We start from the raw sequence: 67,754 nt of genomic DNA, 5'->3' as shown, positions 1-67,754 counted from the left end.
CACCCCTCACCTCTGCCCCGCCCTCTCCCTCTCTGCCCCTGCATGCACTGTCTGTGAATCCCCATTCTCACAGAACCACCTGCACTACAGGAGAGACACATACTGAGTCACAGAACTCAATTGATTGATACATTGAGCAGAAATAATTATAGGCTGGATTTAGACTGCAGTCAAATCTAGCATGAATCTGATTTCGTTCTCAAATCTGATCTTTTGGCCCGACTGTTCACACTGCATTTGCAAGTACACAGATCTGATCTGTGTGTTCAGACTGATTTTCGAATCCAGCCTGAATCAGATCTGTGTCACATCAAGATTGGAATCCGATTTGCTTAAAAGCACACACACACCTTGCCATCACCTCAGCGTTCCAGAGAGGGCTGAGAGTTTGATTCCAATTACTTTGGTGAGTTGCTACAAACTTTGTTTGGCTACAGCCCAACAGCCATGCAGTGGTTAGCAGCTAATTGGCAGAGCCTTTGAAGTCCAGCACTATGCCTTTGATGTTAGCACAAATGTTTGGCTAGCATATAGCTGACTGTTCCAAGCTAATCTACCTGGTTGACTATATGGGATACAGTTTGCACGGTAAATGGAACATATTTATTTTATTTCACCGATGTAGATGGCTGTGTGCTGCTTTTATTTTGTTTTTGTACATATTTAGCCTTTGATAAAATAGGCTGCTGATGAGTGATCATATTTTCATTTCTAGTGTGTGCTGGGTTTTGCCCTCTGTCTGCACCACCAGTCCTGGCTGGTGGTTAGAGGAGCATTTTATTTGGATGCCATTGGTGAGAGAACTTTAATACAAAGCATATTATTTTATTTTCATGATGAGAATATTGTATTGTATTTTATTATTTTCACATTTTAAGAAGTTTGTAAAAAGAGAATGTATTTTATTTTTGTTAATTGAAAGACACCTGTTTTGAAGAGATGCTGATTTTAGTTTTTCATGTGGTCCTGTATGCTTGCATACAGATCAGGTTTTGTGCCTGGATGAATGTCTGGATTACTAGGTCTACCAAGGGTGGCGAACTTCCAACCCAGGATTCGACGGATTGCATGCGAAGAGGATCTTTTTGTTTTTTCCCTTGGAGACTGACTCTGGATTCTGTGGTTCTGCCAGTGTGGTAGGACATAACTGAACTGAACATACACAAAAGTGAACTCATACAGTAGAACTGAGTCTGAACTAACAGAGCTGAACTCTGCACCATACACCTCCCTTTTACACTACACTTCACAAGTGCAGTTTGGCCATCAGTTGACTCAAACACATACAGTACACACACCTCTGTGGTACAGTACATATTGGGTTTACTGCCTTGGGAGTTGATTGTATTGTGTATTTTGGTTTTAAGATTAATTGTGAATTCATTTCATGCTGTACTGGGTATAATAGTTCATGGATTATTAATTCATAATTTAAAATACTTCCCATACAGTTAAAGAGGATATTTACAATTAAAAGATAAATAGGAGTTAAAAAGATAAATAGTATCTACAGTTAAAAGGATATTGACTAAAAGATACTTACCAGCTAGGGTGCACCCGCAGATAAAATTCATAGGTCAAAACCCATAGGATTCAAAGCCTGAACTTAAAGGGTATTTCACTCAAAATATTTTAAGGGTTTAACCTGAAAGATACTTTTGGTTTCATTTGATACCACGTGGTGACTACAAGTTAGTACGCATTCATTATTGGTTTCATTTGATACCACGTGGTGACTACAAGTTAAGTTACGCATTCATTATTGAGCTCATTTGAATGTCTATGTCTGGTGTTTTATGTGTTTTGGTACCATTTACTATTTTCCAGGGACGTGCTGGGCCCCTGATTCAGCCCGGGAAAAAGAGTTGGAGAGGCCCTCATTGCGCGCTATAGAGAGAGATCTCTCTCTATAGCGCTGCTGCTACTCAAAGATGTGCCATTTCAGATCATGACAAGTGACAAGCCAGTGGGCCAATTACATGATTTAAATTTCATCGTTGTCGTGTGGAAACCTTGTATGTCCAAAACCGTTTGTTTTGTATTTATCATTTTAAAAATGATTTAAACTAGTGAAAACAGCCGATCTACAAGCACACAACGCCTCGCACCGTCACTACTTTTGTGCGACGGCCTTTTATGATGAAGCAGGGCTTTGCTTTGCGAAAAGATTTACAAATTTGAAACTTGGAGATACAAGGTTTTTGCCCGACAGTGACGATTTACTTTGTTGGCCGCCCAGCCCCCAAAATGGAACGAAGGCCGACATTTTATTTTTAATTCTTTCCTAATGGCAGGCCTGGACCGGCCGGGAATGAACCGGCCGTTCGGGAGTTGTCCCGCTTTTCCCAATGGCCAGCACGTCCCTGTTATTTTCTAATAATAAGCTAGTTTCTATATTAAATATGGGCGTACTTTTTTATGACCTGACTTCATGGATGGAAAGGGAGGGAGGAACTGAAGTCGATAGGTAACAAAATGTTGTGTTTTGTATACTGTATTGATTGATTGAAGAATTTATTAGAAGTTTGCAATAGAAAAAAGTACAGTTTCATGACAGTACAAATCACTGGTACAAGGTCAACTAAAAGGAGATCCTAGAAAGCCGAGGCTTATTTCCACAGGAACCACACTTTAAGTATCTCATATAACATTGAAAGACAGACGGATAGAACATAGTACTTTATCTAGGATAATATCAGTTTCAAAAGCATAACATCAAATACAAAAGGCAGAATACAAAGAAAAAGGGGGGGGGGGGGGGAGCATGGGGGCTTAGTCTATTTACAAGTCACGGGTAGCTGCTGTCTGAAGGTGACTTTTCATACCAATTTTGAAGGAGGCTAGGGATTTGCTCTCCTTTAGGGCTTGTGGAAGGGCGTTCCACATGTTGATGGTATAGCAGGAGAACGAGTTAGCGCCTTGTTTAGTGTTAAATCTACGCTGATGATGATTAGTGGAGCTGCCTCTGGTGTTATGATCGTGAACATCCTTGACCTTTAAGAAGTAGTTTGTCAGGTACATGGGAATCTTGGAGGTGTAGTGTATCTTGTACACCAGGCCCATTGCAAGATGCTGTACTCTGTCAGCTACTTTGAGCCACCCCACGCTTTCGTGGTGATGCTCGGTAAGGTGGGTCAGAGGAGGGAGACCAAGCACAACCCTAATTAGTTTGTTTTGGGCTGTTTGGAGCTTTAGCTTTAAGGCAGCTGGGGCGTCGCGATACCAGACAAGGACTCCGTAATCAATGAGGGGCCCAATAAGAGCACCTCCTAGTGTCTTTCGGGATTTAATATTGATCAGTGGGGCAACTCTTTGCAAGAAGCGAATTCGTTGATTGACTTTATTGATTACCTTGGTGGTCATTTTTTCACTGGATAGGTTAGCCTCCAGGATGCAACCCAGGTAGCAGATGTGGTTTTTTCTTTCTATCACAGTGTCACCTACTTTAATTGTGAAGTTCTCAACTAGGCTAAGTTTCTGACTAGATCCAAAGAGGATACATTCAGTTTTGCCTAGGTGAATTGAGAGTCTGTTGTCATTGAGCCAGGTGCAGATCTTGTTAAGTTCACAGTTAAGGGCCTTTTCAACCTGCAAAATGTCTCTGCCTGAGACTAGGAGAGCCGAGTCATCCGCGAACAGAAACAGATTGCAGTCACAAGCAGATGACATGTCGTTTACGTATATTAAGAACAACAGTGGTCCTAGTATACTCCCTTGAGGTACTCCACAGTTTACTGGGAGGGGGGGGGACAGGGTTCCGTTGACTTCCACCATCTGTTCCCTCCCCACCAAGTAAGAGTGCATCCATCTCACTGCTGTGCTATCAAGACCAATAGCTTTGAGTTTTTCGATCAGAATAGAATGATCGACGGTGTCAAATGCCTTCTGGAGGTCCAGCATGACCATGCCACAATATTTGCCATCGTGAATTTCACGTTTGATGTAATCATTCAAATAGATGAGGCATGTATCTGTGGAATGGGACTCTCTGAAGCCAGACTGGAACTCGTAGATCAGTTTATTCTCTTCAAGATATTTAGCCACCTGTTCATAGACAATTTTTTCCATTACCTTAGAGATGGAACTAAGGATTGAGATTGGCCTGTAGTTACCAGGGTCAAGTTTACTGCCTTTTTTGTGCAGGGGGGTTACCTTGGCTAATTTGAAGTCCTGGGGGACATAACCCTGCTTGATAGATAGATTAATAATGTGGGTAATGATTGGGGCAATGGTGGCAGCTGAGTCTATGAGAAATTTGGGGGCAATTTTATCATGGCCAGCGGCCTTGAATTGAGGTAGGGTGCGCAGTTTTTTAAACACTTCATCAGTTGACACCGTGGCAAGTTTAAAGTTGTCTTTGCATACCCCAAGGTTCCTGTAGAATTTCAAGATGTGCCTAACACCAAACAGCCCAGATGGAGCGGGCAGTTTATTGACCAGATTTTTGGCCATGGAGGTGAAGTAGATGTTGAGATTTTTGGCTACATCAAGACTATCCGTGAGGAGGGTTATGGGAGTTTGGATGGATATGTTGCTGGCTATGGATCTGAGTTTAGCACCACAGCCTAGCTGGGTTTTAAATAGCTTCCATAGGTCTCGTGGTTTGTGGATGTTTTCCTCAACTTTCTCATCCAAGTAGTTTTTTTTGGCAGAAAGGATTAAGGAGGTTGTCCGATTTCTCAGTTTATTAGCCTCTAAACTGACTATTTCTAATTTGGCTTTAAGGTGTTTATTGGGGCCTTTTTTGAGTTTGTGATTATATTTGCGTTTCTCAGAGTATTTTTTGTCTCTGAGTTTCATTGATTCACAGATTTCCGAATTCCACCATGGCTGTGAGCGGGCTTTAACCCTGACCCTACGCAAAGGAGCCACTTCGTCTAGGGTAGTGTTGAAAATGGATTTAAAGCCTAGCCAGGCTTCATCGACCTGAGTGCTAGCTAGTACTGGGGACCAGTCAGATTTCTCCAGTTTGTGGTTAAAGGCTTCGCTAGAGTAGGTTTTGAGGTTTCTAGCTTCAACTGTTTTGTGGCCGTCAGCTTTGGACTTATGTATTTTGCGGGTGCAGTAAATGATATCATGGTCGCTTAGACCACCACATAAGATAAGTATAAGATTCACGGACGGTGGTTAGCGTGAAGGACATGAGGTGGACATTTAGATTAGTGTATGATCCACATGTTTAGCTACAATGTAATCAGAGGGTGACAGCTCTCCATTCCGACATGTTTCCACTCCGACAATTACTTCTTATTGTCGGAGTGGCAGCACTTCAATAGAGGTTAGATTTAGGGTAAGGGTTACCAATTAAACTCCCCTCGTCACCAGTCTAATCAGGTTGCCAAGCGGTGGCATAAACCAGGCTCTTGGGCAGTTTGCGTCCAGCCAGTTGATCAGCCCCAGCCAGTTCAACCCTCCATAAATGGCCACCTGCACAATCGTAGGATTGGGCACTACAAGCAAATCAGGGCCTGAGCTCCATGAGTCCTTCCAAGCCCCGGTCTAAATTTCGAAACGTGACCGACCACGAGTGACCATGGCTCTATGGAGCGAGTAGAGAACGTAGACAGCGCCCCTTGGTGGTTTTCAAAGACCATTGCAGATCTAAAGAGACTATTCAACCATCAATGTCATCTTATATGGATATACACCCTTGGTGGTTTTCAAAGACCATTGCAGATCTAAAGAGACTATTCAACCATCAATGTCATCTTATATGGATATACATTTTCTTTTAATCTAATGATAGGAGGTTAAATTAAACAATGGCTGGCACCAAGGGCCATTAAATAATATAAAGTCTGGCATTCACTGTGTTTAAAAACCCGTTTTGATTATATCCAGCAGCAGATGTAAAAGTCCTATGACCTACCTGACAGACAGACACACAGTACACTACCAAAAGTGACAAGGCCATGTAAAACACAAACATTGATTTGATCAAAACATTTTAATACAATAAATTCAATAAAACAAGCTTGAAGGAGCTCAAGCAACAAAGACAGATGAACTTTGTTGCTGCCCTATGCAATGGGGATAAGTAGTAAGTAGTAATAAGTAGTAGGATAAGTAGTAAGATAAGTAAAGTAAGTAATAAAACAACAAGAGCGACCCGTTGCCCCCAAACCATTTCCATGGATGGCGTTGTTAAACGCCCCATAGATGCCCTGTGAAGGAGAGATAGTGTGGGGGGGGGAAAATATGGCAGCAGGGCGAACCGTTGCCCCCAAACCATTTCCATGGATGGCGTTGTTAAACGCCCCATAGATGCCCTGTGAAGGAGAGATATAGTAATATATCTCTCCTTCTCCTGTAGAATCTAATGATAGGATATAAATATATATTTTTTCCTTTGAAAGAGGGGTAGTGTGGCTTTACATAGAAGCATAGACATATGTATGTAATTTAAGTTCAATATAATAGTTGGGGCCCCTATAAAAAAAGAAATTAAACAAAATGGCTGGCACCAAGGGCCATTAAATAATATAAAGTCTGGCATTCACTGTGTAAACTGTACAATGGAATTAAAGCCAAATACATATTTTATCTTTACATTTGAGAATGGCACATATCTGTTCTTTTTAAAACTTGTTGGTTTAGCACAGAGAGTAGCAGACAGTGTCAGATGTGATTGATAGTTACTATAGCCTATTATATACGATGACGTGTGTGTGTGTGTGTGTGTGTGTGTGTGTGTGTGTGTGTGTGTGTGTGTGTGTGTGTGTGTGTGTGTGTGTGTGTGTGTGTGTGTGTGTGTGTGTGTGTGTGTGTGTGTGTGTGTGTGTGTGTGTGTGTGTGTGTGTGTGTGTGTGTGTGTGTGTGTGTGTGTGTGTGTGTGTGTGTGTGGGGGGGGGGTCTGGCATTCACTGTGTTTAAACACCTGTTATGATTATATCCAGCAGCAGATGTAAAAGTCCTATGACCTACCTGACAGACAGAGACACACAGTACAGTACCAAAAGTGACAAGGCCATGTAAAACACAAACATTGATTTGATCAAAACATTTTATTTGAATACAAGGAGCTTGAAGGAGCTCAAATTGTTGGTCTCCATGTGGTGAGAAACATGGTGAAAAAACTCAAAATGACATACATTTCTTACATATGGCTAAGAGTATATATGTGGAGCCACTGTCGGCATAAGAACATTCAAGGCAGGATTAGCTGCTACTGCTGCGGGGGAAAATATGTTGCCAGGGCGATTAATTGCCCCAGCAGCAACAACTCCATGGACGGCCGGGTTATACGGCCGATAGATGCCCTGTGAAGGAGAGATATAGTAATTAAGTCGACCTGACTGACATATTTGACAACTTCATACGGAGAGGTCTGCAATTTGTATGTATACTTCAACTATGAGCGACAGAATCTAAAAAGAAATTCCAGGAAATCACATTGTATGATTTTTAAATAATTAATTTGCACTTCATTGCAAGAAATAAGTATTGGATACGCCTACCAATCAGCAAGAATTCTGGCTCTCACAGAACTCTCAAATATTTGCAAGAAATAAGTATTGGATATGCCTACCAATCAGCAAGAATTCTGGCTCTCACAGAACTGTCAAATATTTTCCTCTCATTACACTCATTACCTGTATTAATTCATCCTATTGACCCACGTTTTACGTTGTTACCTGTATAAAAGACCCCTGATCACACACTGAATCAATCAGAAATCACAGAAATAACATTAAATGGGCGTCCGTAGCCTAATGCATATCAAACTGTGTGAAAACTCCCCTCACCAGTCTCATCGGGTTGCCATGGTTAGCCGCTGGCATAAACCAGGCTCTGGGGCGATATGGTGGGGGGGAGGAGGGGGTAGGGGGGGTCATGGCTGCTGCTGTCAAAAGCCTCAGAGCTCCACTGGGGTCATGGCTGCTGCTGTCAAAAGCCTCAGAGTGCCTGTGTAGAGGAGAGACAAGAGAGACATATGCATTGTAATTAGGTATCGCGTTGCCCAGCACATGCTAATATATATATATATATATATATATATATATATATTAGGAGAATGATAACAGCAACACATTCACCGTGACTATGTACATACTTGTATATGCCATATTGGTTCTCAAAGTTGTGTCCGGGGACCCCCAGGTTAGCCTTTGCCAGGTCATCATTAGATAAACGGGGGGGGGGGGGGGTGTCATGGCTGCTGCTGTCAAAAGCCTCAGAGCGCCACTGGGGTCATGGCTGCTGCTGTCAAAAGCCTCATTTCACTTCCTGTGTCTACTCTTAACATTTTTAGTATTTGAACCCCCCAATACCCCCCTCCCCCCCCCTCCCCCCAGTATGACTACTGTACTCTGTACAGTACTGTACTTTTACTTTAACATTTGTAGTATTTGAACCCCCCAATGCCCACCCCCACCCCGGCAGGTGGCAGACCTTTGTTAGGCCTTCTGCCTAACAAAGGTGACGTCGTGGGGTCCTGGCCCCAGGGCTCCAAAATACTCAGTAGGCGGATCCTTAGGTTCCTCGGAACAATAGTGAGCACATATCACTGTGGGGGGATCGGGGTCATGGGTCCCCCACTCGAATTTCTCATAGAGTGCCTGTGTAGAGGAGAGACAAGAGAGACATGCATTGTAATTAGGTTAGGTTATTAGGTAATGGGTATGGCAGCTACCATATCTTGGCATATCGCGTTGCCCAGCACATGCTGAATGTCGGGTTCATCAGGCAAGTCTTCTGTTCAGGGAGCGGTAGAGGGGAGGAAACGATAAACACCTGGGAAGTCATGATGGTTTATCGGAGAATGAGCAAGCACAGGAATATGTCCTGGTGAAATTATCCCTGCGATCAAGGAAGGCCATTGTGGCAGATTAGGCCTTCTCTGCGTCGTTTGGTCAATGTGACTCGTCGTTATCCTTCGCTTCCAAATTAAGAGCGTTCTTAAAGCGGGCAACATTTTTTGTTCCACCCTGTCGATCCCACCAATGAACTATCACGTGGCACTAAGTGTGCCATGAGTCATGACAAGCCTAAAATATGGACATCAGGCTGAAAAGTGATGAACATCTTTGTATATTATTTTTAGGGATGTTTGCCTTTTATGGTTTTAGCATGCGTGAAATGAAAGCCCAAGCTAAATGTCCTACTTGTGGGACAATAAAGTTCACCTTGACTGTCCTCAGTGAAGGCCTCAAGGCTCCAGCAGGTCCTGATGGGCACGTACCTTTTAGGCGAAGCCCGAACTGGCGAAGTGGGGAAATGTCCGATACCGTAGCGATCTGGCGAACGTCTTCTGGACAGGGCGTTTATCGTGCGCTTGCCCAGGCCTTACGGCCTGGGCATAAATATAACGATTGCATTCACCACGGCTTCGTAACTCGCGCGGCGCTCCGCCGGCCGCGCGGCCCTGGCCCGCTCTTCGCGGCCACTCGCGCCTGCGGCGCTCGGGGGCGAAGAGCAGGACCAAGGTCCGCTGGCCTTCGCGCCGCTTGCAGTGTCGTGGACAATCGATTCGCCAGATCGCTACGGTAGGAGACAAATCCCCACTTCGCCAGTTCGGGCTTCGCCAGAACAGGACTTTCCCGTCCTGATCAGGTACAGTTACAGTAGGAGAGAATCCAAATAAAAACAAAACACCAGCTCCTCCTCAGCAAAGGCCTCCAGCAGGTCAGTAGTAGGACTGGCTGAAAGAAAAAATGGACACAAATGAAATAAAAATAGAACAGAACGTAGTGCTAATTAAAATCAAGGTTAAAATACATGGTACTACATTATATAATGTTGCTATTGTGGTTAGCAGCTAATTGGCAGAGCCTCTCAAGTCCTGCACTATGCCTTTGATGTTAGCACAAATGTTTGGCTAGTAGCATAGCTGACTGTTCCAGGCAAATCTACCTGGTTGACTATATGGGATACAGTTTGCACTGTAAATGGAACATATTTCTTTTATTTCACCGATGTAGATGGCTGTGTGCTGCTTTTATTTAGTTTTTGTACATATTTAGCCTTTGATAAAATAAGCTGCTGTGAGCATATTTTAATTTTCATGTCTAGTGTGTGCTGGGTTTGCCCTCTGTCTGCACCACCAGTCCTGGTGGTTAGAGGAGCATTTTATTTGGATGCCATTGGTGAGAGAGAACTTTAATACAATGCATATTTATTTTATTTTCATGATGAGAATATTGTATTGTATTTTATTATTTTCACATTTTAAAAAAACGTAGTGCTAATTAAAATCAAGGTTAAAATACATGGTACTACATTATATAATGTTGCTATTGTGGTTAGCAGCTAATTGGCAGAGCCTCTCAAGTCCTGCACTATGCCTTTGATGTTAGCACAAATGTTTGGCTAGTAGCATAGCTGACTGTTCCAGGCAAATCTACCCAACCTGGTTGACTATATGGGATACAGTTTGCACTGTAAATGGAACATATTTCTTTTATTTCACCGATGTAGATGGCTGTGTGCTGCTTTTATTTAGTTTTTGTACATATTTAGCCTTTGATAAAATAAGCTGCTGTGAGCATATTTTAATTTTCATGTCTAGTGTGTGCTGGGTTTGCCCTCTGTCTGCTCCACCAGTCCTGGTGGTTAGAGGAGCATTTTATTTGGATGCCATTGGTGAGAGAGAACTTTAATACAATGCATATTTATTTTATTTTCATGATGAGAATATTGTATTGTATTTTATTATTTTCACATTTTAAAAAGTTTGTAAAAAGAGAATGTATTTTATTTTTGTTAATTGAAAGACCTGTTTTGAAGAGATGCTAATTTTATTTTTTCATGTGGTGCTGTATGCTTGCATACAGGTCAGGTTTTAATTTGTGCCTGGATGAATGTCTGGATGAGTAGGCCTACCAAGGGTGGCGAGCTTCGGTGACTTCTCTCCATTCCGACATGTCTCCACTCCGACAAGTGACTTCTTATTGTCGGAGTGTGCAAAGACCTCAGAGCACTGCAGAGCAAAGGTTTGTGGGTGTGTCCACTAGCCGGCAGCTGATGCCAATAAGTTGACGGCCCTTCGTTAATGAATCAACTGCCTTCACTCTGAATGTATACAGCAAAATTGCGGTGCAATGAACACTAGGGTTTAACAACAACTGCTACAATTTTGGTCAAACCAGTAAAAATCAAGCATACTTTACTCACCAAACAATATCATAAGGCAGGGGTCCCCAAACTTTTTCCAGTGAAGGCCACATAACTTTTCCCTTCTCTGATGGGGGGCCAGGGTCAGTTTGTAACAGAAAAAGTGTGACGATCGCAGGGGTTCAACGCGTCTGGTCACTAGCTGTACTCGCCGACAGACTCACGGCATTAAAGACATCTTTCTTCTCAGGACACACCTCCTCCACAACAACATTCAAACATTTCTTGACAAACTCTCCCTCAATGAAAGGTTTACCGCCGCTTGCGATCAGCTAAGCAACACGGAAACTGGCCCGAACTGACGATTGGTTCAGCTGAGTTTGGCGTACAAATGTAGTCTGCTTAGCTAACAGTCCACTTCTTACCTTTGAGAGTTTGTCTGCTCGCATTTGGCCTTGCAAGCTATCATACTTGTCTTTGTGACAGGATTCATAATGTCGGCGCAGATTGTATTCTTTGAATACCGCCACCGTGTCTTGACAGATGAGACAAACAGCCTTTTCTTTGCATTGAACAAAAAAATAATCGTGTGTCCACTGCGAGTTAAATACCCTGTATTCTGAATCAATTTTTGAGCGGTGGTCACAACGCTCCTATACGTGGCCGTGTGTGTGGGTCTGTCTGTCTGTTTGTCTGTCTGTCTGTCTCTGTGTCTGTAGCCTGCAGTAACCTTTTCTGACCACACATGTTAAGGGAGGGGCGCTGTTGCACACACACACACACCACCGCTCAGTTCACACGAGTGTGATTTTTCTCTTAGTCTTACCTAATCTTTTTGCCAGTATTCTGTTCTGGGGGGCTCACGTTCACGTTCTATGACTGGGGCAAAGTGAGGTTGTAGTAGCAACATTTTTTGTTCAGGGGGCCGGGTCAAATGTGGAGGCGGGCCGTGTCCGGCCCCCGGGCCTTAGTTTGGGGACCCCTAACATAAGGCAAAAGTGTGAAGGAAGGACAAAGTTTTTATGTAGACAAAATGCCAAAAGCATTTATTTGCTACAATACATTGAAAATACAAAAACTCTCAAAATACAAGCAATGATATTGAGGAAGAATCAGAGTCACAAAATATCTCTAAATAAAAAAGCGACTTAAAAATATTGTCCAACAGTTGAAAAGGGAAGATAGGACGGCATAATGCAAATGAATAATTTTATTGGGTTAGCTCTTATCTGCAAATTGGGGCATAATAACTAATAGCCCATTTATGGATATTTTCCGGGCATCTGTAGCATGCTCGTATGCGTGCGTGTGGCTATGTGCTTTTGAGCTTGCATGTTCAAGGCCAAGTGTTGGAGCTCTATACAGTATACACTATTCATCTGTGCAACTCTTCAGTCATATTATAATGTCAAACCATCTGGCTTCATCAGGAATTGTGTGCTAGTATTTTGCTAAGTGATATGCTTTTATGGTTTAATTAATATTTGTTTATTAGTGAATAAAAATGTTCCATACAGTAGACATTTATGGGAAAATGTGACAGTTCCCATTCAAGAATTGTTTCTCTCAGAAACCATAAGAGCTACAGGTATGAAGCTATATACCAGAAGCCAATGAAGGGAATGGAACGGGTGAGACGTCAACATTTTTGGTGGTTGAACACCAGGCAAAGCTGTAATAATGTATCTGTCCACATCTTGTTGATTCCACTTTGAGGAGTTCAGTGCACCCAACTGCCTGATTTGTGATTTATTTGAATCGGTGCCTGTAATTCACCCTCAACATGGAAATTAATAATACGTATTCTTCAGGTTAGATTCTCTAGGAAACATGATCGAGGAAACAAGAGAGATGGAGAGAAGAACACTCACAGAAAAGAGATTAATTTCAGCTAACATTTTCTGTGAGTGACAAAGTTATTAAATTGGGCTTTAACCCTGCAAGAGTGGACAAGACGGAGGGTAAACAGCACGTGAAAAAAAGTTAACTAGACCAACAAGATGAGGAATAGAGAAGAGAGGTGAGGGAGACAGGGAAGGGTTTGGCTGAGGCTGCAGGCATCAACATACAATCTCACCGAGGCTCATGACAAAGCTGCTCATCTGAAAAACTGGGACAATTAGAAATTAGAAATTAGAAGCCAGTGTGGTGACCCTGGAAAACACTCTCTCTCTAAAAAAAACAGTACATTGTGAAATATTTTGTCTATTGTGTTTTTCCAAAAATAATTGCATGAATTCACATTGTTGAAATAAACAGCCCACAGATTCAAACTGACATCGCCGTAGTTTCTTTTCTCAGAATGAAGGATACCCTGTCATGAGTTATTGAATGCATTTGCATCATTATATAAATCACAGAAATGTGTAACCATTCTTTTGAAGATGGTCAACCAGGTTTCATAGACTTACATAGTCAGTCTGTCTCTCCAGCCACATTTCCCTCTTCTAACTTGCTATTCTCCACTACGCCACCAGATGGCCTCACACCTTTCCTCCTTTTCCCATCACCTGACTGCCTGCTCAATCCCTCTGTTCTTTTTACCAGACAGATTTACAATTCTGACTTATGGGTAGGCTCCCTGAAGCCTGATTTATAATGTTTAACCAATTAAAGCCTGGACCTGAGTTGGTCCTGTACGTGGACCGACGTTTTCAATCTTTTACTGTGTGTGTGTGTGTGTGTGTGTGTGTGTGTGTGTTTTATCAGTGTTGCGGACATTATTATTTTTTACTGTGTAAATGATTATGACATTCCATTTACTGTGGTTCATATGACTTCTCTAGCCTTACATTAAGACGCACCGGTAGTTGCTTCTGCTTTGCTGACGTCTATGGCTACCGGAGCGTCTTACCGTCTTTGAATACACTACCACTGCAGGCTCCACTAAATCTCATCTAGTTGCTCGACACATGCACTAATGAAAAATATAAGACTACGCCAGAGTTCTCATATCGCTTACCGACTCTGGCGGAAACTGTTCACAATGTAATAGTCCGTTGTTTTCAATAAAAATGCTTTTTACCAAGTCTATGTCCGAGTGCCTTTTCTCTCCGCTCTGTTTTTCATCATGGCTTCCTGCATTTCTTCTTTGAAAACAATGCTGTTGCAGCTGCGCAACAGCGCCCCTTTGGTGGCCGGGAGGTACTATTGCTCAATTCAAATGAGCAATAGTACCTCCCGGCCATCAAACTGGCGCTGTTGCGCATGCGCAAAAGAAGAAATGCAGGAAAAACAGAGCGGCACTCGGACATAGACTTGGTAAAAAGCATTTTTATTGAAAACAACGGACTATTACATTGTGAACCGTTTCCGCCAGAGTCGGTAAGCGATATGAGAACTCTGGTGTAGTCTTATATTTTTCATTAGTGCATGTGTCGAGCAACTAGATGAGATTTAGTGGAGCCTGCAGTGGTAGTGTATTCAAAGACGGTAAGACGCTCCGGTAGCCATAGACGTCAGCAAAGCAGAAGCAACTACCGGTGCGACTTAATGTAAGGCTATGACTTCTCCATGTTTTCTCATGGCTGTCTGGGTAGTGGTGCTATCGCGTCCCTCTCTTGCAGTGGCGTACTCCTCTATAATTCTTGCTTGTCCCCTGGCCCTGGAGACCCAATGCAAGAGAGAGAAAATGTTTAGTTCACTCTTGCGTTTCTCAGATGTCAATATTTCAGATCCTTATTTCACATTCTTAAAATAGGTAGGCTACTCACAGAAGCCATGGGCCAACTTTGGGCAAACCTGTATTAACTCATACCCTGCGATCCCCGTAGCACCCAGAGATTTTCCGCTGTACGGCCCTGCCACGCCCGTAGATCCTGTAAATGTGCTTTTAAATTATGTAATGCTAAATTACACTCTTCCCCAGCCCCTGACAAAGTTTGAGCCTTCTGTCATATAGGGAAACCAAAATATCACACATCAAAGTTAGCGTTTTTGAAAACAAGAGTGTAATAAATGTATACATCTCAATAAAAGTGTATAATTCTCCACATAATCCACAGTGAAGGAACAGTGCTGGCATTTCGCACGCACCGCTGCAGCCTCCAGCACACAGAATGAGTCTTTTTTTTTTTTTTCCCCCAGGCTCTTTTATTTTTTTTGGCGTGCATCCCCTCACTCCAACATGCATGCCATTCACACCCCCCCCCCCCCCATTCCAACACCAATGCCCTTGCCCTACTATGAAAGTGTCGCCAGAAGTCAATCTGAATGGCAGCATGTCAGAAGCCCCCCAAGCGGTGGCTAGCCTTGCAACAACTAAACAGTTCAGCTCGATGAGACCGTTCTTCATAAATCAAACAAAATCCCGTGACATTTTCACTTCAAAAGCCATAATCTGCTATGGGCCTACACAACACACAGCTTCATAACCCCACAAAAATGTTCAAAGTCTCCACAACAAACTATTGTCCAGATTTGCAGCCAAGGGTTGTCACAAGAGGGGGGAAAGTGGGGCTGAGTTACTAGGGCCCAAGGTGGAAGGCCCTTTGGTATTTTATACTATTGAAAAATAGCAGATCTACAAGCTTGCAGCACAGCACCGCTTGTATATAGGCCTATATATATATATATATATATATATATATATATTTGAAATCCCCCAATGAAGAACATTCATGGGGGGGCTGCAGTGAATCCTTGTACCCGGGGCCCAGAATTAGTCGGAGCGACACCCTTGCACATCTCTGCCTCATGACTGCCTGAACCAAAATAAACCATCACAAACACATAGATAACACATCTACACCTCACCTCACGTCAGCGGGGTCCCCTCGACCACATCCCGATCATAAGGCACTGCTCGCGGGAGAGAGTAGATGTCCCCCCGGGTCCTGGTCAAGCGACCAATGTCCTGTGTCGTGTCCGGAGGCTGATTTGACCAGAAACTCCTCCATTCTCCATTCGCGTCGGTAAAACTTATAAGACATCCTCGTCAAGCGTTAGCCTTGTCTTCTCCGTGTCTGCTCGAGCTGTCCGAAACAGGTGGATCCCACCGGGAACAGTGGAGTAAGAAAAGCAATCGCGACGACTCAATGAAAGTAAGTTGTTTTGTTTTCATCCATTCCCAAAGGTTTCATTCCCCCCACACAGCATGTCGGCGAAAGCGCAATCGCGCATGCACGCAACGCATGTGCATGTGAGGTGCACATGCATGCAGCAGACTGAAAAGAAAGTGAATATCGATCCATCGTGCGCGCGCCTGCATCTCAGCATGTTCGATCGCAGCAGCAAGTGTTACGCTGTGTTGCGTCCTTCTTATGGGTTTTCTGGCTGCTTGTGATCCGTTCTAAAGCCCGCCTACGATATCCGGTTATTTACACGCTCACATACATGCAAGAAACGTTTCCGCATCCGTTAGAAACAGACCTGATCGCGTCTTGCGGATACCCAAGCTTGTACAAGTTCCTGTCCCCCCCCGAGCCCCCTGTGATTGGCTGAACTGGAGGTAGGGAAGTACACTACCAAAAGTGACAAGGCCATGTAAAACACAAACATTGATTTGATCAAAACATTTTAATACAATAAATTCAATAAAACAAGGAGCTTGAAGGAGCTCAAGCAACACCAGCAGAGCTGGGGGACCATAGAGACGATGAACTTTGTTGCTGCCCTATGCGCCAGCCGGCATAATGGGGATAAGTAAGTAAGTAAAGTAAGTAATAAAACAACAAGAGCTTCTGGGGGTCAAGATAACATAACAATAAATGAGGGGAGAAGGAAAGGGAGAAGTTGACAGCTCTTAAACAAAAGATATAACAGGGTTAGATCTCCATGTAACAAAACTTAACCCCTAACCTTAAACCTTAACCCCCCCCCCCCTTTAGGCCCATCTTATGGAAGTGACGTGAGTTGTCACACCAGCCGGGAAATACCAGATTGGAAACACAGGCGGTGGGCCCACTGGCGGCATCAACCCATTCAAGGCCGGATTCAAAAGCATCGGTGTGGGGGGGGGGGGGGAAAGATGGCAGCAGGGCGACCCGTTGCCCCCAAACCGTCTCCATGGATGTTGTCGTTAAACACCGCATAGATGCCCTGTGAAGGAGAGATATAGTAATTAAGTCGACCTGACTGACATATTTGACAACTTCATACGGAGAGGTCTGCAATTTGTATCATATGTATACTTCAACTATGAGCGACAGAATCTAAAAAGAAATTCCAGGAAATCACATTGTATGATTTTTAAATAATTAATTTGCACTTCATTGCAAGAAATAAGTATTGGATACGCCTACCATTCAGCAAGAATTCTGTACTATGTACATACTGTATATGCCATATTGGTTCTCAAAGTGGTGTCCGGGGACCCCCAGGGTCCTTGAGGTTCCAGGGGGTCCCCAGCTAAATGATCATTAGGAACCAAATGGACCTGTACGGGTCTGCACTTTGAGGGTCCATTTAGTTCCATTTGTACACTCTGAGTTAAATTAATGATTTTCCAATATAAATCACAGAAATAACATTAAATGGGCGTCCGTAGCCTAATGCATATCAAACTGTGTGAAAACTCCCCTCACCAGTCTCATCGGGTTGCCAGGGTTAGCCGCTGGCATAAACCAGGCTCTGGGGCGGGGGGGGGGGGGGGGGGGGTGTCATGGCTGCTGCTGTCAAAAGCCTCAGAGCGCCACTGGGGTCATGGCTGCTGCTGTCAAAAGCCTCATCAATCGGAACTAATAACTACACTTGATGTAAACTATTTATCACAACACAACAACCACTCGACTGTGAAATTATTAATTTCACTTCCTGTGTCTACTCTTAACATTTTTAGTATTTGAACCCCCCAATACCCCCCCCCCACAGTATGTCTACTGTACTCTGTACAGTACTGTACTTTTACTTTAACATTTGTAGTATTTGAACCCCCCAATGCCCACCCCCACCCCGGCAGGTGGCAGACCGGGGGTGTCATGGCTGCTGCTGTCAAAAGCCTCAGAGCGCCACTGGGGTCATGGCTGCTGCTGTCAAAAGCCTCATCAATCGGAACTAATAACTACACTTGATGTAAACTATTTATCACAACACAACAACCACTCGACTGTGAAATTATTAATTTCACTTCCTGTGTCTACTCTTAACATTTTTAGTATTTGAACCCCCCAATACCCCCCCCCCCCCCCCCCCCCCCACAGTATGTCTACTGTACTCTGTACAGTACTGTACTTTTACTTTAACATTTGTAGTATTTGAACCCCCCAATGCCCACCCCCACCCCGGCAGGTGGCAGACCTTTGTTAGGCCTTCTGCCTAACAAAGGTGACGTCGTGGGGTCCTAGCCCCAGGGCTCCAAAATACTCAGTAGGCGGAACCTTAGGTTCCTTGGAACAATAGTGAGCACATATCGGTTTGGGGGGATCGGGTCCCCCATGGGTCCCCCAGATGAATTTCTCATAGAGTGCCTGTGTAGAGGAGAGACAAGAGAGACATGCATTGTAATTAGGTTAGGTTATTAGGTAATGGGTATGGCAGCTACCATATCTTGGCATATCGCGTTGCCCAGCACATGCTGAATGTTGGGTTCATCAGGCAAGTCTTCTGTTCAGGGAGCGGTAGAGGGGAGGAAGCGATAAACACCTGGGAAGTCGTGATGGCTTATCGGAGAATGAGCAAGCACAGGAATATGTCCTGGTGAAATTATCCCTGCGATCAAGGAAGGCCATTGTGGCAGATTAGGCCTTCTCGGCGTTGTTTGGTCAATGTGACACGAAGTGTGCCATGAGTCATGACAAGCCTAAAATATGGACACCAGGCTGAAAAGTGATTAACATCTTTGTATATTATTTTTAAGGATGTTTGCCTTTTATGGTTTTAGCATGGGTGAAATGAAAGCCCAAGCAAAATGTCCTACTTGTGGGACAATAAAGTTCACCTTGACTGTCCTCAGCAAAGGCCTCCAGCAGGTCAGTAGTAGGACTGGCTGAAAGAAAAAATGGACACAAATGAAATAAAAATAGAACAGAACGTAGTGCTAATTAAAATCAAGGTTAAAATACATGGTACTACATTATATAATGTTGCTATTGTGGTTAGCAGCTAATTGGCAGAGCCTCTGAAGTCCTGCACTATGTCTTTGATGTTAGCACAAATGTTTGGCTAGTAGCAGTTTGAGTATTTTTGCTTTGTTTAACAATGACAGTGAGATACTTGTTTGCACTAACTAGCATTGACTGCTATGGTCTCTTTTGCAAGACACTTTATGTATATATACTTATATATTATTCGCCCCCTCTATTGATGCACCTTCTTTTTGGTACTGTACTGCTCTTTTTTTGTTTTTTTGTTTCTTTCCCTCTTATCTATTTTTTCTTAGGTCTCTGTAACTTTGTAAATAACTGTATACTGCTGTGCTACTACTGGACAACTGAATTTCCCCCTTGGGATAATAAAGGTATCTATCTATCTATCTATCTATCTAGCATAGCTGACTGTTCCAAGCTAATCTACCTGGTTGACTATATGGGATAGAGTTTGCACTGTAAATGGAACATATTTCTTTTATTTCACCGATGTAGATGGATGTGTGCTGCTTTTATTTAGTTTTTGTACATATTTAGCCTTAGCTCCCCTCACCAGTCTCATAGTTATGACACCAGGGACACGGGCTGGCATCCACCAGGATCTGGGGCATCTGCAGCCAGGTCAGATTGTTGTAAGCATTTCTCTGCACAATTGTCGCAAGGGCAGGAGTTTCCTCTGGAGAAAATAAAAAAATAAAAATAAAAAAAATATATAAATATAAATATAAAAAAAAATATCTATATATATATATATATATATTTTAGGAGAATGATAACAGCAACACATTCACCGTGACTATGTACATACTGTATATGCCATATTGGTTCTCAAAGTTGTGTCCGGGGACCCCCAGGTCCTTGAGGTTCCAGGGGGTCCCCAGCTAAATGATCGTTAGGAACCAAATGGACCTGTACGGGTCTGCACTTTGAGGGTCCATTCATATTGTGTGGCAGCACTTCCATAGAGGTTAGGTTTAGTTTAGGGTAAGGGTTAGAGATAGGGTAATGTCTGAATGGAGACATGTCGGAATGGAGTAATGTAACAAATTAAACTCCCCTCACCAGTCTCATGGTTATGGCGCCAGGGACACGGGCTGGCATGAACCAGGCCCTGGGGCAGGTAGCGTCCAGGTGATCAACGAGCTGCAGCCAGATAAGATTGTTGTATGCCAGTCTCGGCACAGTTATCGCTTGGTCATCCAAATGCTGACGAACCATGAAAGGCTCGCTGAATTGCACGTCCCACCTTCTGACCGTCAACGACATCTCTGGAGAATAAAAAAAATGGCTGCTGCCACTGGGGTCATGGCTGCTGCTGTCAAAAGCCTCATAGAGTGCCTGTGTAGAGGAGAGACAAGAGAGACATGCGTTGTAATTAGGTTAGGTTATTAGGTAATGGGTATGGCAGCTACCATATCTTGGCATATCGCGTTGCCCAGCACATGCTGAATGTCGGGTTCATCAGGCAAGTCTTCTGTTCAGGGAGCGGTAGAGGGGAGGAAACGATAAACACCTGGGAAGTCGTGATGGCTTATCGGAGAATGAGCAAGCACAGGAATATGTCCTGGTGAAATTATCCCTGCGATCAAGGAAGGCCATTGTGGCAGATTAGGCCTTCTCTGCGTCATTTGGTCAATGTGACTCATTATCCTTCGCTTCCAAATTAAGAGCATTCTTAAAGCGGGCAACATTTTTTGTTCCACCCTGTCGATCCCACCTATTAACTATCACGTGGCACGAAGTGTGCCATGAGTCATGACAAGCCTAAAATATGGACACCAGGCTGAAAAGTGATTAACATCTTTGTATATTATTTTTAGGGATGTTTGCCTTTTATGGTTTTAGCATGGGTGAAATGAAAGCCCAAGCAAAATGTCCTACTTGTGGGACAATAAAGTTCACCTTGACTGTCCTCAGCAAAGGCCTCCAGCAGGTCAGTGGTAGGACTGGCTGAAAGAAAAAATGGACACAAATGAAATAAAAATAGAACAGAACGTAGTGCTAATTAAAATCAAGGTTAAAATACATGGTACTACATTATATACTGTTGCTATTGTGGTTAGCAGCTAACTGGCAGAGCCTCTGAAGTCCTGCACTACGCCTTTGATGTTAGCACAAATGTTTGGCTAGTAGCATAGCTGACTGTTCCAAGCTAATCTACCTGGTTGACTATATGGGATACAGTTTGCACTGTAAATGGAACATATTTATTTTATTTCACCGATGTAGATGGCTGTGTGCTGCTTTTATTTCGTTTTTGTACATATTTAGCCTTTGATAAAATAGGCTGCTGAGTGAGCATATTTTCATTTTCATTTCTAGTGTGCTGGGTTTGCCCTCTGTCTGCACCACCAGTCCTGGTGGTAAGAGGAGCATTTTATTTGGATGCCATTGGTGAGAGAACTTTAATACAATGCATATTATTTTATTTTCATGATGAGAATATTGTATTGTATTTTATTATTTTCACATTTTAAAAAATTTGTAAAAAGAGAATGTATTTTACTTTTGTTAATTGAAAGACACCTGTTTTGAAGAGAAGCTAATTTTATTTTTTCATGTGGTGCTGTATGCCTGCATACAGGTCAGGTTTTATAATTTGTGCCTGGATGAATGTCTGGATGAGTAGGCCTACCAAGGGTGGCGAGCTTCGGACGGTGACTGCATGCTCTCCATTCCAACATGTCTCCACTCCGACAAGTGACTTCTTATTGTCGGAGTGTGCAAAGACCTCAGAGCACTGCAGAGCAAAGGTTTGTGGGTGTGTCCACTAGCCGGCAGCTGATGCCAATAAGTTGACGGCCCCTCGTTAATGAATCAACTGCCTTCACTCTGAGGGCGGCTTGCACCAAGAGGGATTAAATAAATCTTAGTTTAGGGTTAATCATGGTTTTGTTGATCTATGATTTATTTTAAATCGAGGTGTGTTGCACCACTTAAATTTAAGCATTGCTTAACAAATCTGTGATTAAACCCTTAACCTGTGATTAAAACTATAACCTGCGATTAATTCATGGTTTAAATGTCCTCCATCTTGGATTTGCAATGTAAACACACTGGAATAAACTATTCTCTTGAGCCTAATATCATTAACGTTACTTTTATATTTACTTCGGGGAGAATGTGGGCAGGCCTATCACCTTCTATGTTAAGAAGAGCGCCTGTAGCCAAAAATATGTAATTTTATAACGCTCCGTCATACTACGGTGACGCTCGCTACAGCGCGGCGCGGCGATGCGCGGCTATCTAGCCGAACTAGGAAGCAAAGAAATACACCACAGTTTGATAGTTTTGTCAATTATGAAGCGATTTCGAAAATTAAAACATCTGCATATTGGTTGGGAAGTCCACTTCCATGACAACTGACTGTATTATGTCCCTGTAAATATTTAAGTGTTTGCTATTTTAAAATAGCCGATGTACAAGGATGTATTGAAGACAACAATATGATGAGATTTTTGTTTTCAACTGTGAAACGCTGTCCGCAGCTTCAGCTTGCAGTTGCAAGCTGTGAGGCTTCCCTCACAGGAGAGGGACCACCATTCATGTCAATGGCATGTTTGCATTTAAACCACCTCTACAGCAAGTTTAAAATTAATCCCTTATTGATGTTTAAATCAAAGTTTAAAGTAGTGGTGCAACAGGATTAACATTAATCCAGGTTTAGAATGAAAAGTAAAACCAAGATTAAAAGGATGGTTTAAAACTAAACCTGATTAATGAAAACTAGGTTTAAGGTTTGGTGCAAGCTGATTAAAAGATAACCCTTGATTTAAACCAGTTTAAGGCTTAAATCGTGTTGGTGCAAGCCGCCCTGAATGTATACATCAAAATGAATCACACGTGCATGGGTACCTCTCTGCACCTGCCTAGACATGGGCGGCTTGCACCAAGAGGGATTAAATAAATCTTAGTTTAGGGTTAATCATGGTTTTGTTGATCTAGGATTTATTTTAAATCGAGGTGTGTTGCACCACTTAAATTTAAGCATTGCTTAACAAATCAGTGTTTAAATCCTTAACCTGTGATTAAATCCTTAAACTGCGATTATTTCATGGTTTAAATGTCCTCCATCTTGGATTTGCGATGTAAACACTGGAATAAACTATTCTCTTGAGCCTAATATCATTAACGTTACTTTTATATTTACTTCGGGGGGAATGTGGGCAGGCCTATCAGCTTCTATGTTAAGAAGAGCGCCTGCAGCCAAAAAATAATAATTTTATAACGCTCCGTCATACTACGGTGACGCTCACTACAGCGCGGTGCGGCGCGGCGATGCGCGCTATCTTTGAAGCAAAGAAACATACCACACTGACCACAGTTTGATAGTTTCGTCAATTATGAAGCGATTTAGAAAATTAAAACGTCTCCATATTGGTTGGGAAGTCCACTTCCATCATGGAAGTTCCATGACAACATGACAACTGTATTATGTCCCTGTAAATGTTCGCTATTTTAAAATAGCCGATGTACAAGGATTTATTGAAGACAACAATATGATGAGATGTTTGTTTTCAGCTGTGAAACGCTGTCCGCAGCTTACAGTTGCAAGCCTGCAGGGCTTGCAACTCACAAGAGGGGGAACCCCATTCATGTCAATGGCATGTTTGCATTTAAACCACCTCTACAGCAAGTTTAAAATTAATCCCTTATTGATGTTTAAATCGAAGTTTAAAGTAGTGGTGCAACAGGATTAACATTAATCCAGGTTTAGAATGAAAAGTAAAACCAAGATTAAAAGGATGGTTTAAACTAAACCTGATTAATGAAAATTAGGTTTAAAGTTTGGTGCAACTGGATTAAAAGATAAACCTTGATTTAAACCAGTTTAAGGCTTAATCCGTGTTGGTGCAAGCTGCCAAATCCAAGGCTTAAATCATCTTACTAAAACTCAGAGATGTAGATTCTATTGCTGTGCAATTGTGATAGGGATGAACGGAAGGTGTTGTTATTTTTCATTTTTTGTATTATTTCTTTAACTACAATGATGTTTTCTTTTTGTTTCTTTTATTTAAACACATTGTATTTTCGTTATGGTATTTATGTTGTAATAATATTCCTTTCCCCCTAATATAACCATGTTCTCTTTTTCTGAATGGACTGCGGGACTTTAAGTGAATGAAGGTTCTGGATAGGATAACTAGCGGCCATGTCGCAGCCTATGCAGGGTGGGTTGACGTCACGGCTGGCCAATTGGGTGGCAGCTGGGCGGGACGCAGGACTATGAAATGGGACACTGTGGCTCAGTCGAGCTGAGCAGGGGAGCAGAGACTCATGTGATTGAGTAGAGTAGCTATGCTACACTGATTGAGAAACATTGTGTGAACCTTATAGTTTACAGCAGCGGAGAGAGACTGGCGAGCCGGTGAGAGAGGCGAACCGGTGCCTGGCCCGCTGTGAGAAGGAGACGGCTGCCTGACCCGCCGGTGAGAGAGACGGAGAAAGACGGAGGGACGGCTACCTGGTCCGCTGTGAGAGAGACGGTCCTGTGTGTGTCGCACGTCCACATCACTCACCGGGAAGCAGACGCTTCCCTGGTGTGTAAGTACCTTTCCATAGCGACACATGAAGTTAAGCACCGTACTCTTAGGAAGACCAATTCTGCACCTGTGAACATATAAGCTGGCGGCATCCCCTTGTGTGTTTCAGAATCTGATGTAGGATGTATGCTGTCGAATACTGCTGAGCTGTGTTGGCTACTTGGGCTTCCTGGGGCCCACCCCCTGGCTATCAATCGTTGAATAACGAGACTAGTAGAGTGTGACTGCACTGGCACTTCACTAGACGATCACAGATAACATTTTAATAACATTTTAACTATTAATAAATGATTTGCACTGTTTTTAGTTAGTGGCGCCTTTTAGGAATTTAGGTTTTTCTTTTGCTTTTATTGTTTCTGGGCATTTAGAGACCCCGCTGTATAGGCCAATAAACTTTGTACTTTTGTACCCCCCTGAAACAAACGTTTGGTGTCAGTCTCTCAAGGGTGTTCGTACCCACTTATTGCTCTCCCAGCCTGGTATTATTTACGAACCTGTGTCTAGCCTAGTGGTGTTAAACCATACAACAGTAATCATACAACAGTAATATATATATATTCCTTTAATGGTAAATGGTTAATAGTATTGAATTATTGTAATACAGCTATTTTTGAACGTAACAGTAAGACTGGCCCATCTTACACAATGAACACTAGGGTTTAACAACAACTGCTAAAATGTTGGTCAAAGCAGTAAAAATCAAGCATACTTTACTCACCAAACAATATCACAAGGCAAAAGTGTGAAGGAAGGACAAAGTTTTTATGAAGAAAAAATACCAAAAGCTTTTATTTGCTACAATACATTGAAAATACAAAAACTCTCAAAATACAAGCACTGATATTGAGGAAGAATCAGAGTCACAAAATCTCCTCTAAATAAAAAAGCGAATTAAAAATATTGTCCAACAGTTGAAAAGGGAAGACAGGACGGCGTAATGCAAATGTATAATTTTATTGGGTTAGCTCTTATCTGCAAATTGGGGCATAATAACTAATAGCCCATTTATGGATATTTTCCGGGCATCTGTAGCATGCTCGTATGCGTGCGTGGGGCTATGTGCTTTTGAGCTTGCATGTTCAAGGCCAAGTTTGGAGCTCTACACTATTCATCTGTGCTGTGCAACTCTTCAGTCATATTATAATGTCAAACCATCTGGCTTCATCAGGAATTGTGTGCTAGTATTTTGCTAAGTGATATGCTTTTATGGTTTAATTAATATTTGTTTATTAGTGAATAAAAAATGTTCCATACAGTAGACATTTATGGGAAAATTTGACAGTTCCCATTCAAGAATAGTTTCTCTCAGAAACCATAAGAGCTACACGTATGAAGCTATATACCAGAAGCCAATGAAGGGAATGGAACAGGGGGGAGACGTCAACATTTTTGGTGGTTGAACACCAGGCAAAGCTGTAATAATGTATCTGTCCACATCTTGTTGATTCCACTTTGAGGAGTTCAGTGCACCCAACTGCCTGATTTGTGATTTATTTGAATCGGTGCCTGTAATTCACCCTCAACATGGAAATTAATAATACGTATTCTTCAGGTTCGATTCTCTAGGAAACATGAGGAAACAAGAGAGATGGAGAGAGGAACACTCACAGAAAAGAGATTAATTTCAGCTAACATTTTCTGTGAGTGACAAAGTTATTAAATTGGGCTTTAACCCTGCAAGAGTGGACAAGACGGAGGGTAAACAGCACGTGAAAAAAAGTAAACTAGACCAACAAGATGAGGAATAGAGAAGAGAGGTGAGGGAGACAGGGAAGGGTTTGGCTGAGGCTGCAGGCATCAACATACAATCTCACCGAGACTCATGACAAAGCTGCTCATCATCTGAAAAACTGGGACAATTAGAAATCTGTACATCATAGCCAGCCAGTGTGGTGACCCTGGAAAACACTCTCTCTCTAAAAAAAAAAACAGTACATTGTGAAATATTTTGTCTATTGTGTTTTTCCAAAAATAATTGCATGAATTCACATTGTTGAAATAAACAGCCCTCAGATTCAAACTGACATCGCCGTAGTTTCTTTTCTCAGAATGAAGGATACCCTGTCATAATGAGTTATTGAATGCATTTGCATCATTATATAAATCACAGAAATTTGTAACCATTCTTTTGAAGATGGTCAACCAGGTTTCATAGACTTACATAGTCAGTCTGTCTCTCCAGCCACATTTCCCTCTTCTAACTTGCTATACTCCACTACGCCACCAGATGGCCTCACACCTTTCCTCCTTTTCCCATCACCTGACTGCCTGCTCAATCCCTCTGTTCTTTTTACCAGACAGATTTACAATTCTGACTTGGGTAGGCTCCCTGAAGCCTGATTTATAATGTTTAACCAATTAAAGCCTGGACCTGAGTTGGTCCTGTACGTGGACCGCCGTTTTCAGTCTTTTACTGTGTGTGTGTGTGTGTGTGTGTGTGTGTGTGTGTGTGTGTGTGTGTGTGTGTGTGTGTGTGTGTGTGTGTGTCAGGGTTGTCAACATTGGACTGTCAGAATCCAGGAGATTTATTTTTGGGGGGCGCGCGGAACTCCCCAACCGGGGTCTGGGGGGTCCTCTCCCCAAAACGTATTAATAGATATTTTTTCCTGTGTTCTGTTGAATTTTGTGCATGTTTGATACATTTATCAGGCTTACTTTACTAGCATGGGTACAATTTCAGCCTTAAAATGCCAAATGTTGTTGTACAGATTTGATGACTGAAGCAAAAGGACATCTTTAATAATGATTTCTCATCTTTAAGTCATTACTTAAGTGAATATCTGTATGCTCTTTCTTGCATGCATTGCCCCCACCCCTAAAGCGGGGGGTCTGGGGGTCCTCCCCCAGAAAAATTTTAACATAGTAGATGTAATTTCCTGTGTTCTGGTGAATTTTGGGAGTTTGATACAAAATCCAGGAGAAATCCAGGAGATTTGCCAATCCAGGAGACTCCCAGGAGAGGGGTTCAAAATCCAGGAGACTCCTGGGAAATCCAGGAGAGTTGACAGGCCTGGTGTGTGTGTGTGTGTGTGTGTGTGTGTGTGTGTGTGTGTGTGTGTGTGTGTGTGTGTGTGTGTGTGTGTGTGTGTGTGTGTGTGTGTGTGTGTGTGTGTGTGTGTGTTTTATCAGTGTTGCGGACTTTATTATTTTTTACTGTGTAAATGATTATGACATTCCATTTACTGTGGTTCATATGACTTCTCCATGTTTTCTCATGGCTGTCTGGGTAGTGGTGCTATCGCGTCCCTCTCTTGCAGTGGCGTACTCCTCTATAATTCTTGCTTGTCCCCTGGCCCTGAAGACCCAATGCAAGAGAGAGAAAATGTTTAGTTCACTCTTGCATTTCTCAGATGTCAATATTTCAGATCCTTATTTCACATTCTTAAAATAGGTAGGCTACTCACAGAAGCCATGGGCCAACTTTGGGCAAACCTGTATTAAGGAATAAGCACACAGGAGAATAAAATCACAACAAATCATCACAGCATCTTCATTAACAGTACTTCACTTATTTATTGCAAGTGTGAAACCTACAGGAGAACAGCGGTTTGCTGCGATTGCTGGGTTACACAGGTAGAATGTTCCGTCAAGGGCTACTACTCCGGAGTCTCCCAGGAACAGTCCTGTGCCCTGAGTCCTGAAAGAGAACCGAACCCATAGGGAAGAGCCATTCTCCTCCATTGTCACTTGAGGGATGGCAGGACACCTGGGGAAAAGAAAGACCATAGGCTACTTCACCATTTCACCCTTCAGTCTTTTACTTTTATCAAATCACTTAACTCAAATAGCAGATCTACAAGCTCACAACACATTGCAACACAACGCTTTCTGAGCTTGTAGATCAGCTATTCTCTGCAAAGAGATACAATAAGTTCGGCCTTTCTTTAGAAAGTCATTAGATGATGGGCCAGAACATAATCAATGTAATTTAAGAAGTGGAATTTGCGGTAGACCATCTCTTATACAATATTAACTATATTGTATCTACATCTAACTATTCATTTACTGAATGTCTGTCTGCCGTCCGCCGTCTGACAGTCTGTCTGCATGCAGACATCACTGATACTAAAGTGTCGCCACCATGGTAACAATACCCAACTGACATCAACAAAGTCCAAGTGACTGACATCACTACAGTGCCCAAATTTGGAGATGACATCACAGAAATACCATATGGGCATAAAAGAGTGCCAGCCAGAAAGACGGATACAACGGGTATTCTGCCAATACAGATTAAAGTCAGGGTCAATATTATCAACAATAAAACGAGATACATCTTTCCAAAATGTGTTGGTGTGGTCACAACTCCAAAACAAGTGCAACACTGTCTCTGGATATACTTCACATAACAAACGACAAGTTATCAATACATCTATACAAAACAAATCATAGCCAGGGGGAATTACTAAACGAAAATATTAAACAGTGAACACAAAAGAATAGTTTTTACAGCCTTCTTATTTTTCGAGTCACGAATTGTTTGAATGTACTGCTTGGCGTCAATTTCAAATAACATGAATAATGGCATTTGTGTTGTACTGTATTGTCTGTTTTGTATTGTCTTGTATGTCATATTTGCATAAAGATTTAATAAAAAAAAAAAAAAAAAGATACAGCGGGTATTGCACAACTGGACATGGATGGTGTCTATTCTGCCCAACGGGCACCGGTCTTGGTGGTCTGGGTTCTCCAACATTATTTCTGAGACTCCTACTTCAATCCCTCAGCGTACACCCCCGGGCACATTAAACTCTATAATAATTTGATATGAATAAATAAAAGATGTGTGTGTACACATTTGTGTAAATAAAAGGCTTCTGCACTGATAGAACTGTGTGTGTGTAATCACATGTTACAGGTGTAGTTAGAAAAGGTGGGGGTAGATTCTAAATTTGGACATATAGTCAGATATTGTAAATTACCGGTATTTACAACATAGCTTACTGGGCCAGGTATTTATTGCTGGCCTCCCCATTCTGGCCCATGGGCCACCTATTGCCTACCACTGGTGTAAAGGGAAAAATTGCACCAGTGCGAAGTGAGGGGTGCAAACACGTCACACGTGCATATCTCTTTTAATGGGCTGTTATGTCTGTGATGTCAGTTACTTTATGTGTACAGTATGAGCAGCACAGATCCGTACTAATACATTTGGCTGTGTGAAATGTAGGAGTGGTTTGCACCGTGGTTTGCACCGGTGACCTCTGGGTGACCCCGGTTAATGAAGTACATAATACTGTAGGTTTAATTCGGCAAGGATTTTACAATCATAGAAATAGGCGAACACACTTGATAATATAGCTGCAACATCAACCCTAACCAAACCTCTCATTCACAAACCATCTGCTGACATACTTGTTTCGAATGAGGAAGATGCGCATGTCCGTGGGATCGATGGGACGAGAGGGGTTATAGATGATGAAGCATTCATCAACAAGGAGCACATTCCATGGACTCATATCCTCCATCGTTGCTTGGATGTACATGACAGAGTCATGTATACTGAACTTCCACCGCCCTTCTGGGTGAGGCACTGTGTAGTTGGAGTCCTGGAAGATGGTCCACTTGATCGGTCCAAATGAAACATCACCTGAAACGCCACATTAATTCCCCCCAAAAAGTAGAAAATATACATAGTTTGGAAAACAGTAATAAACACATGGGGACAGAGCGTCCCCATGTGTTTAGTATTGTTGTACACTGAATGTTTAACTTTAATTTGAACACGCCATGCCACCTCAGTTTGGTCATATGCCAATCTAAAGATCATATACCCTGACTGACCACAAGTGGCCTTGATGCCCAACCCACATAACCTCAGCTGATTTCACTGTTTTATCCTCTGACTATTTCCTGTCAAAACAGCTCTTTTTTTTAGCTTTTTGAGCAGTGGTGAGCCGCTCCTCAGAATCACTATGTCAGTTTGTGGCCGTGTGTGGATGGATGGTGGGTGGTGTGGATGCGTATCATGGCAATACCTAAACAGACCACACACACTAAGGGAGGGGCGCTGTTTAGCAGGCCAGGCACACTCTCTCTCTCACACACACACACACACACACATACACGCAGCACGCACGCATTCACGCACACGCACGCATTCACGCACGCGCACACACACACACACACACACACACACACACACACACACACACACACACACACACACAGGGTGACCTACAGTACCATCAAGAGCCACTGTTGAGCAACCTTGCAATGCATGTATTTTACCCATATACCTCAACCCCTGTGGGGCTGCTCCACTCGCCCAGCGGCGCACAGCCTCCACCGCTCAGTTCACATGGGTGTGATTTTTGTTTTTTACTAATTTTTAAATAGTTCAAATAGCTGATCTACAAGCTCCCAACATGTCGATGTAGATCAGCTATTTTAACTATTTTAAAATGTTTTTCAAAATAGTGAAAAAAGGCAAAGACATTGATGGATAAGGGATAAAGCATGGACGAAAATATAGCTGCAGTGTCTTTTGTTGAGATTCCGTTCTTATTGGCCAACATTATTTTCTTTATTTCACTGACAGTTATGGATGGATGTATAAATAATAATAATTAATAATACATTATTTCTGTGTGGTGTTCACACATTTGCTGCTGTGTCCCTCATGTTAGAAATCGTTATTGTGTTAAAAAGAAATCTTCTAACACATAATAGCCAAGCCTCGGCTCAGCCTGGATCATGACAAAATACCTAAAAAGGAACAGAATGTCGAACTAGAGAGATTTTGTACACAACACACACAAACTACCTTGAAGATTGCTGACAGATTTATGTATGGAGATAGCTTGTACCAGGGCAGGAATTTCAAGGCCACTATTCCCCCACAGTTTGGCCCATTTTGTGAAATAAACAGATTATTTATTTCATGCTATGCATTAAAAGTAAAATCACCCTTAACTCTGAAGTTCAATTCATACAGTTCTACAGTTCAATGCAAGTTTTATGGTTATATAATACAACTCTTTTGAGGACATAAAGGCAGTTTACCTGGGCTGGAAGGATAAACAGTTTGCATGAACGCCATGAAGAGAACAGATGAAACCATGGAAACCATCCTACACATCAAACCTGTAAGGAAAAAATTAAATAAAAAACATCAACATGTTCATACTGCACAGAATTCTGAAGAGTGTACAGACCAAAGGGACCCTCCGTTTGGTTCCATTTACACCCTCAGAGTTATAGACCCACAAGGGTCCATTTGGTTCCTAATGATCAATCATTTAGCTGGGGACTCCCTGAAACATTTAAAGATTTAGACCAGAGAGGAAAATCCAACAATGGGGGTCTGACCGTCTGCTACACCTTCTAAATTATTCTAACCCAGTCAAAAAGGCCCCGGTACCTCTTTCTACACCTCCATATGAGAAAATGGCTTCAGTTCCAATTACAGTGTTTTAGAGCTTAGATGCTACCCTCACTCTACAAAGAAAAGAATGTGTGATAACTTGAACAAAAATCACCAGTGTTTGAACAAAAAATGTTATTAGTTAATTATAGTACCAAAACTGCCTTCACTCTGAATATATTATACACCAGAATTAATCACCAGTGTATGGTACCTCCCTGCACCTGCCTAGATGTGATATTCTGAATTTAGATAATTTACTTAACAATTATAATTAAAGGAACCTTCTTAACACTAAGAATTAAAATTCAAGGCTTAAATAATTTTACTAAAACTCAGAGATGTAGATTCTATTGCAGTGCAATGAACACTAGGGTTTAACAACTGCTACAAATTTGGTCAAACCAGTAAAAATCAAGCATACTTTACTCACCTAATAATATCAGACGGCAGAATTGTGAAGGATGGACAAAGTTCTTATAGAGAAAAATTGAAAATTGAAAATACAAAAACTCTCAAAATACAAGCAAAGATATTGAGGAAGAATCAGAGTCAAAAAATCTCTCTAAATAAAAAAGTGAAGTAAAAATATTGTCCAACAGTTGAAAAGGGAAGACAGAGAGAGATAGAGAGATGTAAAAACACATACTTCAAGGGACTGCATAATGCAAACGCATAATTTTATTGGGTTAGCTCTTATCTACAAATAGGGGCGTAATAACTAATAGCCCATTTATGGATATTTTCCGGGCATCTGTAGCAAGAACGCTGCTCCTCATTGGCTAAGGGCCCTGATTTGTACTGTCGGTCATTTCTTTGAGGAGAATAACCTTGGTCAATAAAGTTCTGGTATAACATACTGGTCTCGCCTTTCAGCCAGCCCACAATTAATCAAATAATGGTGCTTGTGCTGTTACTCTTCCTATGATTGTATCCTATTGTAGTTCTAATGACCTGTACTGTAACTTAAACTGCTGTGCTGTCTCTGGCTCCTGAATCCCCACCACAGCATCAACTAGAAATGCACTCTTTCAAGGTGCCAACTTGCACCTTGTGCACAGGTAGGCCATGCGTCGCCTACTTGTGTGCCAGCAGAGCGCGCCATGCTCACCACTGGCATCAACGCTTACAAAGAATACAGTACTTATATATTATGACAAATGACATCACCACTGGCATCACCGGGAGTACTGGTCCCTCATTGCCTGTTAATGATGACGTCGACAGAGATGCTGGTCCCTGATTGGGCTACAGTCTTAAACTAGAGAGGACACCTACCGACCTACATACATACATACATACATACCCTTTTGATCGCAGTACTTGCGCACTCTGCTGGCACAAGCAATACAGGCATCCATCTATCTAGACGGCTTGGGCTGAAACTGCCCAAATATGGATGATGACACAATAATGACGTCATAGATGACTGATCTTACAGACTGGCACAGTGGCACCCAGTATAAATGGTGACGCACAGTATAAAACACCAATCATTTCCAGAGCGAGCCACTAAGTATCAGTTCTTATTCAAAGTGTTGTAGGTGTTTCAAATGTTGCGCTGGACGGTGAATGTGAGAGGAAAACCAAAAGATTTACGTCTTCAGGCTGCAGTGGCTGTGGGGAACAAGCTGTACTCATTTGGAGATTCCTCTAATGAACCTTTAAAGGAAGAAATCAATGTGTGCATCTTCAACACAGTGTCTCTGAGATGGAGGACTTTGCCCCCAGTGGCAACTAGAAGAGGAGGTCGTCTTGAAGTTCCCTGCACGCGCCGGTACCACACTGTTGTGCTGGTAGAAGATACCATCTACATGTGGGGAGGTTGGATTAGGTCAGGTTACTGTAATGTGATTTATGCATTTGATGTCGACACCCACAGATGGTTCAAACCCAGCGTTTCTGGGACTGTTCCAGAGGGGGCGATCTATCACTCGGCCTGTGTCTTGGAGAAGGTCATGTTTATCCATGGAGGATATAACGGTATCCATGGAGGATTTCACGGGACTAATGACATCTACAAGTTGGACACGACCACACTTATCTGGTCTTTAATTAACACCAGAGGCACTACAGCACCTGCTTCATCACATCACTCTGCCACCGTCATCGGGACAAAGATGTTTGTATTTGGGGGCTGGAGAGAGTTTCCGTACTGCAACACCATCAGAGTGTTTGACACAGAGACCAACTGCTGGCTGAACACGCCTTCTGCACAGCTTCCTCTAGAAGGACGCAGTAGTCATTCAGCCGTTGCCTACAATGGAGAGCTCTACATATTTGGTGGTGTGAACTATAACTGGGAAAAAGGGGAAAAAGCCTTAAAAGATCTGTGGAAATTCAGTCCAGAGACCTTCTCCTGGAAGGAGGTTAAGCTCAAGCAGGAAGACCCAGTAAGGATGAAGAATGGCTGTTGTTGCATGGTGGGAGATCGTATCTTCCTCTTTGGAGGATGCAGTGATGATGACCTGTTTACCTTAGACTTGAGTCCTAGTCTGAAGACATTATGCAAGCTAGCAGTTATTCAGTACGATCTGGAGCAGTCTGAACTCCCACATGACATCAGGTGGGAACTGGCAGCCATGACTGATGGTTAGAGTCAATTCAAAGACTAAAATAAATATAAATAGAAAGTCATCTCCATATTTGGGAGATGAGCCATCTCCATATCTGTGCAGTATATAAACATTAACATGTTTATACTGCACAGAATTCTGAAGAGTGTACAGACCAAAGGGACCCTCCGTTTGGTTCCATGTACACCCTCAGAGTCAGAGTTATAGACCCACAAGGGTCCATTTGGTTCCTAATGATCAATCATTTAGCTGGGGACTCCCTGAAACATTTTAAAGATTTAGACCAGAGAGGAAAATACAACAATGGGGGTCTGACCGTCTGCTACACCTTCTAAATTAGTCTAACCCAGTCAAAAAGGCCCCGGTACCTCTTTCTACACCTCCACAGTGTTTTAGAGCTTAGATGCTACCCTCACTCTACAAAGAAAAGAATGTGTGATAACTTGGACAAAATCACCATTGTTTGAACAAAAACTGTTATTAGTTAATTATAGTACCAAAACTGCCTTCACTCTGAATATAATTTATACACCAGAATTAATCACCAGTGTATGGTACCTCTCTGCACCTGCCTAGATGTGATATTCTGAATTTAGATAATTTAGTTAACAATTATAATTCAGAGTTATAATTATAATAAAGGAAACTTTTTAACACTAAGAATTAAAATTCAAGGCTTAAATCATTTTATTAAAACTCAGAAAAGTAGATTCTATTGCAGTGCAATGAACACTAGGGTTTAACAACTGCTACAAATTTGGTCAAACCAGTAAAAATCAAGCATACTTTACTCACCAAATAATATCAGACGGCAGAATTGTGAAGGAAGGACAAAGTTCTTATGAAGAAAAAATGCCAAAAGCTTTTATTTGCTACAATAAATTGAAAATACAAAAACTCAAAATACAAGCAATGATATTGAGGAAGAATCAGAGTCATAAAATCTCTCAAAATAAAAAAGTGAAGTAAAAATATTGTCCAACAGTTGAAAAGGGAAGACAGAGAGAGATAGAGAGACGTAACAATACATACTTCAAGGGACGGCATAATGCAAATAGGGGCGTAATAACTAATAGCCCATTTATGGATATTTTCCGGGCATCTGTACGGTCGTATCATATGTGTGCGTGTGGCTATGTGCTTGTGAGCTTGCATGTTCAAGGCCAAGTTTTGGAGCTCTACACTATTCATCTGTGCTGTGCAACTCTTCACAGTCATATCATAATGTCAAACAATCTGGCTTCATCAGGAATTGTGTGCTAGTATTTTGCTAAATGATATGCTTTTATGGTTTAATTAATATTAATTTATTAGTGAATACAAATGTTCCAAAGACATCTATGGGAAAATGTGACAGTTCCCATTCAAGAATTGTTTCTCTCAGAAACTTTTAAGAGCTACAGGTATGAAGCTATCCCAGAAGCCAGTGAAGGGAACGGAACAGGGGCAGACGTGAACATTTTTGGTGGTTGAACACCAGGCAAAGCTGTAATAATGTATCTGTCCACATCCTAGCTGTTGATTCCACTTTGAGGAGTTCAGTGCACCCAGCAGCCTGATTTGTGATTTATTTGAATCTGTGCCTGTAATTCACTCTCAACATGGAAATGAATAATAAGTATTCTTCAGGTTAGATTCTCTACTTACATACATTCTAACCTACTGTATATGTGGGACTGTCAGTCTGATATTGTGAATTATTTTCAAAATAATTTGCCGGGCCACATAAACCACTGCATATAGATCTGAGGTTGATCTACAACATGGACTGCATGTTCCCAAGCCAATGCATGCCATGTAACCTTTTGTGCGAGAGACTTGTGAGGGACAGTGACTAACAGAGCCTGTCCAACGTGGAAGCACAGGCTTTGCTATTTTTTGTTGTTGCTATGTAGCATGTTAAAAGAGAGAAAACGAGACAGAGATGGAGACATGAGAATGAGGGAACAAGATAGAGGGAGAGAGGAACACTCACAGAAAAGAAGAGATTCATTTCAGCTAACATTTTCTGTGAGCGACAAAGTTATTAAATTGGGCTTTAACCCTGTAAGAGTGGACAAGACAGAGGGTAAACAGCACGTGACAAAAGCAAACTAGACCAACAAAGGTGATGAGGAATAGAGAAGGGTGAACAAAAGAGAGGCGAGGGAGACAGGGAAGGGCTTGGCTGAGGCTGCAGGCATCAACATACAATCTCACAGAGACTCATGACAAAGCTGCTCATCATCTGAAAGACTGGGACAATTAGAAATCTGGGCTTCATAGCCAGCCAGTGTGGTGACCCTGGAAAACACTTCTCTCTAATCACAGCCAACTGAGTAGCGGAACCATAGTTTGCGTTCTCACATCAAACTATGGTGGCTTGAGGCCAAAATACTACACAGTTGAGGGACTAAAGATGTAATGTACAGTCTTTAGTATGTGACTCAGCCATCCCAAACACCATTGATCCTGTATGCTCATTCTTTACAGGGATGAGGTGTTTGATGCCACAATAATTCATTTCATTTTTGAGTTATTTTCTTTGTGCATGTGCATGATGTGAGTGCCTTGAAACCTGAGGATGAATTGCTCTTTATCAATCAGTTGACTCAGTATTGTGAGGTATTTCAGTGAATCCTGTGAGGATATCTACTGTATGAGAAACGTGAGATTTTCCCCAAAATGCTTACTGTGTCTTCAAAAACCTGTGGATCTGACTGTGAGCCGTCAGCTGTCTGTGCGCTTGCAGTGAAATTCAATATAATTGGCTTCCTCAAAGCTGCAATTTAGAACTTATTTTAATGAAATGAATGTTTTTTAATGTATAAACATCTGCAGTGGTTGGAGGTGGTCTCCCTATTCTTCCATTGAGGAAGTCAGACCCTGGTTTCCATTAGAACAACTACTGGTTGTAGCATTGCCTGAAGATCAGAAGCGCAATATATCCCCATAAGCAGCCAAACAGGGACACAACTCCATCATAAGATGAAGTACAAATTACAATACGCACAGTCCAATAATTAACAACGGGCATAATTACATTTTGTTTATTGACCGGAATTACTGCAGAATTGTACAGTGGAAATATAGAAGACTATAAATACCAACACATATAAATATTAACTTATAATGTGATAAATTATATTTGAAAATGCTTTAGCAAAAATACATTTCAATTGTAGTCTTTAAAAGACAAGAATGCGGCCGCAATAACTAACAATTGTGGCCGCATTCTTGTCTTTTAAAGACTATGATTGAGATTATTCTGCCGTTGGTCGGCACCACAACAAGGACTTGGTGTGCGTAGCATCCTCTTGCACAGAGCAAACAGACATTAAACATCAATGCTGAATACAACTGAAAAAGGTAACCGAATCTATACCTCAATGAAGCTTAATTTAACCATTGCAAAATGACATCATTAAGTAAATGTTGCTGATATTGTGGTTAGTCCAAGGGTCATCATCACACACACACACACACACACACACACACACACACACACACACACACACACACACACACACACACACACACACACACACACACACACACACACACACACACACACACACACACACACACACACACACACACACACACACACACACACACACACACACACACACTAATTTGTACCCCTTAAAGGAGTAGTAATTCACCCTCAAAATGACTTTTTTTCTATTGATTACTCAGAATCGAGTCTCCATTACAATACATGTACCCCCATTGATTCCAGATGGGGACCCTAATGCATTGGGGTCCCCATCCGGAATCAATGGGGGGACATTTACTATAATCCATTTTTGTCATAGGAATGCGACAAATACAAACAAATATTATTGAACTCAAGCCTCAATGGTGTGAGTAATCAATAAAAATAAAAACATTTTGGGGGAGAACTGCTACTTTAATCCACTATTTCCCAAACAATGGGTCGGGGCCCATTTGTGGCTTGTGGACCCATACTTTTGGGTCATGAGTAAAAAACAAACAATATATAAATAAAATGTATATATATATTTCCTCCATTATTTCAAATGATTATCAAAAAAAATCCCCAGAAAGTTTGTTCTCATTTTTCAAAAGAATGTAATAAATAAACACAAATAAATAAAACTAATTCAAAGTATTTGTATTGAAAATAGAAGAACTACAAGTTTCAATGCCTTGAAACGTGTCTTAAGCTATTTTCACTAGTTTGGGTCCCAGGGAGACATCAAATGTCAAGGGTCTCAAGCTAAAAGGTTTGGGAACAAGTGCCTTATAGTCTATCTGTAAACATAACCATACCCACAACCAGTCTGTCTAACCCTAATCCATACCCTATAAACATAACCTAACAGATACATGTCTAATGTAAACCCTTAGCCATTACCATATCCCTAACAAATAGATGTCTAGCCCTAACCTTATGAAACTGCAGTATAACAAGTAAGACACCCTGAGGCCGAGAAGCGGCCGTCAGGTCGCGCTAAAGACAGGGTTCCCACACATTTTTACCAATTTATTTCCAAAACTTTCCCAGAATATTTAACCCAATTTCCAGGACTATATAACAACAATTCAGCTCAATAACAGGTCGCTTACTCCTATGCGCAATGCTCAAAGACAGGTAGTGTAGGCCAGTGGTTCTCAACCTTTTCAGGCCGTGACCCCCGAAATAATCATGTTTTAACTGGGGACCCTGGCACCCTGACGAGCACTGAGAGTTGAGGAATTTTGTATAACGCGGTTCTATTGTGAAAATAGCAGATCTACATGCTCACAACGCCTCGCAACGGTGAGCATGTAGATCGGCAATTTTCACAATTTCTGCCTCTATATATTTGACAATTTGGTCCATGTTTAATTTGTCATTTCAGAGGTATTAACACAATCAATTACCAAAGACAATGCATAGCTATTTTTTCCAGGACCTTCCAGGACCCTTGATAAATTCCAAAACTTTTCCAGTACTGGAAAAATATTTTTCTAATTTCAAAATATTTCCAGGAATTTCACGACCGTGGGAACCCTGTAAAGAGCAGCGTTCATTAAACAGCGTGTTAAAGCCAGTGAAAGCCACAGCCAATCAGCAAATATGTTACTTAGAACTTTTCGTGAACTGCCTTTAGGGCTGTTCCGTTTGGCCTAAAAATAAAATCCTGTCTTATTTATCAGAATAGTCGATTTTCAAAAAAGAAAAAAAAAAGCTAACTATTTCTTTTTTTTAAAAGAAAAAGAAAGAAAACAATTAGGAATAAAGTCCAAACCATTGACAAAGAAAGAAACATTTTGGGATTAATAAAGTCACAACTTTTACAATGTCTTGACTAAACAAATCTCATCCTGAAAGGTTTCCTTAATGTTCAAATCACACCAGTATCCAAATTCCCTTTTTCCTGGAAAGCTGATAAGCTTTTATTATGAAGCCAAACGTTTCCTAACATCTAAACATCCTGCAAATAGCTGATCTACTAGCTCACAACATGTCTGCGACGCGTTGTGAGCTTGTAGATCAGCTATTTTAACGAAGTAAGTCAGGCTTCACTTCAGAGTTGTAGATTGTTGTAGATGAGGCGATGCGCTGCAGACTGCGCTCCCCGAAGGAAAATAAACATTTAATGTAAGGGCCAGAAGGTGGCTAACACAGCATTAATAAGCTTGAGCTTTTTTCGGTGGCCTGTTATGAGCGAGATCCGTATCAGAATTACCCTAATTAAAGTGAAAATCGATTTGACGATTTTCTTTTTTCCAAACAAAAGAAATCTGATTTTGATTTAAAATCGATTAATCGCCCAGCCCTAACCGCCTTCATGGATGGAATGGGAGGGAGGTACTGAAGTCGATAGGTAACAAAATGTTGGGTATTAGCATGACTCACTCACTGACACGAGCTGGACGTTTTCATACTAACTGCGACCTGATGGTCACAATCAAATTGGTAAAGACAACTTTATTTGAAATTAGATACAATTCCAAATTAGCTGGTCACAAATTTGCCCCAAAACATGGCCTGTGTCAGGAACAGACACACAGACACGCACACATACACCCACAGTCTCCCACATACAATACATGCAGTTACTGTATACACCCTGCATCATTTTGCTGTGTAAAAGGAAAAAAGGAACTGAAAACTGAACAATTATCAGTCACCTCTCAAATCTCAAACTGACCCCTATATTTGTTCTCTTGCATTAAGAGTGAACCCTCACCAGAAGCTTAGCTTTCTGCTTATTCAAAAATACTTAATTAGTGTTATAATACAGCAGATGAGCAGAAGGGGAGAAATAAGCAAATCAAATGTCGGACCCTGAGGACACCTGTGGGCCATCCTGTAACAAACACAAAACAGAGTAGACACTTGTCAAAACAGACTGACTCACATTTAGAACGGGTACACTGTATTGTGTATCATTATTTTATGTTTTAACTATTGAAAAATAGCAGATATACAAGCTCACAGCGCGGCACCGAGTGCCGCGCTGCGAGCTTGTAGATCTGCTATTTTTAAAAAAAATAGTGAAAATTTTAATTTTGACCCGATTCTATAAGTGCCTTTTGAATCCTTCCAAGACCTTTTGAAAAACCTATGTTTCTATGTCAGCAATCTGGCCAGACATCATCAAAGAAAAGGTCCCTTTCACTTAACTGGAGCTCAGTTAGTCTGTTCTTGAGAGACTACTATGTCAGTGGTTCTCAAACCTTTTCATGTGAAGGACCCCCAAAATGATATTTATTTGGCCACGGACCCCCCCATCTCAAAATATTTTGTTCCAGGGACCCCGCAGAAGCAAAATTTGAGTTACAAACGTTTGCTTTGAAAATACATATATTCAAAGATTTGCACACATTTTCACGACTTTTTCAAAAATAGCAGATCTACAAGCTCGCAGCGCGGCACTCGGTGCCGCACTGTGAGCTTGTATATCTGCTATTTTTCACTGGTTGAAGCATTCAATAATTCTAGGCCTAAATTTTAATGGCGAGGCTGACTGACTGACGCATCTCCAGGAGTAAACAAAGCCATTTTATTCACCAGGGCAGTTCCTCATTTACAGTACAATGTTAATCTATTTATACAATTAGTGTTGATCAAATGCTATTTTGTTGTTGACTTTGTTGACTCTGAGTAAGTATAATCCAGCGGTTTATATGTGTATGTACTTTCTAGTTGTCCTGTAGTGGTTCAAATAAGTGAAGTGAGTGCTACATACCTCCTGTGGCCTCCAGTGTACTGTATTTTCCTGTCATCTCTTGTGTCGCGTGGTCACACCGAGTGTAAGTGGTACACTCCGCTGGACACAAACAAATGATTACAAATGTGGATTAAAATAATCTGCTTGGAACAATGACAGTTGATATTTCAAAGACCCCCAGTTTGATATGCATTAGGCCAAGGACCCCCATTTGTTACTTTTTATATATGGGACCCCAAACAACTTCTATAGACTCTTCCTTGATAGTTAACTAACCCAGAGTGTATAAATGGAACGAAATAAGGGTCCATGTGTACACTCTCAGTGTTACAGACCCTTACAGGTCCATTTGGTTCTCAACTATCAATAGTTTACCTGGCTAACCCCCCACCCCAAGTTGAGAACCAGTGCTTTACATAATATAAAGAGAACATTTAAGCACTGGCTGAGATTCAAGCCAATTGAGATTTTGAATCAACATGATTACCTTGTGCTTTGGACATCTCATTGAAAAGTTCTCTTCATTTAGCACACAGCCTGCAAGACAGCAACATAACACAATAAATAAATAAATAGCAATATTCATCACTTTGAAGAGGCTGATAAAGACTGCTTTCCCACACACAAGAGAAGCAAAACTGACTCAGGCTCTTTCCTGCTCCATGTCCATCTTTTCCACCACCATTAACAGCCATTGCTAACACAGTCTGGTAACACTGCAGTATACTATTACTGGTCATTATACAGTAACAGATACTCATTTGAAACATCATGCCCAGTAGAAATGGCTACACTCACCGTGTAATTATTGGCTACTATACCAGCACTGTCACCTATTATGAAGATTATGTTGTATGCTGTGCAGTGGAAACTGCAAAAACATTCCTTTTTCATTATTTAACCTTTTAAAATAGGGACCATAGCCGATCTACAAGCTCACAACATGTTGCTTTGTGATGCGTTGTGGGCTTGTAGATCTGCTATTTTCACTAGTTTTGTGCGACACTTTTGTATGATGAAGTGGGACATTGCTGTAATTTACCAAAAAACATAAAAAGTTGAAATAGAGATGGAGATATGAGGTATAAGGTTTCTGCCTAACAACATGTTGTATGCTGTACAGCACACTACCTGACTCAATGGCACATCTGTAGTGATATCTCCGGAGGCATCCCTTTTGGAAACAACCCATTACTGCACCCGTTTCGTTGCATATGGAACAAACCTGAGAACAAGAATACAAAGAAGCGGAATATGTAAATGAGGACAATACACATTTATGATCAATGTAATGGCCAGGGGTGGGGGTGGTGGGGTAGTCATGTGTCACTCACTGTTCTTTGTGCAAGACTAGAGGCCTCACATAAGCCATACAGCTTCCCTTTAACTAAGAAAATACCAGCAGACCAGATACCACAGTCTTCGTGTATCCAGAACTCATCTGAATGAAATGCCGCTGTTATGACACCATCAACCACAGAAGGCGGCGTGATGGAGCTATCGCCATCACAGTCTTTATCGTCCATTTTCACAGCGTGGCCATTAGCAAGGTTGTGTAACCTTTCGTCCACGTTTAGCCTACTTTTCACGTCACCTGAAGATGGCTCTGTGCAATTCTGCTGGTGTCTCAGACAACCTTGAGACGGCCCAATGGGATAATAAGGCCCATGAAGATCCCCCAGGCCCGTGGCATTGGCTGATCGACCGCACAAGCAGCAGAACTGCGTGGGCTGACACTTGCTTTCTGCACTGAGTCGGCCGAGCTGAAAGCAAGACGTGTTGGGAACAAGTCCAGTCAGCCCAGTGCCTGTGCGTTGCTGTCTTGTATTGCACTTCCCATTTGTTTCCTGCTCCTGATAGTTGACAACAGTGCATACCTCCTGTTCTACATGAACAAAGGGGTGAAAGCCATCTGATTTGTTCTGCCGTTTCTCCTTTTTGTAGTTTGCATATTTAAGCTCAATTTCCAGCTCTCTAGGGGGGAAAAAGCAGGACGGCCCAGTTTCAGTGTGCTTTTTTCTCCTTTTTCGTCGCGTGGATGCAGTTTTTTTGACAGGTGCTTTCCTGTCTACTGATACCTTTATACGTTGCTTTGCAGGGGTACCCCGGTGGGGTTTTGGTTTGGTAGTGGTACTGGACCTTTTGCACTTACGGATGGGAAGGGACTTATTTTGTTTTGTTTTTGGCAAAGGGTCAGACTGCTGAGTGTCCCTGTCAGAGTCATCTGACTTTGTGGCTGCTCCAGCTCCAGGCTTCAGAGTGGACAACACAGGCTCTTCCTCTGAACTCCATAACCTCTCCACAGACTCAATCACATCATCCGAATCATAACATTCATTATAAAAACCTCTTCTGGCGTTATGAGTTCTTAAATTGTGATGACGCTGAGGAGAGACGCTGCATGTGAACTGATGCGTTGTTGGGGTCGAGTCCTTAATTCTGGGACTACGCCGTAAACTTCTTGGCTCGCGTTCATTCGGAGAACTCGTTTCTTCTGCCGCACTATTGTGATCAGGAACACGTTCAGGAAACACAATAACATTTTTCCTTTCACTGGTGACCGAGACCTCGATGACATCGCTGTCATCACTTGAAACATCTACGGGAGAATCAACAGGGTTCATCTTCCTGCAGACAGCTCTTATGTCTGGTAGGAGGACCACGGGCCTGGCATGCAGTACAGCTATGTCTGTGGAGCTGTCTGAGGAGACTTCGGAGTATGTGCTGTCTGGACTGGGGGAGCTCAGGGGCTGTGGCAGCAGGTAACAACCTCTCCCCTCATCCATGGAGAGAGCTGCTGGAGACAGGGGTTCCACAACAGGGCTAACGCTTTCTCTGCTCAAAGAACTACACACAAGTGTGTCCTTATTTGTGGAAACAAGGAAAATGACATCAGACCCGCTGTCGCTCTCCTCTCCGCCACTACTTTCAGGAACCGGGCTCTCCACTGGATCGCACTCATAAAACCTTTGATGCCACAGGTGGCCGTGGGCTCCGTTATGATATAGACCCAGGCCCTGAGATAATGTCGTGTCCATGTAGCTTCCTATGGCTTCAGGGCCCTGCTCCATCTCTCTGCAGTGAACGCCTCCGCCCATGTCAGGATGGAACTGGATAACACCAGTGTCTCCTATGCTGCTGTCCATTATACGGGTGGAGTAGGAGGATGAAGGCCTGGTCCTGTTCCAGTAAGTGGAGCCGACTTCTGTGCTGCAGCTGGGTGGAGGTCTGTGGTACCACTCTGGCTTCTTTCCTAGGGGGTCCCTGGCTTCAGCGTGGCCACAGTTCAGGGAGTTGACAGTGTATCCCTTTGACAGATCCATGGCTATGAGAGATGGATCCTTAGAAGAAACTTCCATCACTGTCAGAAAAGAAGAAGAATAAGAAAAAAAAAGGATAAAACTGTAAACCACTGCTTCGAAAATATGCCTCATGTGTGGCATCACGTCACGTCACATCACATCAAAACATAACATTATGTATAACCAACCAGGTACTGCAGTGGTTTTCAACCAGTGGTCCCTGGGGGGGGGTGCCAGGTGGTCCCCAGCTAAATTATGGAGTTGGCAACCAAATGGACCATTATAGATCTTTAACTCTTGAGAGCGTAAAATGAAACCAAATGGCCCCGTTAAGCTCCCAAGAGTTAAATTATTGTTAAACATCTGCATTTACAAGAAGTCTACACACAATTAGAAAATGTAGAAGATTTTTTTCTTTTGATTGACATGTTATCTCTCATATTGGTACCACATCAATACAGCATGGAATTGTGGACAAAATCCTATCCGACCAACAACAACAAAATAGTTTTGGGTCTGAGAAGCTAAATGTCACCGTGGCTGAAATACCGAATAAATAATGGTCTGAAAATATGAAAAGGGTTGAAAACCCCTGAGCTACTGCATTTCAGATATGAATCAAAATAGCACATGTATAAACTGGTAACTACTATCACTACTATATATTTTATATTAAGTACCTGTACCTACACACAACAGTTGTTGGTGTTTTTCTCCGGTTGGGTGAGAATGACTCCTGAACTCCGGGTAGCTGTAGGTGAGCTACCTATCCAGGCCCATTAAGTCATGATGTAAACAAAAGCAGCGACACTCCGACTTCATCGTAGCAAGCTAGCCAGCAAGCTAACGCATCTACCAATGAACAGAACATCCACCACAGAGATATTCATTCTCGTAACGTGTACCTAAGATGTTAAATAATATTCGGTTGTATTTTAAGGCTGTCAAAGAGGCTCTTTCTATTAGTGGTTGTTTGACAAGCCTGCTGTACCAACCAGAGGGCGGAACAGTGAGTGGAACACACTTGATACTGAACACACTTGGGTTGCCAGAATATATCCCCCACCCCCTATCAAGGATTCAAAAACAACTCGAATAATGGACGATGCGTTCAAACTTTTCATTACATTTGTATTGACTATTACCCTAATGAGAAGTGAATATAGTTACATTGTGGTATCTTTTGCCAGCTATTTGTTTCAGGCACGAATCACGATACAAGGCGTGAAAGGCTTTTCATCCCCCTTTTTAATCAAACCTGGCAACAGATACGTAACGCACAACGCAATATTGCTTAATACTAAATAAAGGTTATTTGTCTCGCAATGTGACATTTGCTTTGCTGTACTATATTATAGATACATGTGTCAGAAAACAAGTCAATATTATGAAATAAAATAATCCAATGAGCATATGTTTGATGTCTAAATGTTCATTTATGATAAACAAAATCCAGGACAATAATAAATAGGCTACTGCACCTCTCTCAGTGAGTCAGTGTATTGATAATACAATCTCTAATGTGTAAAAGAATTAACGAAAGAAAGAAAGAATACTGCTGATAAAAGGAGCTTCTGTTATAAAGCAGTGTTTATTAGATATAAATGTGTACCAGTCCGGTAAATTAAAAAGTACAGAAGATTTGATTTGTTCTATGTTTAAACCATGCCATCTTTAAACATGATGCCATAAATATAAAATAAAAAATACAAATTACAGTGACAATTGTATGTTGAATATATATTCAAGCTAAAATATTTTATTTCCACGTTTCCTTTATTAGAAAAATATATTTTCTTGCTTTCTTACAGTATAGAGACTTTCCTTCCTACATGTAGATGTAGCAGTGGTGGTAAATAATTCGTTTTTGTTTTGTTGCATAGTAGACTATTAGTAATGTAGCCATAATACAGATTTGGATACAGATGTTTGTATCCATGCCTCCAACAGAAGGGAAAATATAGTGATATATATATATATCTATGTTAAACACTGTTGTTTGTCTTGAGCATTGAGAGATCAAAACCAGGAACATGAAGAGGAATGTGGGATGGGATCACTGATCACATTTCTTGGATTTATTAAATACAGGCTAAAGGCAGGTCACAGAAGGTTTATTATAAAATGTCTTGCTAACTGACATTAAAGGGATTGTACTGTACCATTCAACAGTGAGTAGAGGAGTTTGTCATGTAAGTGGACTCCTTTCATTATGTAACTTGCATAACAATTGACATATCTGCACCATTGCACCAAACAAGTTTATTACAAAAATACTGCATAACATCGGTGCAGCATAATGATTCTCCTAATCAAAATTGTGCTTTAACCCCCCCAAAAAACAGGAAAGCATCTGTGTGATTTTTAGATTTTAGCTATAGGCCTTATTCCTATACTGTATACTGTATGTATATAAATATAACACATTGGTTGGCTATTCAAAAATAGCAGATATACAAACTCATAACGTGGCACAAAATAAATCGTGACAATTTGTGCAAGCAAATGTATTCGGTCCCGGGCACAAAATATTTAGAGATGGAGGTCCGCAGCCAAATACTGTACATATCATTTTGAGCGTCCTTGACATGAAATAGTTTGAGAACCACTGATATGTATATAGATAATTATATTATATAGATATAGCAAAAGTAGTTTTTCCAGAAAACTGTTGGGATTTAGAAGACATTTGTAGAATGGGCCTCAGGTGTCCATGGGTTAAGATAGGATGTCCCCCAGGGCCTTGTGGGCGAGCTGCAGGTTCTCTCTGAGTTGTTCTATGTCTCTCTCTGCTTTGGCTCTCAGGATACTCATCTCCACGTAGATGTCCTTGTACTTCTTTGTTGCAGCTCGTTTATCCTGCGAGGTCACAGAAAGAGTGTTTGTTTATCCGTTTTGCTCAACGGTCTATTTATTATTCTGCAGTGGTTGGAAAAGTACTTGCATATTTTACTTATGTAAAAGTATCAATACTGCAATATAGAAATACTCTGATAGGCTGCATCCACACCAAAGTACCTATGAGAGTGGAATCCCCATTCTGCCAATGTATTTCAATGGGAAGGGGGCAGTTTCATGCCATTAAAGGATATCTGCCCGCCGCACCGACCTTGCGTTTATGCTGGAGCAGATGAATTCGCTGGTTTTCCCCCTCTGTCCAATTGGGTGAGTCGAAGGCGGAATGGGGAAGGTTCTGGAAGTGACTGACAGGCGCGTCACTGGCTTTGGGACAGAATGCGCTCTCTGCGTTTTTAGTAAGCCGCGCACAAAAAGGGTTTATCCGCTGGCGACCATACTTTGGTGTGGGTGCGGGCTTACAAGTAAAAGTCCGGAATTCAAAATTACTTGAGTAAAAGTATAAAATTGTTGGCATCAAAATGTACCAAAAATAAAAGTACAAAATGTTTGAAAATAGCCAAGTTGTAAAATAGGGCTAAAGTGGTTTAAGTATGTTTTATAATATTATAATGTATATCTACAAAGTAACTAGTAATAAAGTTTTCAAATTATTGTATGGGAGTAAAAGTACAATATTTGATCCAAGAAGTAAATCCAAATATTAGAAGTAGTAGTAGTAGAAGTAAAAGTAGGCCTATTGGAAATACTTAAGTATAAATACAAATACCCCAAAATTGTACTTAAGTACTGTACTTGAGTAAATGTACTTGTACTTAGTTACTTTACACCACTGATTATTCTGGATATGTGTTCCTCACCCTCAGAGTAGACTGGAGTTCGTCCTTGAGGGAGATAATCTCCTGCTTCAGACATTGAACCTCTGACTCCTTCACCCGCAGAGTAATCTGAAAATTACATTATTTGAGTTGGATTACATAAAATACACAAATAATACCATATGTTGGTTGAAAGCACTCCAGCATAAACACACAACAACACCCAGGACTTATTTCCATTTTAGCATTATTTATAGTTGGGATTTTGATTCTGCTATTGAAACCTGGCTCGTCTTTTCAGGCTTTTATAAGACATTTTTGTAAATCTCACTTGAAAATGTTATCTTACAACAAAGGTCTCTTATTTTTACCCCACTTCACCCACAAATCGAACGGTGATGATGATTGTGCCGTCTGTAAAAGGCTACATTTCTTTCCTCAAAATCCACCTCTGCAGAATTGCGTGTCCTACAAATGGTCTGTAATGTATGTTTTCTACCTAACTAAATATGTATTTTATATGTACAGTACATTGATTATTGTTGTATCTGCATCCTATGCAACACTTTGTAACTTTGTTTTCTTGTATCACTATTATTCTTTTCATAATTTCCACTTTGTTTCATTTTTCAATTAGGCCTATATATTTTTTGACACTTGTTTTAATATTGAACAAATAAATGAACTAACTAACCAGCTTGGTGTTTAATAAAACATCCTTTCAGAATAAATAATAAAAGTAGCAGTGTAGCACAAGAGGAACAGAACATACTGTAGGTGGGCCATTATACTGGCCTTGGGTGACATCTAGTGGTCCAAACAATATAAACATTTGTCAACCTGTAATGAATTCTATGAAGGTTCCCTTGACTGATTCATTTGGACAGTGGACACATATAAACACATAACACCCAGCCACACAACATGAGTTATCAAGCCTGAGTCCACAACTGTACTGTCCAGGGGAATGGTAACTGGTAACTGGTGCATTTATAGTGCCTTTTTCCAAGGCACATTACAATCATTGTGCATTACATTCACCCATTCACATACACATTCATACACCGATTGCGGAGGAAACCATTCAAGTCACCATCCTGCTTATCGGGAGCAAGTAGGGGTTCAGTGTCTTGCTCAAGGACACTTCGACAGTTACTCTGGGGGAGACCGGGATCGAACTGAACCGGCCGCCCTGCCTCTTGAGCCACTGTCACCCCAGAATAACAGTGAAGAACAGACTCACCTCTAGTTCATAGGCATCCATTCCTTGGCTAAGTGGGAGTGCATCCTGCTTGGCCACAGACCACAGTCTGGTGATCTCTGCTGCTAGATGACCACTCATCTCCTACATTATGTTAATGACAGTATAACACTTCAGCTCAGATAGCATTGCAGTACATGTTGTACAGAACATACTGTAGAAGAACAGGAGGATAATGCTCATGCACTGTCAAATCCTTTTTGTACTCTGAGAGGGAATAAATGGAAGCACATTAGGGTCCATGTGGTTCCATTTGTACCCTCTCAGTGTTGAATTACCACTCAGGATTGTACAGTGTCAAGTACACAATATGATACTCCTGATACTCTACAAGTTATTGCTGAATGCTGAAAGAATGACAATGACCTTTATGTTTGCTATGCCTCTTATTACTTAATCTGTTGTTATCTGTTCATTTTATACATTTGTTATGCCTTATTAAATGCCTTTTGTGCCTTAAGTCAAGCACTTTGAATTGGCTTTGTGTGTGAAATGTGCCTTGCATTTGAGTATGGATCTTTGAATTCATTTCATGTTAAAACAAAGAGGCCCGGACGGCCAGCGCAGTGGTCCGAGCACCTTTGCTCAGTGTAGCCTGACAGTGCGTCGCAGGTTCAAGTCCCGAGCCTGACTGCCTTTCCTGCGTGTCACTCCCCATCTCACTCCCCATCTCTCTTACCATTTCCTGTCAGCCTACTGTCCTATCAATAAAGGCATAAAAAGCCAAAAATAAAATCTTAAAAAACTAAAAACACTAACAAAGACAGGCTATTATGTTTTGTCTTTGGTTTCATATTAAAAAGATTCTAGAGTAGGCTGATTTGAAGAGCGTGCATTTATGAACATGAATGCATCTACTGTATGTGAATGAATGCACTACTGTATGACAATCACTAGTGGTATGGTATCGCATTCTCAACTCAACTTCAACTTCACTTTATTGTCATTGTCACCTGGTTTCGAGTCCTCAGGTCTTGGTTTTCCTGCTGGCACTGACACAAGGCCTTCCTCTCTGCCTCCAACGCCTGGGCAAGGTGTCCATTCTCCAGACACTTCAGAGAAAACTGCTGGGACAGCACCTCCAGCTCTCGCTGACAAGAAGTCAATTCTTCACTGTGCACACAAACACAGCCACATACAGTCACACACAGACACACTGGTTTTAAGCTATGTACTGCTTAACAACACGTGTTGCTCATCTGGCATGAACAGGAAGACGTGGAGCCAAGTAAAACCACAAAATGTGCCAAACAGTTTGTTCTTGCCAGCAGTAATTCAATTATCACTTACAAACTGCACCATGCAAATGCCAGGCATCCAATTCCCATATCCGTAAAATTAAGTGTAAACAAAACATGTGGTATGAAGCTTGCTATACTTGGCCTTGGACAGTGAAAGCCAGGAGCATTTAAAAAGCTGTAAAAGCATTCCTCAGATTACGCACCCATGTTGTCGACATAATTCCTCAACATCAATGTCTCCTGTGCCCTTTCTTGATTGGCACATCCTCTGTACTTCCTTCTCCAGCTCCATTCGATGGGCGTTCTTTATGGCTTCAATTGCTGAGATAAGAGAAATGTGTGATACAGGCCCGGGTGAGATTTGTGCAATATCATATTTACAGAATATGATAGGCCTATATTCAATTTCATGAGTATAGATTTAAAAAAAAAGATATCACAATTTAATCTTTATCTATCTTTCTCTTGATCTGTCCATCTGAACTTGATGCAGGCATGACTGCACACACGCATGTACAGTCATACACCCGCATGCACAAACATAGAGTCCCTCACCAGTTGCTGTAGCAGCCGTCTCTTCATCCAGCAGTCTGTCCTTGTCCTTCAGGAGACGTTCAACCTCCAGCTGGTGTCTGTGCTGCAGGTCCTCAAGGACCCTCTGATGGGATGCCTCCATGGTGGTTAGTCCATAATCACATGTGGCCTGAAGGAGCATAAATGTGGCGTTCATATAGTCTGTGTTTTTGCCCTACTTGATCATACTACAGCGTCACACAGATCCACAAGCTTGTAGACATGCTACTGTTGCTCATTTTAAATTTGAATCCTGAAAAGTAACAGTTTCGGACATATGAGGTTTCCACCCCGACATATTAGTTACTTCTTCTTTCCCTTTTTTTGCTTGTACAGTGGAGAGACAGGAAACAGAGAGAGACAGGGACTGACATATAGCAAAGCTCCACTGTGCTCGGGAATTGAAACCAGGACAGTCAGGCATCAGAGCCTATGCGGTACGCACCTTAACCACTTAGCAATTGGCACCCCAGATAAGTTATAACTTATTAGGTACTTCTAATTACTTATAGTAGTAGGTAGCACACCACTGGACACTGGTTGCTTGCTTTTTGTATTTTAATTTATCATTTTAACCATTATTTAACTGGGCAGGTCGCTTAAGAATAGAATTATAACAACATTATTGCTGATGTTGCTGAATTGAACCAATCAACGAGATTATCCTTTTTCTATCTGTTTTGCTCAGAAAATATACTAATTATCAAATGAGCTGTACGTTTGCAAATATCAAGCAATATAAATCATATTATGACACCCTCCCACCAAAAAAGAAAACTACAAACAAATTAAACATGTACCATTGTGGAGTAAAATGGTTGACAGAAGCCACCAACCTTAAGCTTTTCCATATCTTTCATATGTTGCGACTGGAGAGATGCCATTCTGCCTTGGAACTCTGTCTCCATCTCCTCTGTTATTACCAACAGCTGTTCCTCCAGAGCGTCCACTCTTCCTCTCAGCAGTACAACTTCCTCCGATGCAAAACTCTCTGATTCGTTATGAGCTGCATCCACTGTCTCAGGTTTTTCAGGGGAGATCTCATCCTGGATCCCACTCTCGCTTGAATGGGTGATTCCCAAGCTGTTAGGCAAGTCCTCTCCTTTAGGTATCTCTTCTGTTGTTGGATGTTTGTGCACATTCTCTTCTGTGATGTCCCCAACCTCTGTGTCCTCCTCATGCTCCTTTCCACTTGTATCTGTGGTTTCTGCTCTCAGTTCTTCTGCACTGTTCTGCAGCTCTGTGTCTGTGTCTTGCAAGTCAGTTGTCTCTACATGTTTTGTGGCCATTTCACCTCCCCCGGAGGGACTCTGCCAGCCATCAAGGTTTGACAATCTGGCTTGTAGCTCCTCATTTTCCTTCATCAGCATAGCACAATTACCGCACATGACAGAAGAGCTGAGTGGTCCATGCTTGGCTTCCACAAGCTGTTTGCGGCATGCTGAATAAAGTCGACTGATTTCACAGGAAAAAAATGCTTCTGTGGCTGCAGAGTGAATCAAATCTACCCATGGATGCTCTGAGTTGTGGAAGTCATAAAGCCTGTGTGCCAGCACCCGGAGTTTGTCGTTGGCTGGGACTTTGACAGAGGTGGCAATGTAGTTTAGCAAAGCAACTTTCATCTGTGTCATCTCCACAAAGTTCTCACTAATGTTCTTATTGATGTCATGGTGCTGGTAATTCCAGTCCAGTATACCCCTGTTATCATCCTCCTCTTTGTTTTCAGACACAGTTACACTTACAATGTTCTCAACGATGTCTAGCTCTTTCAACGGCCTGCTCTCCAGACATCCCATCTCAACATCTGTCTCTGAAAACAGATCACGGGCTAAGAGGAGCATCTGCTTTTCTGCGACCATACGCTCTGCAGCTTCTCTGAGAAGCATGTCCATATCTCTCTCCTCACTCAGCTGGGAAGGGTTGGCTTTCAATCTGCTCAAGAGTGCTTCCCAAAACGCTTCTTCCCACATAAGCTGGTTAACCACCAGTGACTGCCTTTCTCCCTTATGCTTACCATCTACTGACCTTTTTATCACATTCAAATTAGACCAGTCAATCAACTCCAGTAACTTCCCAAGAGCTTTCAGCCTCAGTACCATACTGGCTATCATTTGCTGGGTCCTTTCTTCACCAGACACTGCTGTGACTCGACCTACCAAAGCCTTTGACTGTTTCACTTGCTCAGTTTGTAAGTCTTCATTCAGTCTCTTGATGTCAGCCTCTGCCTCTTTAGCTCTCTGGCTGTAAAGTCTCTCCACCTCACTCAACTCAGCATTGTGGGCCTGAAGCTCCATACAGGTCAGCTCAGACTGCTGGAGCTGCCTCTGCAGCACTATGAGCTTAGCTTCAGTGGCCTCGAAACACTGGACTAGGTATCCCTCTGCCTCATTTCCACAGTGCAATTCCACAGTGCAATTTTTTTCCTCACCGGGTTCCTCTGATTTGGCCGAAACCACCAGGCCTTGGAGAGTGGCCTCCTTCAGCCGCAGCTGCTTCTCTGTGTCCCGCAAACTTGTCTCCAGGGTGTTGACCAATGACTGGGCCTCCACAAGCTCTGTCTCCAGGGTGTTGACCAATGACTGGGCTTCCACAAGCTCTTGGTTCCTCTTGCTGAGCTCCCTCTCCAGACACTCTACCCTGGTCTGACTGAGTTGCTCCGCTTCAGGAATGAGACAGGGCTCACTGTGACTATTAGTGAGCTCTGCTTTTAGCCTATCTATTTCTCTGTCTGCCTCGGTCAACTGGTTCAGCATCTCCTGGTTGCGTTGGTTGAGTGCTTCGTTCTGGCTGGTGAGGAATTCCACCTCTTGAGACAGCCTCCTCATCAAAACCTGATCTGGAACCATATAGTCCTCTACACAGCTTGGTGTCTCACAGCAGTTCAGTTCAGAATTTGCAGTGTTCTTCAGCACAGTCCCCTCCATGATCAGTGTTTCTGAGCTGAACACCTGGTCATGGATGTGTCCTTCCAGCTGGGTCTGGTAAGGATTTTCTTTGCTATCAAAGCTCAACTCTCTGCTTTCTTCCTCCGTCTGACCCAGGGAGTGTTGACTGTCAGAGACAGGTGATAGTGAAGATGTGCTTGTCGTCATGGGGGAGTCAGAGAGCAAGTCACCTAGTTCTCGTAGGTTGCCGTCAGTATCATGAAGCCAGATGGTTGGTGTTTGAATCCCATAGGAGTCCTGCTCCTGGTTGGTAGGGATGGTAGACAGTCCTAGGCTAAGCTCTTCTTGCATGTTCTGTCTGATCATGTTCTGCTGGTGTAGGAGCTCTTGGGTCTCTCTGTACATATCTCTCAAGCACTGAGTGTGACTGATGAACGATGCTTCGTCGGGGCTCTGTGGTAAAGCATCAACTTCTGAACTTAGTGCAAGTTCAAGCTGGGGAAAGGGAAGAAAGAAAAGAGATGAGCACAGAATGAGTTGTTGTTTGTAGTAGTTCTTGAGTTCTTAGCAATTCTGTAACAAAAACTAGAAGGAAATTCAATAAAGTAGGCAATTCTTTTTGTTGCTTTACCTGTGGGTGAACTTGTTGAGAACATTCTGCTGTCCTCAGTTGTGTTTCCAGCTCCTGTCTGTGTTGGTCAGCTTCTGCCAATTGAGCCTTTAAATCATCAACCTACAAACAAAACATAAATCCATCAAAATGTCTTATAACTAAAGCTTGTGTGATCATTTTGATAGGAGGGCTTTAGAGTGAAAAGCATTACACCAAGAAGTCGTACTTCAACAGCTCTTAATTAACAGTGAGAATGTGATATACTGTGGCTTATTTGTCTGTGTACGTAGTACTACAGTATGTTACTCTGGTTACAATAACTCAATACTAATCAAATCCCAACACAAGACCATAAAAACCCTCATAATATCAATCTGACATAATAGGGTGCAGTTTGGTGGTCAAAGGTCAAGGTCGTTGATGAACCACGTGAATCAACTGGGCACACTTCTAGGTTGCTCTTGTTAGTTATGAGGATAGCAATGGTTTTAAATGTTTTTATTTTATACCATCACACTTTTATACCATCGCATAGGCTATAACATATTTGTACTTGTATTCGCATGATTGCATCGTTTCTATCATAATGTTGTTGTTTTTCAAAGTAAGAGTACTGTGTTGATTTATCAATGTGTAACTCTGACAGTGTGGACACATAAGGGTCCATTTGAATTAACACTGAGGATCTGGCTGTGTAATTTACTCACCCCCTTCCTGTAGCTGTCCAGCAGCTTCTCAATCTCCACAGGTTCATAGGCCGGGGCCTCAACATAGAGCAGCACTGTCTTGTCAGGCCTGAACACACACTTCTCCACCTGCAGCCAGCATTGCTCAATCTCTTCCTGCACCTTCTGCTGTGACCGTGGGCTGAGCGCTCTGACACTGTCCTCCCCCAGGTCGCCAGACGCTCCCCCCACTTCCACACCCAGAGAGACTCCCAGCATGCTTTCATAACGCTTCCGCCTCTCCTCTCGCCTCTTCCTTCTTGCCAGGTCGACCAGCTCAAATGGACACAGGTCATTGATCCTCTGAGCGCCTGGCTCTGCTGCAGGCTTGGTCAGTAGTCTAAACTCTGCCCAGTCAAAGGTCTTGTAGCGCCCTTCTCTCCGTCTGTTGAGCGCGCTTCTGGGTCTGGGCTGCTGCTCTCTGTCTGTGGGGGTTTCACTGGAAGAGTCCTGAGTCACGTCTGGCTTGGGGAGGGCTTCTTGCAGGCTACAGGCAATATGATGTCCTGGCAAACTACAGTATGTCACAGCAAAATAACGTTACATCACATAACAATGTATAATAATGTGCTATAGTAGCGGTTGTCAACTGCTGTCAACTGATTATTATCCATTCTTTCTCTGATATAAATTAGCCCCGAGTAGACAGATAGTCCTACTATAGAAGGAAACCAAGAAGTACTCCAGTAATGAAAATGTACCTGGCTACATCAGGAGCATTAGAAGGATGTACATTTTTCATTAGGGCCTGGATCCAGTTTCGGCGTATTCCTGCCGTCATGGCCGACAATGTGAACACACCCTTCTGAGTCTGTTGTGAGACGAGAACATTACATGGACTGTTGACCAAAGACATGAAGAGACTATTTTGGTGAATGAATATGTTTTATCATTTTGAACTCTTACATGAATCTGAAAGCCATAGTTCCTTTGCACCTGACACTCGGAGACATTGAAACATGTGGTCAGGTCAATTTCCCCTTCCAGATCTGTAGCCTGGGAGGAAAAAGAATGTTGGGTATTCATTTGACAGGGTATTCATTTGACATGATATTCATTTGAGTATAAGGCATCAAATTGAAATGCTCTGTCAAAAGAAAATCATGTCCTGAGTGAGTTTACAGTACTGTATAGTATAGTATAGTACTGTGTAATTAAAGTACCTCCTCAGCCAATGAGTCCTTGTAATACCGCAGACTGTCTGTTGACAGCACAAACCAGTATTTCTTCCACTAGAGGGGGGCAAATCATTTGGAAAGTAGGTTAGAGGTAGTGTTCAAAGCAAGCCATTTAAAGTTTACATAAATGACCAATGTAAGTCCTTAACTAATTAAATTTATTTACAATTGTGTTTAGATATATTCTTAAACTTTACCCGATCCTCCTTCTCCAATTTGACCATCCATCCTTTCTTGAAGTTCAGTAAATCTGGCTGTAAGGAAGATTAAATACATACTTGTCACAAATGCAGTGGCCAACTGTGGTACAAGCCATCAGGAAGGGGTTAATGATTTTGAACGCAAACACATTTTCAATGAAGTTTACAGGAAGCAATGAATTTCTCTCAAGATTACATTCAGTAGAACAGAGATTTCGAAATAATGATATGTAAACATTTAAAGAATATTAATCATGTGTCTATTTATCTTTGATTATAATGCACAGTTAAAGGCTGAACATGTACAGTATAAGTGTCACAAGTACAGAAGTGGGTGTGTTTCCATCTATAGTGAATGAAACTTGAGTCACCTATGCTGACGTTACCGTCTCTAGATTACTCATTATTATCCGATTTGTCACAGTATAAATATAGAATACATAGACACAATATAAATGACTCCATTTCTTAAAATATTTCACAATACATTACATATTTAGTATCAGATTGGTATCGCTTATTTGTAACATGATTTCAAAACATTTTCTCCATCTGTTCAGTCACTCACAGTCATGACAGATTCTGAAGTTCTGCGGTCCAGTGACTTGGCTCTTCGTTGTGGAGGGGGTGCGGTGAGTTGGACCTGTATGTCCCCACATGACTGAAGTTTCTGCCCAAGATAAGAGATCAAAATCAAATAATTTGAAAACAGTTTGACTGATACTGATATTGTGATAATGCTGTTTTCTATTGGATCTACTGGACCTGAGGAATTTTGTCACTATAGGCACTATGATGTACATAAACTACTGGTTACGTGTAATACTACAGTTGTACCAAGTGTTAAAGGCTCATAGCACACAGCACAGATTTTGTTTATTTCAGTATGGAATTAACTTGAAGAGACATGAACCTTTCTTGAGACAAGTCATACAACAAAAAAAACTAAATCATTGGCAGTTACCGGTATGTTTTTTTTGTCAAAGTTAGTTATTGGTGTGTTTGATTGTTTTGATCCCTTTTGAAACATGAATTGATTTGAAGGCTAGACAAAAAACAGTCCCAGGACATGACATGGGACAATGACAATTGATTAGTCAACACATGTTTAGTTAACATTTGAATTATTTTTGAGAAAATGTTAACAAGCCACGAATGGGCTTAATAGTAATATCAACCAAGGCCGCTAAAACGGGCACGTACCTTTTAGGCGAAGCCCGAACTGGCGAAGTGGGGAAATGTCCGATACCGTAGCGATCTGGCGAACGTCTTCTGGACAGGGCGTTTATCGTGCGCTTGCCCAGGCCTTACGGCCTGGGCATAAATATAACGATTGCATTCACCACAGCTTCGTAACTCGCGCGGCGCTCCGCCGGCCGCGCGGCCAAGGTCCGCTGGCCTTCGCGCCGCTTGCAGTGTCGTGGACAATCGATTCGCCAGATCGCTACGGTAGGAGACAAATCCCCACTTCGCCAGTTCGGGCTTCGCCAGAACAGGACTTTCCCCGCTAAAACAATACAAGTAACCAAATCAAGACTAGGGTAGTTTGTTTGTTACTGAGTGGAGTGAACACTAGTCATAATCCCTGGCAGACATGTCCACTGTAAGGATTAGGGCCTGCTATAGAACCCCACTGGGAAGCTTCTACAGTGTATGTTAAACTCTTACTCACAGCAGTGAGTTACACATGGGTCACTGGATTTGGCTATGGCATCCAATGGGCTTTGGAGGCTACATAACATAATCCCCACCATGTACCAAGGGTTCCTCATCTCACATTTCCCGAAGATGCTAGAAGTCTGAAATCTTTGTCTGAACATGATTCCTGTATCTTTCTTGGTTATTCGCCCTCTCACGTACCCATCTTTATAGGTCTCCACCCCAGCTAGTAGAATTACTTAAAAGCACATATCAAGGATTCGTCTTTCATGTCTAGATTACACAAAACTCACTGAAACCGTGAGTACATTTGTTTTTTTATTTACTTGAGCTACTCACTCTGGTCTTTTTCAAAAGATTTATTCTTCCCTCTTACATAACTCCCTTAATGGAAAAATGAGGAGTTTAATGGATACAGAGCATTCTTTGCCTCCTCTCAGGCATTTACATTGAAAACCATCCAAGGACACAAAGCAACAGAGGAGGAACACTGTGCTTTGGCTGCAGTGCGAACTGCCCGTTTGTCTTCCCAAACAAACGTTGTGACCGTTCCAGACAGTGGCTGTTTGGTGAAGGATCCTCCTGTCCTCGGGACATGACAGGGAGGAGGGAGAAGGGAAGTGGGACTGCCAGCTTATCTGGGGAATCTGAAGCCCAGGGGGGCTGCAGGAACTCTGGAAAGAGCCTTTTGACCTTCTCCTCTCTATCAAAACAAACCAAACCCAAAGACACATAAATCATCACATGGGATGGAAATGTGCTGTGGCAATATTTAAAAAAGGCAAATCCTTTGAGAATGGGAATGTGTGTTTTATGAAAAGATTAACAGCTGACCTTGTACCCATAGCAATGGCCATCTGTGTTGTATCAAAATGAAGTATAAGTAAGTAGACAGACAGAATGCACTGGTACTGTACTGTACTGTACTGTACTGTACTGTACTGTACTGTACATACAGTACCAGAGCACATTTGTAAAGCTATTTTTCTACATGAAGTACAAATTAATACATTTATGGTTTAGTACATGAGCCTTGCATATTGAACCATTTATGCTTCATGTACTTGTTTGTGTCATGGATGTCGTACACAGACGCTTGTTAAGTGTTAGTCACCTCTTTAATCACTGGGGGCTTGCCTGACAACACAGTGTGACTATCATTCACAAACAGATGTGCATTTGGTCAAAATAGACGAGGCTCTACTGTATGAGGACCCCCATAGTTTACAGAGCTCTGTTTAATGTTTCTGTGCTTAGAGCCATCCTTTGATTCTAGTGGTAGGATCTGCGTGTAGAAAGGATAGTTAAACCCGAGGATTGAGATCCAAGTAATGAGATAGTCAAAAGCTACAGTTGTTCCATCATTGCATTGCATCCCTGTGTAAGCCATGTGGAATCATTGGAAAATTTCTGTCAGAGGAATGCCGTTCCCAGATTACAACATGCAACAAGGAGGCAGAATGAACAACCTTCGGGGCATTAAAACCAGTTTTGAGCTAAACACAGCGCCGGATGAATCACTGCTCTTTTCCCACCTGCTGACACATGCACACCCACACACACACACACATACACACACATTCAGGAATACAGCGCATGCCTTGACAAGGCAGACCAAGGGAGGATTGACTTATCCACGCGTCTCATGCCAAACTCCAATCTGAACGCTGACTGAAGTGTTAACGCTTAACAGTGACTTACAACCGCACCTATTTAGTTTGGGGTACAAAGGAATTAAATCATTCGATATATGCCTCTCTCCGCGCTGACAAACGCACACAGATTGACAGACGTGTGCATGCATGTACGCAGGCACGCAGGCTTGCGTGCACATGCACGCGATCACTCCTGACGGCTGCCAGTGAGGAATGTAAAGACTAGCACGTCCCTGTTCGTGATCCTCATGCACTACTATGCAATCAGGGCTGAGCTGTATCATGGAGGTGACGTCTCTCTGTACAACACCTGGTCTTCTGAATCATGTTCAGACCAGTCCAGCTCAGAGCCAGGGGAACCAGCTGTGCAGCTTTACTGGTTTTAATGACGACCAATCAAATTGTGGATTGAATAAATGTTTTATGCCAGTCCAACTAATGGAAGCACTACTTGTGTGCAGTACCACAGCTGAAAATATGAAACGTCTTTCGAATAAACGTGTATGGTCAATTCAATTTGTGCATTTACCTCTCGCTGGCTGGGCCGCAATTCACTTCTTCCCTTCCTTGAAATGGCATGATCACCTTCCTGCCCAAAGTCAGGTGAACTGGAATACAATAAAATGTGTTGTCAGTCTCGTTTGGTTATAATGGCTGTAAAAGCAGGACAACAAATCATTGTGTCATTCAGCACCATAAACAAGCTTGTTGTTCCCCTCCCCCTTGACCCCCTCTCTTTACAGCTGGGCTGTGACATCATTTCCGCCCGCAGCACATTGACAGCCTAATAATGGATTGTCCCACACCACCTGTTTGGATGTGGACAGTCTGGACACCCACGCTGTCCAACTCTTTCTCTGACTGTCACTGCGGATTATTGTTGCTGATGAAAGACACAATAAGAAGTGACATCCGTCCTACTGGTGACAGTGTCTGTCACCAGTCACCGTTGTTTAGTTTTAAAGAGCGAGTATTATGGAATGCTGCAAAAGGAATCTGATATTGTGTACAGTACTGCAGAGGTAAAACGTTACATGAAAAGTGCAGTGAACAAAGGTGGAGGGATACCTGTTGAGACGTGTTTAATAATACTACCGTATGTGTATGTGTAAGAACTTGATTGAAACACACCATTCTATCTCTTTCAATGCCAAACTTTGAGTTTGGGCTCAGTTTCTCTAAATCAGGCAGGCAGACACTCAGCATTAATGTTCCGTGAAACAATGGTGCAGAAATATCTAATTACGACAGCCTTGTGGAATTCCTGTCCTTTTCCCCCAAAAAGGCAGTGAGTGAACATATCACATGACCCAAATATTTTATTAAAAGGCAGTAGTTACTGTTGATCTCTAATGGAGGGGTAGAGCATGGGCCTTTGATCCGGTCTTTAGCTGCATGATGACTGCACAACTTTATACTGAGGAGAATCAGGGAGGCTTCAGATGCCCTTCAGCTTCTAATTGCTTACACATTGGCAATTTCCTTTGCCAAGCCATTTTAAATGACTGTTAGCGTTACCAACAGGTTACACACGCACGCACGCACGCACGCACGCACGCACGCACGCACGCACGCACGCACGCACGCACGCACGCACGCACGCACGCACGCACGCACGCACGCACGCACACACACACACACACACACACACACACACACACACACACACACACACACACACACACACACACACACACACACACACACACAGGAACACACACCCTCGCACGCACTCAGGAACATCAAGTTTTCGTGAGCACATCATTAGACATGGCCTATAAAAAAGCCATTATAATACATTGTAACCAAATATGGCCTGGAAATTGCAATACATTCCACAACTCTAACCTTCTGTCTGCCCTCTGAGTCGTGTTGCTTGTTGATGTTTGCATGTCATTTGGCTGGGGCTCCACAGGCTGTCTGTCACCACCAGGGTAAGTGTCACCACTGGCCACCGAATCCAATGATCTCACTGGGCAACTAACACTGCTGGAGGGCCAGCTGCCGTTCAAGGCCAACGATTCACTGGAGACCGGACACAGGTTTTTGGAAACATCTACGGGATACGAAAGGGAACAGAAAGGTTTATGGAATTCTGGTACTACTGTACTACTGTACATCCGCCACTCTCATACCATTGCTTGTTATGTATACCATTATCTGTCAACCTAGTGACAGTTCATCTGTCTGGAAATACAACATGTATTTTTGTTAATTGAGTAAAACAGACTTTGAGAAGCAAAAATCTAACAACAATTAAATCAATATCCAGTGAAGTGCCTCAGTTAATAAGGAGGATGGGTAACAACATGCGGAAATAAGTAAAACTAGAACTTCACTCTGTTGAGGTGCCAACTTGCGTCTTGTGCACAAGTAGGCCATGTATGGCCTACTTGTGCGCCAGCAGAGCGCGCCATGAGGTGTGCTCACCACTGGCGATGCCAGTGACATCAACACTGGCATCACCAGGAATGCTGGTCCTCATTGGCTGTTAATGACGACGTTGCCAGAAATGCTGCGGTCCCTGATTGGGCTATGGGCTAAAACAAAGTAGCCAGCTCCTTCAATTCATCAGTAATACCAAGGATGGTAACAGGGAATAAATAAAGTAAAAAAATTATAATAAAGAAAATTATCAAGAATCATAGTCTCATAGTCACATCACAGTCTCATAGTCCATTTCATCAATTCCTTAATAATAACAGGGACGGTATCAAGGAATATAAAATGAAATAAATAAATGAGTCATGTAGCTAGCTCCACCAATTGATTTATCACACTATGGAGTATACATTAGCCGGTACCATAATGCATTCTGACTTAACCATTAGGGAGACATCCTGTTTGTTGTTCATTGTCTCATCTCGGGGACCTGTGTCTGTAATCTCCATAGCGTTAAAGAAACAGCCTATGGGCACAGTCAGCAGCAGTTAATCCAGTTCTTTAGTACAAGGCAACTCCAGACACTTCAATAAGACTGGCGCCAGATGCATGCTAGCGTCCATTTTTGTCACACAGCTCCAATATAGAGCCATATTGTAGCTCTGTGCTAATCTGCTCTTGTTAAAGAGGTATTTTATAGCCTATTTGTGAGGTTTCGTTTTTATGATGACTGAAGATTAGCAAAGCATGCTCACTGTCCAGAACCCACTAGGAAAATGGAATAAGTACTTCCCTCAGTTCCCTCCTCTCACTCAATAACAACTGTTGTGCCCCTGAGCAAGGCTCTCCACCCCCAGCTGCTATGGTGGAGCTGCTTTGGCAAACAGCATCAATCTGGAGTTGGACTGGGAACATCCCACATACCGTTGTTGTTGGGTGGAAACCTTGTATGTTCAAAACCATTTGCTTTGTATTTATCGTTTTAAAAATGATTTTAACTAGTGAAAATAGCACTTAGATCGACAATTTTCACTGGTTTTGTGCGACAGTCTTGTATGAAGCAGGGATTTACTTTACGAAAAAACATACAAATTTGAAACTTGGAGATATGAGGTTTCTGCCCGACAATGACGATGTGTTTGTTTGTTTGCGTGTGTGTGTGCGTGCGTGTGTGCATGTGTGTGCATGCCCGTTGTAACTATCCTCTGCTATAGTCACAACAAGTAAATAATCATGTGTTCTTAGTAAACATGGCTGGGTAAATAAGGGTTAAATTACATGTATAAAAAATACAAGTGATGTGCTGTGTGAACATCTGCAGGAAGTCGGGGTGCAGTGTAAGGGGACAGGAAATGACTGTTGTGGCAGACGAACACGAAAACTTGATGTTCCTATGTGTGTGTGACTGCACGTGCGTGTGTGTGTGTGTGTGTGTGTGTGTGTGTGTGTGTGTGTGTGTGTGTGTGTGTGTGTGTGTGTGTGTGTGTGTGTGTTGCCTTTCTGTCACACCTGCATGTGGCTGCTCTGGGCCCAGGGGATGTGTGTCTGTGACAGTCCAGACAGGAGCTACATCCGGTCCCCTGCTGGGCTGTCCTTCCTGCCACAGACTGGAACCAGACCCTGCAGCACTCTCCATGGTGGAGAAACATGGGTCAGTTGCAGCCATCTTTGCTGGACTGGGTTCCTAATGTATGACAAATATATAATAATAATTGAGACAATCAATAGGCTATAGAAATGAAAACAACAACTTCACTGAACGATAACAGAAGATAACAGTGATTCGAATGCATAGTTCATAGATGAACTATTTATTTGATACTCTACCTGGGAGGCAACAGGTTCTACTTTGCGTTTCTTATTGGAATTTAGTTTTTTGGTCCTTGGGTAAACGGCAAGCTGTTCACTCCAACTGGTGAAGAAAAACAGCAACAACACACGCCATAATTTACACTGACACTTTATATGTGTGTCAGATGTGAGTACAAAAAGTACAAAACAATATGCTAAACTATTGACACTGACCCATTGATGATCTCTTTGTTCTCGCCACGGATGAAGAGCTTGTGTGCGGGCGTGATGATGCAGAGTGAGTTCCTCTGCCCGGTCCTGGGCTCGGCATCAACGACCTCTGTACACAGATTCATGTTCACTGTTCCTTGTGGCAAAGTGCTTGACTGGAGGAGAATTAAGTAGTCAGAAATTAGTGTCTGGGTATTTTAAAACCCATTTAGGCCTAGAATTATTGAATGCTTTAACCATTAAAAAATAGCAGATATACAAGCTCACAGCGCGGCACCGAGTGCCGCACTGCGAGCTTGTAGATTTTTTTTCAAAAAGTTGTGAAAATGTGTGCAAATCTTTGAATATATGTATTTTTAAAGCGAACGTTTGTAACTTTTGCTTCTGGGTATGATGATGATATTTGGTGATATTTTGAGATGGGGGTCCGTGGCCAAATAAATATCATTTTGGGGGTCCTTCACATGAAAAGGTTTGAGAACCACTGACATAGTAGTCTCTCAAGAACAGACTAACTGAGCTCCAGTTAGGTGAAAAGGACCTTTTATTCGACGATGGCTAGCCAGATTGCTGACATAGAAACAAAAGTTTTTTCAAAAAATCTTAGAAGGATTCAAAAGACACTTATAGAATTGGGTCAAAATTCTAATTTTCACGATTTTTCTAAAATAGGCAAATAGCAGATCTACAATTGCTCGCAGCGCGGCACTCGGTGCCGCGCTGTGAGCTTGTATATCTGCTATTTTTCAATAGTTATAGCATAAAATAATGATACACAAAATGTGTACCCGTTCTAAATGGGTTAAGAGCAGTCGGCGATGCTAATTATAAAATTGGGGAATTTGTAATTGAGATGTTCGGGACAGAATCTAGAGTGCGGATTAAAACATGACATGAAAGAGGGAGAGAGAGGGAAAATGGGATGAGAGATCAGAGAGAGGGGGATGTGCGCATTAGAAGAGATGCTAAGCTGAAATCATCTGCTGTGGTTCTACACACAACATCTGGCCCAAAGATGCCCATGGTGAAGCCAAATGTACTGTAAATCAGGACACAGAGAGACAGAATAGACCTTATGCCTGATTTGTATTTGGTCACGCATCAAGTCGCTCGCCAAAAATAGCCGATCTACAAGCTCATAATGTGACGCACTGTAATGCGCTTTGAGCTTGTAGATCTGATATTTTAGGTGTGCACAACTAAGTATAAATCAGGCCTTACACAGCTTTTTTCTTGATGTTGAAGTGAGTGTGTGTGAGTGAGTGCGTGCGTGGGTGTGCGTGCGTGCGTGCATGCTTGCCTGCATGCATGTGTGAATTTCATTCATGTGTGTATATTGACCTGGGTGGTAATAACTCTTTTTTTTTTTTTCTCTCTTCGCTTTTTATGCCTTTATTGACCAAGGGAGGTCCAGTAGACTGACAGGAAATGGGGAGAGAGATGGGGAGTGACATGCAGTAAACGTCGTCCGAGCCGGCGACGCCGCGGCAACCATGCCTATGTGGCGGTGCCTATGTGGTATACGCCTTGACCAGTAGGCCACCAGACGCCCAATAACCCAGTTTTAAAATGTTATAAAGAGCATGTTCTTACCAGCTCATCCAGGGCAAAGCTCAGGCTGCCATCTTCATAAAGGATAAAGAACCGCCGTTGCCATTTCTAGAGTTTACAAACAGGAGATGGACTTTCACTACAGTTCTGCTTCTCTTGCAGACAGGAGTCACATTTGAGATATAGAATAAAGCAGTGGTTCTCAAAGTGGGGTCTGGTGACCCCCAGGGGTCCTTGAGCGGGTTCCAGGGGGTCTCCAGCTAAATTGGTTAGCATAAACTTCTGTTTGACCACTTAGACTACATTGTCTATTTGAAAATACAAACTCACAGCACACAGCTTGTAGATCTGCTATTTTCAAAATAATCTAACATTGCAACATTTTAACAACATATAACTTGTATGGGGTCCAAAATATTTTCTGGTGGGAGTCTGCTCTGCAGTCAAATAATGTACATAGTAATTTGGGGTCCTTGACATTAAAAGGTTTGAGAACCACGGGAATAAAGAATTGGCCAATGTGATTGTCAATAAATAGTGCTAGATTCAAACACAGACAAGTCTTGACTGATAATCTCAGTTTAACACTCAGGATTTTGCTGTGTAGTTCTAATGAATGTAATGTAATGTTTTTTCTTTTACTTTTTTCTAATGTTTTGTGTTGCGTTGTTTTGCATGTTCATACCCTGGACCTCTGGACAGGGTTGTCAAAATCTGTCCCCTCTGGAGCCAAGCACAGCCAGCCTCCATAGATGGGTTTTGCCTGGCAACCAGTCAGACATGCAGAATGGCAAAAACATCAGTTAATATTCACCCTCTGGTTGTGTTCAATGGACAGCTCAAGTAGACTGATCAAAAGTGATCAAATAAGCTCAAGCATATTGTCTCTACATGAGCTTATGGCACAATATGGCATTTAGCCCAAATTTGCCCCCAAAAACACAATAACGCCTTGTTCATACACACTAGCCAGAGGTAGACAGTTTCTTATGAGGTAGAGAAAAAGAATAAACTGCTCTTTGTCCACTGTGTTTAGGATGTCCCCAAAGACCCTGGAATGTTCTGACTCGCCTGCCAATGCTGACATCGCACAGGACAAAATAGAC

The 67,754-nt window shown here is 42.1% G+C and overlaps 1 protein-coding gene across 1 annotated transcript; it reads right to left on the bottom strand.

The window, feature by feature from the left end:
• Window positions 1-38,368: 38,368 nt before the first annotated feature.
• On the bottom strand, window positions 38,369-44,698 carry LOC308283846 (retinoic acid-induced protein 1-like). The gene is made up of 5 exons (XM_080724348.1): window positions 43,062-44,698; window positions 42,859-42,952; window positions 42,215-42,264; window positions 41,746-41,826; window positions 38,369-40,863 (listed from the first exon to the last, which is right to left on the bottom strand). Exons 1-4 carry the CDS (start codon window positions 44,511-44,513, stop codon window positions 41,779-41,781), a joined length of 1,644 nt encoding a protein of 547 aa, XP_080580474.1. The 5' UTR covers window positions 44,514-44,698; the 3' UTR covers window positions 38,369-40,863; window positions 41,746-41,778.
• Between the last annotated feature and the right edge of the window lie 23,056 nt (window positions 44,699-67,754).

This window comes from Nannobrachium achirus (genome assembly GCF_963921795.1).
Source record: "Nannobrachium achirus genome assembly, chromosome: 4".
NCBI classification, from domain to species: domain Eukaryota; kingdom Metazoa; phylum Chordata; class Actinopteri; order Myctophiformes; family Myctophidae; genus Nannobrachium; species Nannobrachium achirus.
Note: the sequence above shows the minus strand (reverse complement) of the source record. Positions and strands in the feature narration are given on the sequence as shown.

What these genes read in the sequence shown, in the direction of transcription:
- LOC308283846 (XM_080724348.1), bottom strand. Translation starts at nt 44,513, where the DNA reads ATGGATGAGGGGAGAGGTTGTTACCTGCTGCCACAGCCCCTGAGCTCC. An exon ending in CAGATGTGCCATTGAGTCAG is followed by an intron (nt 42,265 to 42,858) that starts GTAGTGTGCTGT and finishes GCTGTCTTGCAG; the next exon opens with GCTGTGTGCTAAATGAAGAG. An exon ending in TGAGATGTCCAAAGCACAAG is followed by an intron (nt 41,827 to 42,214) that starts GTAATCATGTTG and finishes GTTTGTGTCCAG; the next exon opens with CGGAGTGTACCACTTACACT.